Below are 67,558 nucleotides of genomic sequence, written 5' to 3'. Positions count from 1 at the left end.
ATATACTCAGAAATGGAATTGCTGGGCCATACGGTAATACTATTTTTAATTTTCTGAAGAACTGCCATATTGTTTTCCATAGCTGGCGTACCGTTTCACAGTCTTACCCTCGCTGACTTTTTTTGTCCAGTTGTTCATGAATTGTTGAGAGTGAGGTATTGAAATCTCTACCTACCGATATTGGATTGTCTATTTTTCCTTTCAGTTAAGTCAACCTTTCCTTTATTTCTTTGGGTTAATCGACAGAGGTTGATAATATCCATATACATTTATAATTGTTATATCTAACTCACATATTGACTGTTTATCATTATGAGCTGTCTTAAAGTCTATTTATCTGATATTAATATAGAAACTCCAGCTTTTTTTTTTAATGTTTATTTATTTTTGAGAGAGAGAGAGCCAGAGCATGAGCGGCGGAGGGACAGAGAGAGAGAGGGAGACACAGAATCGGAAGCAGGCTCCAGGCTCCGAGCCATCAGCACAGAGCTCGATGCGGGGCTCAAACTCAGGAACCGTGAGATCACGACCTGAGCAGAAGTCGGACGCTCAACTGACTGAGCCACCCAGGCGCCCCAGAAACTCCAGCTTTGTAATGTTACTATTTGCATGGTATGTCTTTTTTTCTATCCCTTTGCTTTCAATCCATTTGTGTCTTTCAATCTATGGTGTTTCCATGTATAGATAGCACATAGTTGGGTCTTGCTTTTTCATCCGTTCTGACAGTTTCTGTCTTTGGAAATATTTAGTCTGTTCAAGACTGGATATGATTAGATTTATGCCTGTCATTTTACTGTTTATTTTCTCTCTGTCGTATGTCTCTCTTTTGTTCTCCTTTGCTATCTTATTTTATGTTAAATATGTTTTCATGAATCACTTTGACTTGTCTATTTTTTTTGTACTATCTTTTGAGTTATTTTATTAGTGGTTGCTCTAAGGATTCCAACATGCATTTTAATTTAGCACAATCTGCTTCAGAATACTAAATTTCAGTTACGTACAGGAACTTTCTCCAGCACATCTCATTTTTCTCCCCGTCCTTGGCGTCATTATAAACGCAACCATACAGTGTTAGGATTATTGCTTCGCCCAATCTCATATTGTGTTAAAAGGCAAGAGAAGAGACGGAATTTACTTACAGAATCTGCTACGTTTACCGTTTCTGCTCCTCTTCATATCTTCTCATGAATTCAAGTTACCGTCTGGTGCTAATTTCAACTTGAAGAGCTTCCTGTAGTATTTCTTGGAAGGCAGATCTCCTATCAACAAATTCTTTCAGTCTTTGTTTATCTGCAAAAGTATTTGTTTCACCTTCACTTTTTTTTTTTTTATTTTTTTTTAACGTTTATTTATTTTTGAGACAGAGAGAGACAGAGCATGAACGGGGGAGGGGCAGAGAGACAGGGAGACACAGAATCGGAAACAGGCTCCAGGCTCTGAGCCATCAGCCCAGAGCCTGACGCGGGGCTCGAACTCACAGACTGTGAGATCGTGACCTGAGCTGAAGTCGGACGCTTAACCGACTGAGCCACCCAGGCGCCCCATCACCTTCACTTTTTATATTTGCTAGGTATGGAATTCGTGCTTGACAGTGTGTTTTATTTCAGCATGTTGAGTATGTCATTCTACTGCTCTTGGATCCATTATTTCTGATGAGAAGTCAGTCACCAATCGTATTTCCCTTGTCGCTTTCATTTGACATCCATCTGTACCATAACTAGTGCTCCGTCCCCTTGCTTTCAACCGGCAAGTGTCTTTAGGTCTGAAGTGAGTCTCTTGTAGGCAGCATATGGATGGGTCTTGGTTTTTTGTTTGCTTGTTTGTTTGTTTGTTTGTTTGTTTTAAATCCATTCGGACACCCTGTTTCTTTGGATTGGAGCATTTAGTCCATTTACATTCAGAGTCATTTTTTTTTCAGAGTCATTATTGATAAATATGTACTTAGTGCCATTTTATTACTTGGTTTTTTTTGTTGTTTCTGGAGATTTTCTGTTCTTTTCTTGTCTTTGTCACTTTTGGTCTTTCTCTTATTGCTTTCAAGCGTAAGGGCATCCAGGAGCGCCCAGCTGGCTCAGTTGCTGGAGCGTACAACTCTTGATCTCCGGGTTGTGAGTTCAAGTCCACTGGGTTCAGAGATTACTTAAAATCTTAAAAAAAGAAAAAAGAATAGGAACATCCACAGGCAAAAACGTCACAGATTTCATACTGAACTGAAGTTTCATAATTTTCATTAATAAATCTCAGTTTATTGTATGACCAATGTCCAGCGGGTTATGGTGGCTATGTTTGACAGTTTTATCCAGCTTTTTAAAAAAGTTTTTTAATGTTTATTTATTTTTGAGAGATGGGGAGAGAGAGAGAGAGAGGGAGAGAAAGAGAGAACATGGAAAATGGGGGAGGGAAAGAGAGAGAAGGAAACAGAATCTGAAGCAGGCTCCAGGCTCTAAGCTGTCAGCACAGAGCCTGATGTGGGGCTCGAACCCATGAACCATGAGATCATGACCTGAGCCGAAGTCAAGACACTTAACCAACTGAGCCACCCAGGCGCCCCTGTCTAGCTTTTTTATTTTTTAAGCTTATTTATTGAGAGAGAGAGAGAGAGAGAGAATGCAGGGGAGGGGAGAGAGGGAGGGAGAGAGAATGCCAAGCAGGTTCGGTGCTGACAGCAGAGAGCCCCATGTGGGGCTCCAACTCACGAACTGTGAGATCATGACTTAAGCCAAAGTCAGATGCTCAACCAACTGAACCACCCAGGTGCCCCAACTTACTTTCTTTTTGAATATTTTTTAAATGTTTATTTATATTTGAGAGAGAGAGAGAGAGACAGTGTGCAAGCAGGAGAGGGGCAGAGAGATGGAGACAGAATCCGAAGCAGGCTCCAGACTCTGAACTGTCAGCACAGAGTCCGGCTCGGGGCTCGAACTCACAAACTGTGAGATCATGACCTGAGGTAAAGTCGGACGCTTTAACCGACTGAGCCACTCAGGTGCCCCCCTCCAACCTACATTTTTAAAAACACCCTGGATACTTGTATTAGTTAAGTATTGCTCGTAAGAAAGCAATTAGTTAAGTATTGCTCGTAAGAAATACCCCAAATGTATTGGCTTAAAACAACACATATTTATTATCTCATAGTTTCCGTAGGTCAGAAATTTAGAAGCAGTTTACCTTCATGCTTCTGATTCACGTTCTCTCATGGGGTTGCAGTCAAGTTGTCACCTGGTCCTGACTGGGGGTCAAAATCCATTTCCAGGTTCGCTTCCTTGGCTGTCGTAGGAGGCCTCAGTTCCTCACCATGTGAGTCTCTCCGGAGGGTTGCCCATGGCATGGCATCGGTCTTCCTCCAAAGCGAGTAATGCAAAAGACAGTGTAACCGAGATGGAAGTCACAGGGTCTTTTTATGACCTAGTCTGAGAAGCCTCACGGTGGCCCTGCTTCGCTGCGCTCATTAGAAGTGAATAGCTAAGGGGCGCCTGGGTGGCGCAGTCGGTTAAGCATCCGACTTCGTCCAGGTCACGATCTCGCGGTCCGTGAGTTCGAGCCCCGCGTCGGGCTCTGGGCTGATGGCTCAGAGCCTGGAGCCTGTTTCCGATTCTGTGTCTCCCTCTCTCTCTGCCCCTCCCCCGTTCATGCTCTGTCCCTCTCTGTCCCAAAAATAAATAAACGTCGAAAAAAAAAAATTAAAAAAAAAAAAAAAAAAAAAAAGAAGTGAATAGCTAAGTTCAGCCCCCACCCAGCGGGAAAATTAAACACCATCTCTTGAAGAAAGAAGTACTCGAGAACTTTATGATGGCAAATGAGTCACCTTAGAGAAACAGAAGGAAATTAAGGGGTGGAAACCATACCCTCTAAATCATTATAGACACAGCTGCCAGATTATTCTCATCATATGAAGGTCTGTCCACGTGATTTTCCTGCTCAAAAGTCTTCATACTTTTCCATTGCCTACACCCGACAGGACGAAGCTTAAAATTTGTAGCGTGTAATTCAGGGCCCAGCTGCCCCTCTCCCTTTCCCGTGGATCGACCGAACGGAGACATTCTTCTTCCCCACGCCTTTCCTTCTTGTTCCTCCTCCCTAAAATGTTCTTTCCTCCCATCTCAACTTGCCCAAATCCTTCCAGCACCCGCCTTGCCATCTTTGGATTTCTTTCTTTCTGATAAAGTGACTTGGCAAAATTCAAAAAGAAAATGCTTTGTGGATGTTGGGAGAATGGACTGTAATAGAGCAAGGACAGACGTAGTCGGGTTTGTTCAAGGCTATTGCAGACATGTGAGTGAGGGCCAGTGGAGACCTGGATCGAGTGGGAGCAGTGGAGACAGGAGTGGATAGATTGCATGTATGCTCTTACGGTGGAACTGATGCGGGATTTGCCTTAGCAGCGGGTGGGTGTGCAGCACCGTGGAATCAGGGATGACTTCCAGGCGTTTGGCATTGCTCATTGTGGAGCTGGTAGCCCTATTTCCCGTGGGAGGACCACATTTGGGGTGCTCCTGCCGATGTGGAGATGCCCACAGGGAAACCTATGGTAAGGTCAAGGGACAGTTAGGTCAATTGGAAACATGGGTCCGGAGATCGGAGAAGACACCCTTGAGAGTTCTCAGCCTACAGATGGTTTTAGGATGGGGGCACGGGCGGGAGCCCCCCAGGAAGAGAGCGGAAGAAGAGGAGGGTCCACACCTAGGTCCTGGGGACCCGAAGGATCTAGAGAACAGGCAGAGGGACAGCTCAGAGGGAGAAGTCTGAGGAGGAAGAGCTGAAGGGGTAGGGAGGGAGAGAGCCAGGAAAGTGTGTGCCTTGGATGCAGAGAAAGGATAATATTCCAAGAAGGTTGCAGGGGCGCCTGGGTGGCTCGGTCGGTGGCGCGAACGACTTCGGCTCAGGTCATGATCTCACGGTCTGTGGGTTCGAGCCCCGCGTCGGGCCCTGTGCTGACAGTTCAGAGCCTGGAGCCTGCTTCGGATTCTGGGTCTCCCTCTCTCTCTCTGCCCCTCCCCTGCTCATGCTCTGTCTCTCTGTCTCAAAAATAAATAAAAACATTAAAAAAAAAAAAAAAAGAGGATTGCAGCTGTCTGTGCCCGTTTCTCTTGCACCATTGAATAGATGAAAACGGGGAAGTGTTTTGGGATATGGAAAACTTTCGGCGTTGGCAGGTGTAGTTCAGCAGCAGGAAGGAGACAGAAGAATGAGAGCAGTGTGGTGAAATGGGATGGGAGGATGGAGAATTTAAACACTTGGGTATTTGGTCTACACTCACCCAGTAAGACCCTGCAAAGGCCACTGTGTGGCCTCCTAAGCCTCTCCCACGTGTCCTGGCTTCATCCTTACGCCTGCCTCATTCTCAGTTACCACCAGGTCTCACCCGGTCAAGTCCACTAACAGCATCCCCGCCTCTACTTTGCTCCTTCACATCCTTTCTCCACGGCAGCCAGAACGACCTTCGGAAAACCCTACATCTGATCGCATCACTCCTGTGTTTCAAAGCTTTCAATGGTCACCCATTATCCTGGGGATGAAGTCCAAACCACTTGCGAGTTTCTAGGTCATCTGGCTCCGGCCTCCCTCCCTCCCTCTCTCTCCCCACTTCTCCCACATCTGCCCTCCAGTCCTTTTCTTTCACCGTCACCTTCATTTTTCCAACTGTGCCCCACGGTCGTTGTCCTCCAGGTTCAAGTCTGAAGTCTTAGCTTAAACACAGTTTCCCTAGAAAGACCTTCCTTCACCTCTCCTTGAACCCCCTCCCCTCTCCACTATCATCTGAGATGGCTTTTCTTTTCTCTGCCCTTCGCACCAGGCAGGCTGTGTCTGTGCTTTACGACCGTGTCACAGCACTCAACACAAAGTAGGCGCTCAGTGAATATTTCTTGAGTGGATTAAGGGGAACCAACTTCTCATTTCCATGGTAATGCTCCGCCAGAATCTTTCTTAGATGGGAAAATATCTTAAATGGCTTTATTTACTTTCAGCAATGTAAGCTAATGTGGACATTTTAGATGAGGCTTTTCAAAAATCAACAGGTCAACAATATCTCGGGAGGCAAGACCTACAGACTCAATTATTCTACATCATTGCGACTTATAGATCGAATGTAATGCTTTCATTAAAGGGTTGTTCGTTAATCCGGTTAATAATGAGTCACCTGTTGAGGTTGAACGAGAGGTGAGTGAAACAATCCCTGATTCTGTAGGAGTGATTAGTTATCCATATATTAATTTGCCTGCTTTCAATTCAGGCACTATTAAAACAAAAAAAATCCAAGGGGAGAGGTAGTAGGAGTTTAACAGCCATCCATTCTTTGCAACGTTTTCAGAAAGCAAACGAAAATGAACGCTGAAGCCAGCCAACAGCAGGGGCACTCATTAACTTAATGCACTTTAATCTTGTGAATAGAAGCTAGAGCTTGAATCATGGATTCTGGAGCTGCAGACTTCCACCCCCAGCCACCTGAAAGACATCTCCACATGGCTGTTCTGATGGCACCTCCAATTCAGCACATCCCAATCTGAACTCGTTATCCAACACATTGTGGTTCTGTGCGGAAAACCCGCCCTCCTCCTGGGCTCCCTGTTTCACTGCGTGCCACCTCAGACACGTAGGCTACCAGTCTCAGCAACATCTTCCTGGGTGCACTCCTTGGCCCCCTGAAAGTGTCAGGTTACCACATCTTGGGGACAATCTCCCAGCAGCCACCCTGGTCCCTTCTCAGTCTCCTGGATAACTCTCACTGAGGCCTCTTAAATTCCTTTCCCAGCTCCATGTTCCCCTCCATAAAGCCTCCTGCCTCAGGTATGGAACTCAGCTTTGAAAACCCAAATATGGTCCTGTCACTTCCGCAAAGCAAGCAAACCAAAAGACCCCCAAAATATTTCATCCCCATCGTAATAACTCATCCTTACTGAACACTGATTGTGTGCAAGCTCCGTGCTCAGTGCCCTGCATACGTTATTGCATGAAATCCTTCCACATACCCCTCAGTTAACATCCTAACTCCTCACCAACATCTGGCCTCCCTGTCCTGCCCACTTCATCCAGGCTTCTCCCTGGCTCGCCAGGTGCCAGGGGCAGTGGGCTTTGCGTTGCCAGGACACATGGCAAGCCTTGGCTCCTCAAATGCTCTCTGCTTGGTCCAAGCACGCTTGACTTCTTTCGTCCTATGACTCTCAGCTCAAATGTAAGTTTCACAAAGAAGCCTTGTCTGATGGTCCAAAGTTGCCCCCCCCCCATTATCATAGAACACCAGCATTTGTTACCTTCTGTCATTACTTTTGTTTGCTCCCTGTTCAGCTCCCTCAGTAGAAGGTAGGCTCCTCCAGGACAAAGCCCAGGTCTGATTTGTTCACCAGTGAGCTGGAGGAGTAGCATGGGGCCAGATGATTGGGGCGCTCCATAAACAGGAGTCGAATGAATAAGAGAAGGAATGAACGAAATCACAGTTCCCGGTAAGCACTCTGGAAATGGTCGCTATCATCAATATCCTCGAGCTCACATCTCTAGTGCTCTTCCTCACCGACCCGGGCTTTCTCTCCAAGCACCCAGATCTGACAGTGTTGACGTCCCTGCTCAGATCTTTCTATGATGATCACAAGCCTATCACTTTGGCATCTCCTACTACGTGCAGGGAACCATGATGTGGGCTTAAAAAGCATCATCTCAGGGGCGCCTGGGTGGCGCAGTCGGTTAAGCGTCCGACTTCAGCCAGGTCATGATCTCGCGGTCCGTGAGTTCGAGCCCCGCGTCGGGCTCTGGGCTGATGGCTCAGAGCCTGGAGCCTGTTTCCGATTCTGTGTCTCCCTGTCTCTCTGCCCCTCCCCCGTTCATGCTCTGTCTCTCTCTGTCCCAAAAATAAATAAACGTTGAAAAAAAAAATTAAAAAAAAAAAAAAGCATCATCTCAGTTATCCTTAACGACTACCCCACGAGGTAGACTCTCGTTTCCAGGGCATTTGAGAGCAGTTTGGCCTTCGCGGGCCCTTCTTCCATAAAGAGGTATTTAATGTTATGTATTGCACTGCATCCACTGGTAGAATTAGTATACCAACTATACTAATACAATCCAGGCTGGATTCATTATTACAATATGCATTGTTATTCTGATTTTAAAGGAAATGGGAACATTTTCGTGGGCCCTGGACACTAGGCCCAATAGGTCAGCCCTGCTCTTGTGCCCTGTTGTCAGGTGAGAAAACTGATGCTCTCAGGACCGAAAGTCACGGCGAAGAAGGAGTGGAGCCGGGACCCGAACCCAGGACAAGAGCGAGTCTGGTCTTTAACTTCTATCCGGAGTTAAAACCCCTGGGACCCACCCAGGCTGTGCTCCAGGACCCCTTCCGGGCGCTCTTTCCTCCCCGGGGGCCCAGAGCCACCAGCCCAGGACAGCCTTTGTGCCCCGCCCCCTCGCTCAGGTCCCGCCTCCCGCCGGCTCCCGCCGGGGTCCGGGCGCCTGGAGCCACGACTGAAGGGCCGCTCTCTGTGCCCCGCCCCTTCCCCGGACGGAGGCGCGCGGCCGCGGGGGGGGCGGAGCCGCGGGACCGCGCGTGCGCTCGCCCGCCTCTGCCCGTGCGCATGCGCCGTGTTCGCGCGCGCTCGCGGGAGAGGATGGCGGGGGCCGCGCCGGGCGCCATCATGGAGGAGGACTACTTCGGGAGCGCGGCCGAGTGGGGCGACGAAGCTGACGGCGGCCAGGTGAGGGGGGGCGCCGGGCGCCCCCGACGAGGACCGTTGGTCTCCGTCGCCGGCGGGCCGGCCCCGCCCCCGCCGCGCCGGGCCCCGCGGTCACCGAGTGGTTCAAGCACAGCCCGCCCCGCCCCCTCCCCGCCCGGGGCGCGCTCCCCGCGCCCCCAGAGCGCCCGCCACCCGCCTTCGTCCCCGGGCCAGCGGGGCCCGCCCAGAGCGCCGCTGCCCGTCGAGGGGCGAGCACGCGGCCTCTGTGCGTCTCCGTTTCCTCCCTTGCAAACGAGTGGGGGCGGGGACGGGGCGGGAGACCCGGGCGCGAGGTCCCCCGGCGCCGCGGCCGCCTCGCTGGGGTCTGGGCGGCGGAGGGGTAGACGCCCCTACCAGTGGTCCCAGTGGCCACTCCCTTGGGGCCGGCTTCGGCCTACCGGCCCGCCAGGCATATAACGCACGAACTCGACGGCGGATCGGGCTCAGAGCGCCAAATTTGAACAACTAAGTCGCTTAGAAAGTCCAAACCAGCATCATGAGGGGGAAAGTGCAACTTTGGGCTTTCGTAACACGTGTTTTACTGTTTGTAAAACGTACTTTTCGGTGCTTTGGTCTGATCCAGTCAATCCTTCCATCGTTGACCTGGAGGGGTTTGGTATGGAGGCTGAGGAGGGGTCTTCCCTTGTCCCCCCAGGAGGGTGGGGAACTCCGACCTGGTAGCCCCAGCCCTGCCAGTGTAGTCCAAGTTTATTCTAATCTGAAAACCCACCCGAAGTGCTTGTTTAACTTGCAGCTTCTCAGGTCCCTCCCCTGGAGACAGATAGGTTGGCCTGGAGGGGAGCCTGGGGATTTGCCGTTTAGCAAGAGTGCACATCAGGTGTGGGAAATACCGAGCGCTTTGAAGGAAGGACGGAGTGGGGCGCAGGTGGTTGAAGGGGGCAGGGGTGCAAGGAGGGCTTGGGAGCTGAGGATCGGAGATGCGAAGACAGGTGCTGTGTTTGTGGAGCAGAAAGGAGTCCTCGGTGGTGAGCCGTCTGGTGGATGCGGCGGCCCGAGGTCTGCGAGGGAACCAGGTCTGAAGGGCCTTTGACGGCTGCTGAACGTGACTTGTTCAAGAGTTTGGGGCAGGGAGTGACAGCACAAGGTTCGTGTGTTTGGAGGCAGCTTCAGCGGACGGCCCGTGCTCGCGCTGTCTCACTCCCCTCGCAGGATTGCGAGCTGGCGAAGGAATGGGGACCCAGCCCAGGTCCTTTGTCTCCACCGCGACTTTATTACACCGCTGGACAACCAATGGGACGTGAATGAGCTTAGTGGTGGCTTCGTGTTCCGAGCGTCCTGTTCACAACGTCACAGCACTGGTCACTCTGGGCCTTCCAGTCATGACCTTACCACTGAGGCATATCCAGGGGCCGTCTAGACCAGGGCCCTCGTTTTATAACCCGACAGTCCACTTTGTGCCCTAGTGTGTGCTGCTAGGAACGGCAGAGCCAAGCGTAGACCCCGCCGACAGGAGGCTGGGGAGTCTCGCATTTGGGGAACTTTCGTCATGACCCCCATTCGGTGCACCGACCCTCATAGGCTCTCGGTGATGAGAGGGGTGGACCAGATGTTCCCTTCACGTACGTGCTGACTGCTCAGAGGAGGAAGAGGAAGTCCAGCAAGGTGACCGAAGGGGTGACATGAGCTGGATTTTGAACGATGGGGGTGGGTCGGTTTTCGTTTTCACGTTACTGGACCTGAGAGGCGGAAGACGCGCACGGAGGCCACGGTGATGCTAAGTCCAGGTGATGACAATTAAGGGCTGCTGAATGCTGGTAGTGCAGTCTGGCTTCGGGTTGCCGGTGGGGGCTGGCAGGAGACGAGACCGGCCAGGTGACAAGTGAAGGGTTAAAGTCACGCTGGAGGTTGGAGAGCCTTTCTGAGGGAGACTGGAAACTTTACGCAAGAGAGAAGCATCAGACGTGCGGCCTGTGAAGACCGTGGTGGCGTCAACGTGGAAGGTGACCGAAAGGGAGGCGTGAGGCTGAGCCGCCCGGGACATACTGCTCCTGCAGGCACGCACAAAATAAGGAATGGGAAAGGCGGGCCGTCGGGGAGAGACCTGTGGGAAGCAGAATGGGCGGGTCCTCACGACGGGACGCGCGGTGGAGTGAGGGAGCAGAAACTGAGGGTGACTCACACCTTTGTGAGTTTGGGGTACCAGGTGGATGACGGAATCCTTTACTAAAGCATAGGTGGTAGGACAAAGATCTGTTCAGAGGTCAGTTGTGGACCTAATGAGTTTGGAGAAGTAGCAGGCATCCGAGGGGCAGTGAGAATAAACTGCTGACACTTGAGTCTGGAGCTCGAGAGAAAGAGAGAGATCCAGGCTAAATTCTAGATTTATGAGCAGGGAGGTGGCATCACCCAAGAGAAGAGGTAGCAGGAGAGAGTAGGGCTGAGGACAGAGGCCCCAGAAAACAGACCCACAAGGACGAGTCTCGGGGTGAAGGGCAGCCTTCCTTCACGGCCTTGCTCCAGGCTCCCCGCACAAGGCAGGTCAAGACTCCCCAGTCCCCGCAGAAGGAATCTGCTCCCAAAGCATTGCTTACAGAATTGCCCAGGGGTGGGCAGACTTTTTGGTAAAGGACCACACACTAAACATTTTAGGCTTTGCCGGTCCCTGTCACGACTACTTAACTCTGCCATGACAGGGAGAAAGCAGCCATAGACAATATGTAAAATTCCAAAAAATTCTCAAATGTGTGTGGCTGTGTTCCACCAAAACTCTGCTTAGAGAAACAGAAGGGCCGGATTTGGCCCTGAGCCGTGGTTTGCTGATCCCTGGTCCAGCTCTTACACCATCATGTTAGTCACTTGCATGGAAGGTTGGTCTCTCCTCGTTTGTAAAGTCCTTTGGCAGAAAAGGCTAGATCCTGTCTTCTATTGCCGGGGATTTCTAGAGGCAAGTACAGTGTTCAGTACAGAGTAAGCATCTAAAAAGCATCTGCCTGGTAGTTGGGATGACCGTGTTAACACCGGATGGACCTTGATGTCACACATCATCCTGCTTTGTTCTTAGATTCAGTGACTTGCCTAAGGTTGTTTCCACACAGAACAGGGCCTAGTATCCAGCCAGTCCTGCTGATTGGAGGCAAGTCTGTGATCTCTGCTTCCTAACAGCGTATTGATGGCTTGTGCCTTCGAGAATCACTCCATCAGTCTTTGTTGGAAAGCATTAAATGGCACATGTGAAATAATAATAGTGAAAACAATAGTTGAACTCTCACCGAACGTCAGGCGCTAGGCTTGGTTCGTCCAGAAATTAGATTACAGAATCCTTCCAAAAGTCCAATGGGGGCAGCCACTGGTATGATCTTTAATAGAGGAGGAAGCGGCTACCCCGAGAGCTTAAGTACCTTGCGTGACCACCGTACACACGCGTGCCAGCATGTAGTTGCGATACAGACCCCCTTGGTGTGGTTCTGGATTCCATTTTCTTAGCCACTCGTTACTTGTCCAGCCCACTTCCTGAGATGCTCACAGAAGTCAAATGAAGTAACGTATGTGGAACGCTTTTGAAATGGACAGGGTTCTGCAGATTTAAGGGGAGATTGCAGGATACTTGCGCTGATGAAAAAGTAGCCTGGCTCTTTTTATCACCAGCAGGAGGATGATTATGGAGAAGGAGAAGACGATGCGGAGGTCCAGCAAGAATGCCTACATAAATTTTCTACCCGGGATTATATAATGGAGCCCTCCATCTTTAACACTCTGAAGAGGTGTGTGAGAAAGGTCATGTGTGTGGGGAGGAAGCTGGGGAACTTAGAGACAGTGTGTAACGGACCCAGAGGGTGATCTGCAAAAGCCAGAATAATGTGATTTGGGAATGGAAAGCTTCTAGACCCCACCCCGCCCCACCCCACCCCCGCTTTAAAAATCTTAATATCCTGACTATCTTGTCATTGATCCCCATGCCCGCCTACATTCCTATGAGTGTCCTAGCTTTTTTTGTTACCTTTTCTAGGTATTTTCAGGCAGGAGGGTCTCCGGAGAATGTTATCCAGCTACTGTCTGAGAACTACACTGCCGTGGCCCAGACGGTCAACCTGCTGGCTGAGTGGCTCATTCAGACAGGTGCTTTGTGGGTGGCCCCGTCCTGCCTGGTCACCCCCCCCCACCTTTTTTTAATAGACCTTTGGATCATTATAATGCTGATAAACCGGAAAGGCCTTGTTTGTTTTCCTGGTTTTTAAGACTTCTGTAAGTGGGAACTGAACTTCTTACCCATGTTCATCTGCTTGATTCCTATCTTTGATTCACTAATTTGAGGTTTACGGGTAGCCTGCAAATGGGATTCTCATGGAGCTGTTTTCCCTACTATGTTGTAGAATTATGGGGTCAGACTGTATACCCTCACTGCGTCATTTCTAAGAGGTCTGTTATGGCAAGCGGTGGATGATGGATAATTTAGGCCTGGGTATGATTGTGGCTTTTAGCTAATCTGATCAGGGTAGAGCCTCACTGTAAGGCCACTGAGCTGGGTGCAGATGACGTCATGGAGTAGGTGCTGCTGGAAGGCAGTGGGTTCCCTGCTGCCCCAGCTCCTGAACACGGTGCACCTCTCACGGCTGGCATCTGCTCTCTTTCCACCCTGTCGGGTATGTCTTTCTGTCCTCCTGCCTGTCTGTTTTGGCAGTTTGTCCTTGTCTTTACCGAGGCGTCCAAGATGCTGCTGTCCTTTCCGTGAAGGCAGACGGCCTTCTGTGTTCTGCCTTGGGCTCCTTTTTTGGGTCTTACCGTTGACCAAGGTTAATAAATCTGAATTTTTATGAGAGGTCCCGAATTCCAAGTGGTCAGAAGCAATTCTGTGATCTTTGGTTCACATACAGACTTTTGACCTGTCTACTTTTTCCAAAGTAGTGTAACAAATTGAGAGGTGGCCATTTTCCATCTGGCTGTTTTCATTTTCTTTCAGGTGTTGAACCAGTGCAAGTTCAGGAAACTGTGGAAAATCACTTGAAGAGTTTATTGATCAAACATTTTGACCCCCGCAAAGCAGATTCTATTTTTACCGAAGAAGGAGAGGTGAGGAGTCTGTCTTCTTTTTCTAATGCCAGTTCCTAGGATCTTTTGCTCATTCCACGTGTACAGTGGAACGTGGCGTATTAGGTAAGTAATGCAAAAAGTTGGGTCCTAAAATCAAGGTGTGAGACAGAAATTGTGTAGAGTCAGAATTGCCCTCAAAATGCTCTCTGCAGGGTAGTGAGCTCTTGCACACTGAGAGGCACACGGGTGGTGAACTAGAGAGGAGGACTGGCAGACTCACACCTCCCACTTCTGTCGACTCTCGAGCACCGGTCCTGGGAGTGGTGTGGGGTACTTGTCCGGGTCCTCCAGGAAGCAGACGCCAGGACGGGATTCTGTGTGCGGGAGATACGAACAACACGCCCGTGAGAGAAGATGGGCGGGGGCTGGGGAGCCATGATGCAGGTCTGGGCTCAGAAGGCAGAAGGGAGGAAGGAAGGTTGGGGGTGAAGAGCCTTAGGCGACCGGGCAGTTTTCAGAAAGTTCCAGCAGTGTCAGTGGGTGTCTTCAGGCCACAGTCCCCTGTCACTGGAGCCCCATGTCTCCTGGGAACCAGCCTGCCGGGAGCCCTGTGGAACTCGATTGGTGGCTGGGAGTATCCGGCGGGCAGCTGGCCTTGGCACAGGTGGGAGGTGGACTCAGAGGGTCTGTCAGTCACACAGTAGGGGAGCTGAGAGACACGTGTTTGCGGCCACCACACATGGCGATGGCCAAAACCTCTGCCCTATGAAACGGCCTTTTCCTCTTGCCAAGGGCAAGATGTGGCATATGCGTTACTTGTGCCCGTGCTGCGGCCACACTACGTGTACTTCCCTAGACTCGAGTGGCTCCAAGAAGCGCCTTTCAGTGACTCTGGTGTGCGGTTGAGTCTTCCAGAAGCTGTGGGTGGGCTTTCAGGGCTCCAGCGCTGCCGCTCAGCTGCCCGTGTGGCATCGCCAGCTCCGGTCTGCTTCCTGTGCCGGGACCACAGGGCTGGAGCTTGACGCTCACGGGGGCTCTTCCAACTGGAATGTCCAGTGGTTGTTTGTACGTTACCGTCTTCACTAAAGCTCAAGCGAGGCCTTTTATCTCGCCGTCCATTTGTTTGTTGGCAGACCCCAGCTTGGCTTGAACAAATGATTGCACATACCACGTGGAGAGATCTTTTTTACAAACTGGCTGAAGCCCATCCAGACTGCTTGATGCTGAACTTCACCGTTAAGGTAGGCAGGGGACTAGTGTCACAGAAAAGGCGAAGGCGTTTATGAGTGAGAGTTATGTTAGTTGGGCAGTGGTCTGTTTCTTTGGAAAGGTCTCCATCACTTCGCCTCTGTAAATCGGAACAGCGACAAAGAAAAGCACAGAATATGTGTATGTGTTTTTGGATCAACGTGGACTGTGTTTTAGGATTTGGCGGGAACGTATTTTTAGAGTCCCATCGTGTGCTGAGAGGACCCTTTAGGGAGGCCTGGTTTGGGGCGCTTGGCCGGCTTAGTCGGAGCATGTGACTCTTGATCTCGGGGTCGTGAGTTCGAGCCCCACGTTGGACACAGAAATTAGTTTAAAAACAAAAAAAAGAAGGCCTCGTTCGTCCACTTCATGTTACACACGAAGAAACCGAGATGGGATGGTGAGCCGGGGCCACAAGCCTAGTCAGTGGTGAGGCGGGGATCACAATAAGCGTTTGAGACCGAGACCAGTGTTTGCTTGTCCCACCTTCCCACGCACACTGACGACAAGCCAACTTTCTGTGAAACGTGTGGTCACTACCTGTTGACACTCTGTCTGGCCTCTCGTTTTTGTATTGTAGCTGATTTCTGACGCAGGGTACCAAGGGGAGATAACGAGCGTGTCCACAGCCTGCCAGCAGTTGGAAGTGTTCTCTAGAGTGCTCCGTACCTCTCTAGCTACAATTTTGGACGGAGGAGAGGAAAACCTTGAAAAAAACCTCCCTGAGTTTGCCGTAAGTTCTTTGTGTGTCTCAGAAGGCGGCCGTGCATCGGGGTCATGCGTTTTCAAACATGAAATGCTTCTTCCCTGGAGAGAATGTCCAGGTCAGAAGGCCAGTTCCAGCACAATAACTTGCATGCAGAGTGGTTGGGGGTTTGGCTCTTTTGTCGACATCTGTCACTGCCGCAGTTATGGAACCCCAAACTCTCTCCCCCTGCAACGTTCCAGAAGATGGTGTGTCATGGGGAGCACACGTACCTGTTTGCCCAGGCCATGATGTCCGTGCTGGCCCAGGAGGAGCAAGGAGGCTCCGCCGTGCGCAGGATCGCACAGGAGGTGCAGCGCTTCGCCCAGGAGAAGTGAGAGACGGTGTTTGTGCTCGTCCTGGTCCCGACTAGGTGCTCCCCGCAAAGTTCCCCCTTCGCCCTGTGTCCTCCGGCAGAGACTCTAGGCCCTCCTCTTGACGGACAGATTAACTCCCTTCTGTCTAGTAGAGCTAGAAAGGTCAGGGTGGTTTTAGATACACGGAGAGAGCTTGCTTTCTGAAGTTTGGCTTTGATGAGTATTTATAAGGTACTTGATTATTGTGCGGTTCACTGGATCTGTGAACCTGTGTTTTCATATATTAGGATTCATCAGTAGCAAATGATAGCGGTCCTGAAATAGTTATTCAGTAGTTTAATTGTTCTGTTGCGGTCCATACCTTACGGAACGAAATTAGCCCTTGCTGGCTTTATTCTCTCCTAACGGAGTCTTAATAAGACATGAAAAGTGAGTGGCTCCTCTTGGAAAGGCTGCAAGCTGATCCAACCCTTCTTTCCCAGTTAGCTCTAAATGCTGTTTTTGTGGGTCAGTCAAGATACCAGTGAATGACAGACATATGAAAAAAAAAAGGGACCCAAACAATTCCAAGAATGAGGTGTGGAAAAAAAGGAAGGAAAGAGGCAGAGAAGGAAGGAGAGGGCAGGGAGCCACCTTCCTAACAGTGGGATCTGTGCTTTCCCTCACCCAGAGGTCATGATGCCAGTCAGATCACACTTGCGCTGGGCACAGCTGCCTCCTACCCCAGGGCTTGTCAGGCTCTTGGGGCCATGTTGTCCAAAGGAGCCCTGAATCCGGCCGACATCACGGTCCTCTTCAAGATGTTCACAAGCATGGACCCGCCTCCTGTTGAACTTGTAAGTTGCTTTCATTTTAATAATAAGGTGGGACCCCCTCCATGCCGATTAGAAGGGTTATTTTGGAAAGCCTGTGTTTCTCCTAAGTCCCTGAATACAAATTCGTTTCTGTCCTTTTCCTCATCCTCCCCCGTCACGTCCTCGGCGTGCCCTCACTCCTGCCGTAAGCGCGTGTGGACTGACCTGACGTCTCCCCCTCGCGTTCCTGTTCATCGAGCCGTGTGTGTCTCCTCAGATCCGGGTACCGGCCTTCCTGGACCTGTTCATGCAGTCGCTCTTTAAACCAGGGGCCCGGATCAACCAGGACCACAAGCACAAGTACATCCACATCTTGGCGTATGCTGCCAGCGTGGTTGAGACCTGGAAAAAGGTACCATCAGTTCTGAGGATCGATGCACTTTTAGGGGGACAAGTGACCTCCTCTCTTTGGTGTTATTTGGGAATTTGGGCTGTAAGAAGTCATGAGCCCAACTAGTGTCAGAAACCTGTTTGTAGTGTTCGTGCATGAAATAGTCAGTGCTGAATGTCTCAAGAGAACGTGCATAGCATCTGTTAATACTTTTCACACTGGAATTTGAAGTGCGACTACAGAAATAAGCAGGTCCCGCTCTGCCACAGGCCCAGCCTCACTGGCTTGTTCCTGCACGCTGGGCGACTCTGACGGGTGGCAGCCGAATGGACTCGACTCCGGGGACAGGGAAGGGGGTTTGCAGAGAGGGGTAGCCCGTAGCAGATGACCCCAACTGCAAGGCCACCAGGACTCACTAACTCTGTGTGTGTGTGTGTGTGTGTGTTCAGAACAAGCGTGTGGGCATCAACAAGGATGAGCTGAAGTCAACGTCGAAAGCCGTGGAGACTGTTCACAACTTGTGCTGTAATGAAAACAAAGGGGCCTCCGAGCTAGTGGCCGAGCTCAGTACACTTTATCAGTGCATTAGGTGAGCAAATTAAACCTTAGTTCTGAACTCGATCCTTCTGGAGGAAGTTGGTTGAATTTTCATTTTATTAAAAGCTTATGTATTTAACAAAAGCTTCAGAGACACTTAGTGATTTCAGTTTTTTTTGTAAAATGTATATAGAGAACTTTAAATTGTTTCAGCAGCACGAGTACTTCTCAGGTGCTTATCTGCCAGAAGTCTGTTCATGAATTAGCCTAAGGAAATGGAAGACCAACAAGAATTACAAAAGCTGCTTTGAAGGGAAGGGTCTGTTTACCGTAAAAATCAGGCCAACGAAGTGTTGCTTGTGTAGAAGTGACGTGATCACAGCAAGGATACAGACGCCTGCGTTGATCAGACAGGCTTACAGATAGGGTGGTCCTCTTAGGTGTTTGAGGCTTTCCCCTGGTAGTCTCTACTAGGGACAGAGAGAGGGTTTGCCAAATAAAACTTCAGCCCAGTCCAGGCTCCCTGAGAGTTCTGCGTTAACGATCTTCTTTTAAACCAGTAGTGGTTGAAAATAAGCCAGGAACTGAGTTTGGGTCCCTGTAGCACACGTTGAGAGGATCCTGGCCTCCTGAGACCGTCTCTCTGACCAGCACCTCCTTGGCAGAGCAGAGGGAGAGCCACTTGCTGGGATAGATGGGGTGGTGGCGTTTCTTTTTTTAACTTCATTTAAAGGAAGCATTGTGCCCCATTTTCCCGTAGGTTCCCAGTGGTGGCCATGGGTGTGCTCAAGTGGGTGGACTGGACTGTGTCGGAGCCGCGATACTTCCAGCTACAGACCGACCACACCCCGGTACACCTGGCCTTGCTGGACGAGGTACGGGGGCTGCGGGGCCTTGGGCGGCACTCCGTGTCCGTGCCTTATCCTGCTCGTGCCTGTCCTGCCAGTACATCTGTCACTGAATCCACAGGCTACTCGGTACAGAGCTAGTGACTTTTTATCCTCAGGGAGGATTTTCCTTTTAAGGAACTGGTTTTGGGGTGCCTAGATGGCTCAGTCTGTTAAGCGTCTGACTCTTGATTTTGGCTCAGGTTGTGATCTCACCATTCATGAGATTGAGCCCCCCACCAGGCTCTCTCCACTGACAGCATGCAGCTCGCTTGGGATTTTCTCTCTTCCTCTCTGCTCCCCCCCCGCCCCCAGAAAAAAATTTTTAATGTTTCCTGATCTATTTTAATTTTTTTAATGTTTATTATTTATTCTTGAGTTAGACAGCACGAGCAGGGGAGGGGCAGAGAGAGGGAGGGGCAGAGGGGGAGACACAGAATCAGAAGCAGGCTCCAGGCTCCGAGCTGTCAGCACAGAGCCCGATGTGGGGCTCAAACTTGTGAGCCACGAGATGACCTGAGCCAACGTCGGATGCTCAACCGACTGAGCCACCCAGGCGCCCCTATTTTTGAGAGAGGGAGCACAAGCTGGGGAGGGACAGAGAGTTAAGGGGACAGAGGATCTGAAGCAGGCTCTGTGCTCCCATCAGAGAGCCCGGTGAGGGGCTCGAACTCGGGAACCATGAAATCGTGACCTGAACCAAAATCAAGAGTTGGACGCTTAACCACTGAGCTTCCTGAGGGCCCCAGATAAAAAGAAAATTTAAAGAAGGAACTTGTTTCATCGGCTCCATAGATTTCTCAGTTTTTAGCAAGTGTTCCGAAAGGACGAGCAAAGGCACGGAAGCTGACCGGCTTTGGGCGAGGGCTGCCGTCATTAGCCGCCCACTGTCTGCCGGCCGCGACGGTGATGGCGGTTCCGGGCACCGATGGTGAGCCCGGGGGCCCGGCCGCGGTGCTCAGCGAGGCCCCCTTTGGCGTGTTTGTAGATCAGCACCTGCCACCAGCTCCTGCACCCCCAGGTCCTGCAGCTGCTTGTTAAGCTTTTTGAGACGGAGCACTCCCAGCTGGACGTGATGGAGCAGGTGAGCAGGCGGCCACGGGCTTCTGGAGGCTGGGGAGAGGACCCGTTGTGACGGATTTGTCTGCCCCCGCCCTTGTAGCTTGAGTTGAAGAAGACCCTGTTGGACAGGATGGTTCACCTGCTGAGTCGAGGTTACGTACTTCCTGTTGTCAGTTACATCCGAAAGTGTCTGGAGAAGCTGGACACTGACATTTCACTCATTCGCTATTTTGTAACTGAGGTCAGCAATACACCGTTTGTTTGTTTCATGTTTCTACTCTTAACTAGCTGCGCCTTTTGGCTTAGTTTATTTTGTGCCCAGCTCTGAGAACTGTGCTCTCTGCTAATCGTGGTGACAATGGTTACATACCATTTACCAAGCACATCCCACCTTCAGGAGCCATATTATGTTTTGCCTGTAGAACCACCTGGGGTCTTAACGTTGGAGGCTTATATTGTCACCGGGGAGCAAAGAGCGGGGAGGGGAGGGTGACTGTCCCCAACTGTCTGCCATTTCATCGGATGATGGTGGGACGCTGCTCGTGGGCTGCGTGGGGAACGACCTGGTGCTCTCTCGTCCTAGGTGCTGGACGTTATCGCTCCCCCGTACACCTCTGACTTCGTGCAGCTCTTCCTCCCCATCTTGGAAAACGACAGCATCGCAGGCACCATTAAAACAGAGGGCGAACATGACCCCGTGACGGAATTTATAGGTAGGGTTGGGACGTACGTGTCCCTCCGCCGCGACCTTGTCACCGTTCACCTCCCGTTTCTTTTTTTTTTTTTTTTTTTCAACGTTTATTTTTTATTTTTGGGACAGAGAGAGACAGAGCATGAACGGGGGAGGGGCAGAGAGAGAGGGAGACACAGAATCGGAAACAGGCTCCAGGCTCTGAGCCATCAGCCCAGAGCCCGACGCGGGGCTCGAACTCCCGGACCGCGAGATCGTGACCTGGCTGAAGTCGGACGCTTAACCGACTGCGCCACCCAGGCGCCCCTCACCTCCCGTTTCTAACCCCGTGCCTGTTTTCCTTCTGTGTTAAAGCTCACTGCAAGTCTAACTTCATCCTGGTGAACTAATTCAGCGCACCCTCCGGAGCTGACACAGAACGTTCCGAGACCAGTTGTGGGAAAGCCCTCCCAGGAGCCGTTGCCAAAGAGGCCCCGTCGGCATCTTGGGACCGGGCCCTGGGGGAGGAGGTGGGGACTGTGGAGCCGCTACTACGGACGGCCCCCTCTCCTAGGGGCTCGCGCTGCCCCCAGACCCTGCTGCCCGTGTTCTCCCCCTGGCGAAGGAACGGAGTCCCTCCCGCGGGTCGCGGTGAGCTCGGGACCAGAGACTCGGAGATGAACTACCTTCCGAGGTGACTTTTCTCACAAGAACCCGATTGGTTGACATTTTGTCATGTTAATTTTCCAAGAACAAATTAAAAAGTCTTTCTGCTGGATCGGCAGGTGTAGATCCTGGTGGAGTTCTCGTGTGTAAATAAGGCACGCTCAGGCTCCACTCCCGCGGGGAGTCGTGTATTTTATTCATTATCACTCGGGTGATCTGAGATGGCCTTCTCCACCCCCACCACTGATTCCCAGGTGACAGAACAACTGGTGATCAGTCTGACCTCGTTTACCACATTATAGGCCACCGTTGCCAAATAGAAAACACCAAATCACGTACTGAGGAGAATGGAGACCACACTCTGGCCGGGCACACCGTGCTGCCGGCCCTGGGGTCTCCGCCCTCCCATTTCCGACCCTTGAAGGATGGCTTCCCCGCCAGCCCGGCAGCCGTCCGCTCGGGTCAGCCCCGAGTTCCTACAGACGGCGGCACTCCCGGCCCAGCGCCCTCGGCGACGGGATCCCCCCGACGAGGGCTCACGATACCATCTCTTAAACCCCCGCTCTTCCGGAGGCCTGGGTCTTAGACGATGGGGTCCCCGAACGTGCAGTTCTCCTCGATAGCGAGGTTGTAGTCGGCACCCTTCCCGTCTTTGTAGGTGCTGGTCACTATCCGCATCCAGCCTCGCTCACCCTGTGGGGGGGGGGGGGGGCACCACACGTTCGCTCATCCCCGTCTCCTGTGCCCCCCGCTGCCTGTGCGCCGCCCCGCCACTGTCTCGGGCACCGTGCCTGCCCTTCCCGGGACCCCTACTCAGAAATACCTTCTGTGAAATACTTTGGCTTGGTTAATTTTTAACAAGCGAGGTACATGGCCCTGTGAGCCCAAAGAAAATTAATGTAACTAAAATGTTGACTCTTCAAGCCGGATGACTTAACTACCTATTAATATCCTCGGTTTATGGTCTTTTAATAAAAACACTGAGTTCATCACTTCGACATTAATCACTCTCCCCCACTTCATAGTAATGAATTTGTGTCTTCAGCTGTTAATGGTTAATACTAGGCCTTAGAAATGAAAATTCTGGCAGTTAATTTATCTCCCCTGGATTTTTGACCCAACTCAAAAGTAGTTTTGAAAAAATGCCGCCGTATTGGGGCGTATCTCCTAAGAGGGCCGAAACTGTGCCGGCAGAAAGGATGAGATGGTTGTAGAGGAACAATCGGGCTGAACCAAAAGTTCCAAAACAGTGCTTTGCAACCAGGGCGGGGTCCCCAGGAGACACTTGGCAAAGTCCAGAGACATTGTTGGTGGCCACGTGGGGCGGGGAGGAGCCACTGGCGTCTAAGGGGTAGGGGGGAATGACAACCCTCCCCCCACGAAGGATCTGACCCTAGATGTCACCAGTGCTCCTGGGCCGGAGCAAGGAGCCCCCCAGCGCCCGCTCAGCGCTGCAGTTCCCGGCTGCGGAGCCTGGGGGAGGGTGGGGGGAGGGCGCTTACCCACGGTTCTCCCCAGGAGTTGCGGACGATCCAGTACTCCGTGCCGTCGCTGACACCCCAGCCGGCCACAGAAATGATGTGGTTTATGTAGGTCTTGTCGTGGTACTCAGCATAGATGCCTCCCGTGTAGTTGACCATCTTCTCCGTCGCCATGATACCGCAGCTGAGCGCAAGCACTTGAATCAGCACTCGGGTGGGAAGAACTCACCCCCGTTTCAGACGGTCCCGTGGACCCAACCCGGGTCGTGCATCGGGACGACCCTGCCTGAACTTCTGTCCCTCACTCGAGTGCGCGCACGTGTGCGCGCGCTTCACCCTCGCTACGATCCCACGTCACACGCGCAGACAGGGAAGTCGGCCCCAGGGAGGGGGTGGGGGGGGGACGGTGACACTGACTCGGGCCCCTGTGCCCAGCTGGCAGCGGGCTCCGGCTCCTCACCTGATGGGGCCGTTGGCGTAGATTTCTGCCATCATCTTCTCCCGCCCGGAGAGGGAGCCATAGTCGCCGACTTTCCAGAGGGTGTAGTTCTGGATGGCATGGCACTCTTTGAATTCAGTACAGGTTCCACACTGGTTAAACTTGTCGCACTCTGCGGGACAGCACGCGAAGTCGGCGTGAGACGGGCTCCTCGGGGACCCGCGAACCAAGAAGCACGTGCACACGCCCTCTCCACGCTTAACTAACAACCGGGAAGCATCTTGCTGACAGGTGCTGCCGAACTAGGCTCTTCGTCCGGCTGCGAGGGAGCGGGGAGGACCCCCTCCCCAGGCTTCGGCAGGGAAGGAGCACACAGGTTAATCAGCTCATAGTAGGCACTCAAGAGCGAGCCTGTTCTCCTTTAAAGGCCAAGAGCAGGGTCTTTTCACAATACAGCTGAAAGGAGTGGAATTAAATTATTAGCTTTTAATAAGATAATTGTATTGCTGGCTAGTGAACAGACCAATACATTTGGAAAAAATTAAGCATTTTCTTATTTATTTATTTTTTTGGGTTTGAGGAGGTTTCAAGAAGTAGGCTAAAAAAAAAACAAAACAAAAACCCCAAGTGAGGCTCTTAGTTGTGTAAGAAAACACCATCCCCTGCGCTGTCCCCGGGCCCTCAACATCCCACTTTGCACCCCTCCACCTGCCTTGTTACGGCTCTCGTGTTACCTACTTGTTACAATTTCCCAGCCGTCCAGATTCCTCCCCCAGGACCACAGACTCCTTGAGCCCTAACCTGCTGGTTTTGTTTGTCCCCAGGACACCAAGTGCCCCAAGCCCAGTATCACTGGCACAGGACAGATCCGTGGCCACATTTGCTAATACAAAGACCGGACTATGTACCGCAAACAGTCGGCTCTGCTCAGTGGCCCTGGTGGGTTGGAGGGGCCTGGCCTAGGCTGGACGAGACCAGTGCAGGGTGAGGGAGGGCAGGGCCCCAGGGACCACCTGATCCCCCATCCTGCAGAGCCTTCTCCCCTTCACCTGCCCTCTCCTTGGTTCTCTGACCCCTGTTGTATTTACCACTTCAACAAGACTCACCCAACCAGTCTGGGGGAATTCGTTCTGGCTGGGCACTACGGCTCCGGAGGCGACGTGAGGGCACCGTGGGTGTGGCCCAGAGTATGCTCGGGCCCTGAGAGGGCACTGGGTGCTGCCGGAACTCACCCTTTTATGGAGGGAGAGGGCAGGGGCGGAAACGCACTCGGGCTCCCCCTTCCTCCAACACTGCGGTCTCAAATGTCCCATTAAGTTCATCCCAGTTCTCCGCCCTGGCCAAGAGGGAGCTCTGACAGCGACAGGTGACTTAACGGCCAATTATGGGCTGGACCTTCTTTCCTTTGGCTTCCAAGGAAAGCAGCCTAGGGCTGTGCCAACTCCTGAGACTCCAGGCAGGCTGGCTCTGCTGATCCCTGCAGGACCCCTCGGCCCCACCCCTGCCCGTGTGCTCACAGCCCAGGCCGCGGAACGAGCTGATGCCGTGTTCCAGCTGGGCCCTCGTGCCTCCAGTTTGGGGCCGCAACCTACCTGCAGGCCTGCTTTCCTCACCCACTCCTGGAAAACCTTCTCTTCCCTCTGCAGGGCTCACCTTACAGACGCCCAGGAAACCCCCAAAATGCCAACATGGCAGAACCCAAGCACCGTGGCCAGTCCTGGCCACAGGGGACACGAGGCTGGAGACACCCGCCCCAGGTCTTTTCTGGGGGTCTTCTCAGGAAGGACCGTGGACTCCAGCTGCCCGCTCCCCCAGCCCCACGGGGTTCAATTTCAAGGTGGCGGGGGACTCCCCGCTCCGTCCCGCCCTCCCCCGGCGCCCCAGCCGCGCTCTCCCTGGGGGGACGATGGGGGCGGGCGGGCACCTACCTTGGTCCTTAGCCTGGTAGTTGTTGCAGGTCTCGTCGGGGATGCCGTGCTCGTGGGCATACCCCCACACCGGCAGGTCGTTGCCCCCCTCGCAGGAGCCCGCGTCGCCGCAGTCGATGACGTGCTGCACGGACAGCAGGGTGGAGGGCCAGGCCCCCTTCCTCTTGATGTTGATCCGGTCTGCGAGGGCAGCACGCGCACCTGGTCAGCGCCCGCCCCTCGGGGTCTCCGCACTCCAGGGCCCCCCGCCCCAGCCCTTCCGGGCACGGAGGTGTCTGTCCACACCACTGGCCACCCGGTGCCACACGGGCAGGGCCAGGTCCGTCTGCCCGCGCCTCGGAAGGGCCTGCTGAAGGGCCGGTGGGCCCACCGGTCCCCAAGACAAGAGTGCGGGACAGGACAGTCCTGCCCCTTGAGGCGCCGCCCCCACAGCAGCCCCGGGGCCCCCTCACCTCCCTGGTGTCACCGCACAGACCTCCACTCATCTGACCAGCCCCATGCCTTCAGAAACCCACCGTCAATCTGCGCTCGCTGCCCCTTCCTCCGTGCTCCCTGGCCGCTCCTCGGCCCAGAGAGCTGTCCCCGGGGACACCCCTGTGCAGCCCCCGGGCCTCCCCGGCCGCGCCGGCTCCAGGCAGCCGCCGCCACCTCACCTGCTGACGACTGCACGTACTTCCCTGGGCCCGTGTCCCACAGGGCTCAGCTCCAGACCCCAAGCACGCCGCCTGACACACAGCAGGGGCTCACGAAGTACCAGCCGCGTAAATGAGGGAACGAATTTTCTTTTCCTGACCCGAGCCCGGCCCTGGCTGCTGACCCCGGGAGGTCACGCCCCTGGCAGCTCCTGATGGAGGTTCCCCAGCCTCACACCCCGTGGTGTAGGTCCTGCGGGCCAGGTGAGGGCCCCCTTCGCCCCACGGCCCTCTCCACGCCACTTTGCCTGTCGGTTTCCTTCCACACCGCGGTGAGGGTGTCCCCGTTCTTGGGCTGATGCCTGCTGGTGCACGGGAGGGTTTGCCCTCAGGCTCAGCCCCAACCCCCACCCATCTGAGGGCTCTCCAGATTCCACCGGAAATCTCCAAGGCAGGTCCCTCGACTCCCTGCCACCCGGTGTACAGGCTTTCTGCACCCCCCACCCACCTTCTGTGGCACATCCCTGCCCGCCCGCCCGAGGCCCAAGTGGGCCCTGGGCCCCCTCTCCCCCATCAGTACCCGCACACACGTGCACCTGCCTCTCCTTCCTCCCTCCCTCCCTTCTCTCTCGTCCTTCTCTTTCTTTTTTTTAATGTTTATTTTGAAGAGACTGAGGAGGAGAGGCAGAGAACATCCCAAGCAGGCTCCATGCTGTCAGCGCAGAGCCTGACGTGGGGCGGGATCCCACGAGCTGTAAGGTCATGACCTGAGCTTAACTGACGCCGATGCTTAGAGCCACCCAGGTGCCCCCGACATCGGCCAAGGGCCCCTGAGCCCCGCACGCGCCTCCCCACACACCGCAGTTCTCTGCTGCCTCGTGAGGCTCCCGGCAGCCCTCCGGGTCTCCATTCCCAGCCCCGCTGTCCCTTCGGCGCCGGGCCCACCTGGCTGGGGTCTCCTCCCCACTGAGGAAGCTGCTCTCGGAAGGCCGAGGACCTCCATGCTGCCAACTCTGAGGCCTCCTTCCCCAGCCTCGTCTCCTCCGGCCCCCGCCCGGCAGCGGTGGGCAGCAAGGCTGCTCCATCATCCACGGCCCGGTCTGGCCTCCCCTGCACCCAGATCGGGCGTCCCCTCCCTCCCTGACCCAACCCCAGGGGTCCCCACACAGGACAGGGAGCCCGCGTACAGAGGCTCTCGTACGTCAAGTAAGCATTCTGTGCTCCCTCTGCGTGCAATCGCGGAGGGTTTCCAGTGGGACAGGAGGACAGTCCGACCTGGGGCTCAGTAGACGGGTCTAGGCTGAGGCGGGACGGCAGGGGGGCGAGGGGGCAGAGCCCAGGCGGTGCCAGCGCCCGGGGCTCAGAGTAGGGGTGCGGCGATGGGGGCTGCAAAGAGCAGAGGGGTTCAGAACACACCCTGAAGGTGAAACGGACAAGATCCGTCCCAGGATCGTACGAGGGGCGGCGCTAGGCTTCCACGGGAGCGACGGGAAGGATGAGTGGCTCAGCCAGGCGGGGTGGGGGGTGGGGGGACTGAGGCGTGAGGTGTCCGGGCAGAGGGAGGGCAGCGGACAGCTGGTGTCACGGAGGCGCAGGTGAAGGCTGAGTCCCGGGGAACCCAGTGCTCAGGGGGAGGGGGAGGAGCTGGCAGAGGGTATGGAGGCGCAGCCAGGAAGTAGGAAGAGCCGTAGTGTGTGGTGAAAGGCGGGGACAGCGCGCCAGGGACAGGTGATCAAGCGCGACCACGGAGGGCGAGGCCTCACCTGCCGGCATGGCGGCCCCTCGCGCCGAGTGGGAGGTGAAGTGAGGCTGGACGGGGTCTGAGGACGGAGGGAGGGGCCCGCAAGTGGGGCAGTGGCTGGGGCGGCATGGGCGCCAGGCCTCCTGCTCATTTGCTCCTGGCGACAGCCGGGTCCAAGCACAGGGCAAAGGGCCCCGGGGACAGGAGGAGAGGCAGACCACGACCAGCTGTGTTAGGTGGCAGCCAGCCGGGCCGGCGCCCCTGGAAGTCCCCTTTTGGGGGCTTCTGTTTTCTCAGTGAAAGAGGAAGAAGGGTCCTGCTGCTGGGGGAGAGCGTCATTGGAGGAGACGGAGAGTCCGCTCCGGAGATGCAGCAGGGCTGACCCTCTGAAAATGGAACCAGGTCGAGGGCTCGCCCTGGTGACCTTTGTGGCTCTTCTGTCCATCCCCCACCCCGAGGGCCACCACAAAGGCCCTCTTTCAGTTCCGCGCTGTGAGCACCATGCCCGCCGAGGCCTTTGCCCCGACCCTCCGCCTGGGGCCTGCCCACACCCTGCCCGCCCGGCCCAAGGCCTTGCAGGGGCTACAGGGGTTAAGCCTCTGGCTCCCCATCCCAGTCAGGGGGCCTCCCAAGCCTCCCACACCTTGCAATGGCGCCGCAGCCTATCTGCCCCCCTTTCCTCCTCCTTCCGGCAGGGCCAGAAGGATGCCCCAGACCACCCCCCTCCACTCCTCGACCCAAAGACGCCCAGCAGAAGTCCTGGCCCAAAGGCCAGGCTTCTGGGCTCTACTCCCAGCTGCCACTCACACCACACCCGAGTCTCCTGACCTCCTTGCCAGGGACCTCAGCTTCCTCATCTGCAAAGTGGGAACAGTCCCAGGGCAGCTCGGAGGCTTCAATGGAGCCACCAAGCCTCAGAAGCGGCAGCAGCCTCCCTGTTCTTAATCAAGTTAACACAAGGCCACGAGTACACCAGGCCTGCCCAGTGAGCTGCCCCGCGGGGACGAGGCAGTGGTCCCCTGCCCCCCCCAGCCAGACAGTCCCTTCTGCAGCGGAACTCTCCCGTCACTGGAGGCCCCTGGGCCGCCACTGGAGATGGCGGAGCCCCTCCCACACCTCCCAAGCCAGCCTGGGGCTGAATGGAGGCCCGAGGCTGGGGGAGGTCTCTGCTCCCTGCTCTCCCAAGGCAAGGCCCAGCAGCCCTCGTGGGTGGTGTGGCCCTCAGCTTCCCCTCTTTCGTCCCCTCACCGGGGCCAGGGGCCAGATGAGAAAACCGGCCAGCCTTGCTCAATATTCCAAGCCCAGGATGGGCGTCAGCTCAAATATTAACTGCTGCTGCAAAGCAGTTTCACTTCCTTGTCCCCAAATACTGGCAGGGGATTTTGGGTGAGTCTCACCTCTGGTCTGATCCCAAAGGGCCGGGGTCACAAGCTTTGGGGGAGAAACGGGACCTGGGAGCCGCATGTCACGGGGCGGCTGGCCCTCGTCCTGTCTGCCACCCACGGGCCCCAGGGGGACGCACAGTCCAGCATGCAGTACTTTGGCCTTCCCTCCACGGGGAGGAACCGCAGAGGTCACAGGTCAGCTCCCCTAGGCTGGAGAGGCTCGGCCACCTCCCACCCCACACTGAGCCCTGGCGCAGAATCCCGGTGGCTGCCTGTGCCGCCCAGGAGGCAGTGTGGACAGGCCTTCGCGGCCCGCGGTCCGGAGGGGCTGAGGAAGCCCACCTACCCGCCATGGCGCTGGTGCTGCCGTGGGCCCAGCAGGAGCCGCAGTACTGGGGGATGTGCTGGTTCCTGGTGACACTGGCGTAGTTGACGCCGTTCACGTTCCGCCAGTCCCAGCTCTTGGGCAGGTCCCTCGGGGACAGATACTCGTGAGGCCGGGGGTATGTCCTGGGAAGAGACCAGCACGAACAGATTCAGCGCCCGCTCCCCTCCCCAGAATGACAGGCTGGGGGAGTCAGCGCCCGAACCCCCAGGGGAGCCCCTCTCCCAGGGGGTACCCCAGCCCCTCCCCTCCCCCCGGGGGTCGTGAAGGAGGCAGCGCAACCCCACATGGGGGAACCACATGGCTTCCCCGGCAAGCCCCCGCCCCCACCCAGGCCCCCAGGTGAGGCTTGTCCCACCTTCCAAAGGTCAAGAAAAAGAGCGATCCCCCCCCAAAAAACACAGGATCTGGATTTGACCCTCAAAGGTCACGGGAGGCAGGCAGCACGCCAGGTTCCTGGAACCCGGGGGAGCCCGGGGTGGGGGGCCCGGCCCCGCGCGCGGCCGACCTGCGCCCCAGCTTGGACAGCTGGTCCCCCCGCAGGGGCAGGCGGCAGCTGTGACCCGCTCGGAAGTAGGGCCCGGCCCGCGCGCCCGCCAGCAGCAGCAGCAGCAGCAGCAGCAGCAGCAGCGGCCCGGACGGCGCCATGGCTCCCGGCCCGCCGGCCTCTCCCAGCCCTCCCCGCCCCGCCCGGGCCTTAAGCCGGCCGCGCCCGGCGACACACCCCCGGGGCGGGGCCGGCCGCTGGCCCCGACCCCGCCCGCCGCCCCGCCGCCCGGCCCGCGGCCCGGCAGGTGCAGCCGCCCCCGCATCCCGCGCGCGCATCCCACCGCGAGGCCCGCGCGCGGCCCCGGGTCTGCGCCCCGGGCCTGGCCTTCCCGGCCCCGTTCCGCAGAGGCCCGGGCTCTCCCCGGAGAGGCGCTCCCCGAGAGAAGGAAGGAGAGATCCGTCTAGAAGATCCCCGCCCCCCCACCGGCCCCAAGGAGAAATTCCACCAGGCCCAGAAATCATTACCTCTACATTCCAACTTCCAAAGATGCTTGAAAAGCTTTCCTGCTAACAAAACGCGTCATGGGTCAAAGGGGAACCGAAAGCAGAAGTGGGTCCCCGAGGCCCTGGTTTTACTACCTAACGGTGCCTCCCTCCCTCCTGCTCCTCGTGGGTGGCAGTCACTTGAGCAGACCCACTGGCGGCCGCCTTCCTCCGGGAAGAAGAGGTCCGGGCGCTTCATGCCAGGGGCCTCACGGGCCGTGGGGGCCACGGACGAGCTCACGCTGCTCTTGCAGGGCTCGAATGGGCATTCCGTGGCCTCCCCGCGGCCCCTCCCTCTGCCCGCGCCAGGCTGGCCATCACACGTGAACGCGCGTGCCTCGTGGGCTTCCGGCAACTTCCCAGACCACCCTCGGAAGCGCTGAGGCGGTCAGGGAATCCCGGCAGAGCGGGGAAGCCCGTCTGGCAGAGCCTCTTGGAGCCGGGCAGGCCGCAGAGGCAACGTCCGGCCCCGCTTTACCCATCCAGGAGTTTAGTCCCTGCTCCTGAAAAGCCGTTCGCCGAGGCACCGTGCGGACCTGGGCTCTAACCACTGACGTGTCCTTTAGCTTCTTGCGAAGTCGGCTCCTGGTTGGGAGGTGGGGTGGGGGTGGGATGGGGCTGCCTCCTGGTTCTGCGAGATCACGCTCAAGACTGCGCTGGGGGGAGCGGGCAACTGAAACCCGGCCTCCAGATGCTGGTTTGCCCCAACACGTGTCCTGAGGCCTGGCCTCAGAGCCCTTTGCTCCACTCTGGGTAAGAAATGTGTCGCACAGGCTTCCTGTGCCGCGTCACACCCACTGAGGTGAATCAGGTCACCCACGTGGGGGAAGAAAGCCAGTGGCTGTCCCTGTCATGTCACCAGGTGGGGTATTCCTGAAACATGGACTTCTGGTACCTTCTAAAGAGGAAGCTAGAAGTTCATCACTGCTTCGGGACAGCCAGAGTGCTCACAACATGGCGGGTGACAAATATCGTGGAGACCCTTATCGCGACAGACGGTCACGGTCCAGACGGCGCAAAGGCCAGTCACGTGTTTTACAACTTCAGATCCGAAGGTCCAGGATGGGGAAGGCTCACTCAGCGCTTCCCCTCTGATGGCTGGGCTGTGAGGTCTTAGGCCTCATCCCTAATAATGGGTGAAAATGTGCTGACCTGTAAGTTTTTCCACCGCAGGGGCTGAGGGCAGGTCACCCGAAGTGGCCGCTTTGGCGTGAAGGTTATTCTCAGCAGAAGGCAGCTGAGACCCTGCGGGCTCAGAAGGAACATCTGCCCCTCCCTTAACTCCATCAAAGAATCTAAATTGCGGGTCTTTCCCGGAAGAAAGTTTACTGGCAGAGATACATTTTATCTGGGCGACCCATCTGTGTGGCAGGACCGTCGACGTCTAGTTCCCTGCTCTGCTCTTATCTCCGTGTGAAGGGCACTCCTTCCCTCTCAAGTCCCAGACCCTGTCCCCCTAGTTCAGGTCACGTATGCCTCATTTTGCCTGCCTGTCTTTGGAGTTTCTGTCTGCGTGGATTCCCGGTACGCACGCCATTAAATGTGATTTTCTCCTGTTACTCTGCGTCGTGTCAATTCGATTCTTACTCCAACTACAACAACCTTTGAAGGGGACCGGAATCCTTTTTTTTTTTTTTTTTTAAATGTTTATTTACTTTTGAGAGAAAGAGAGACAGAGAGTGAGCAGGGGAGGGGCAGAGAGAGGGGGAGACACAGAATCCGAAGCAGGCTCCAGGCTCCGAGCTGTCAGTGCAGAGCCCGACGCGGGGCTCGAACTCACAAACTGCGAGATCCTGAGCTGAGCCGAAGCCAGATGCTTAACCGACTGAGCCACCCGGGTGCCCCAAAGGGGACGGGAGTTCTTGTTCCCCAACATCACTCATACCGCAGTGGGCGAGCTGGCTGCTCTGAAGATGTGCTGGGTGAAGATACTGTGGACGCAAGCATGTGACCCCCGTGCTCAGCCGGTGCCCCGCTCGGTGTGACACTGGCTTTTGCACCAGACCCGGGTTTTATTTTGCTCCAGGCCCTGCAAATTCTTTGCTGGGCCTGACTGCTCACTAGGCCTCTCGGGGTGGTCAGGGTCAGACAGAGGGGTGGTGTTTTAAGGTTCCCTGACCCAATTCTAGCCTGAGACGTGGGTCCCCTTCCCGCTACCCCCCCAAACACCAAGCGGTTCTCAGACACCAGTTGGGGGTCTGAGATTTCAGTTCAAATCCTGACACGGTCTGGTGCCGGATTCCAGTCCTACAAGACTGCCCCCCCCCACCCCCCGCCCCCATCAGAGGCCACTTGTGAGCCCCAGGCTGTCACCTGTGCTTCTGGCCGATCGACTACAGATTGGAGGTTCCAAAGACCGCCCCTCCCCCCCCCCCCCCCCGACCTTACATTGGATTAATTTGCCAGAGCAGCTCACAGCACTCGGGGAAATACTTACATTTACCAGCTTATTAAAGGATAAGAATCAATGGCCAGATGAAGAGATACGGAGGGCGAGGTACCCAGGAAGGGGGCGGGGCTTCCAGGTCCCCTCCAGAGGCCTCCCTCCCCGCCCCGCCGTTTCATTAACATAACAAAAGACTTTTATCGCCCTGAACGCTTTCAAAATTCCAAGGCTTTAGATTGCTGTGAGCTAGAAACTGTAGACAAAGACCGAATACCTGGGAGAAACAGATTTTGGTCATCCAAGTGACCAAATATGAAGTTCCTATAAATCACGACATTGCAGGTGGAAAGTCAGGTGGAAAGGTCTGGAAGCATCAGCCCTGTGGAAGGCAGGTTGCAGGGAGGGGCGGGGTAACGAACAGGACCTCTGGAGGTGGCAAGTTGGGACACCCCAGGATCTTCCTGACAAAGAAGCAGCTCACGCTCGGAAAATGACGGAAAACCGGACAGGAGGAGGGGGAGGGAGTTCGGACGTTTCAAATCGCAACTTTCGGGCCGCCTGGGTGGCTCAGTCGGTTAAGCGTCCGGCTTCGGCTCAGGTTATGATCTCGAGACTCGTGGGTTCGAGCCCCGCGTGGGCCTCTGTGCTGACGGCTCGGAGCCTGGAGCCTGCTTTGGGTTCTGTGTGTCCCCCTCTCTCTGCCCCTCCCACTCACACTCTGTCTCTCTCTCTTTATCTCTCGCTCTCAAAAATAACTAAAACATTCAAAAAAATTAAAACCACAAGTTTCAAGGCAAGGAGAAGGAAGTGAGGTCTCATGTGATCACCCTGTCGCCTCGGCCCCTGCGATGTCTCAAACCCGGGGAGCCAAGCGGACGTGGGGGCTCTCTCTCACCTCTGAACTTGGTTGTGGTCTGTGGGCGCCTGTGTGCCTGGCTGACCGCTATCAGAGCAGGCTGGCTGCGTCACTTTGGGGGTTACTGGTGTGGCAGGATTTTTTACCACAATACCCGGGATTCATTGCCGCTTCGAAGAATGAAGAGGTGAACCCAAAACGAGCAGCAGCCAGAAGTTTCTTAGACTGTAAGATCAGAAACAGAATAGTAGGAAAGCTCTCTCTACAGAGAAGGGACGTTCCGAAAGTGAATGCCTGAGGACTATGGGCGAGGGTCCTTCTTTTTTTTTTTATTATTTTTTTATTTTTTAAGGTTTATTCATTTTTCAGAGACAGAGCGTGAGCAGGGGAGGGGCAGAGAAAGAGGGAGACACAGAATCCGAAGCAGCTCCAAGCTCTGAGCAGTCAGCACAGAGCCTGATGCAGGGCTTGAACTCATGAGCCGTGAGAGCATGACCGGAGCCGAGGTCAGACGCCCAACCCAATGAGCCACCCAGGGTCCTCGTTTTATAACGTTCTGGTCATCGCCCCCTTCCCTGCCTCCTGGTTCCTTCTGAGGCTCTACCCTTACTGGCTTGACAGCTCTGGGCACTGGATTGTCCTTCCCGATTGGCTCGTTTCCGTTGTACAAAGGGTGGTCTGTGGCCGTACTTAGGTCTTTTGTCAAATTCCCGAGGGCAACCTGGGGGGAGGGGAGGAAGTGGGGTCTGTTCCATTCTTAAGTTCCAAGATAGGTGTCTTCCCCCTCCCCCACTCCCGCCAGGGACCTCAGGCCCTAATCTTTCCCTCTCTGCCCACTGAATCCTACAGCCTCTGGGTGGGGGACTCCTTTCCGCCGACGCTTCCAAAACACGTTCCATTGAGGGGGTGGCTGTGGACACAAGCGAACCCGATTTCGGCCCAGCGGCTGTGCCGAGAGCAGTGTTGGGATGAACTGCTGCTGGTGAAGCGGGTTTGGCCCCGGAGCCCTCGGAAGGGCACGCAGGTCAACTCGGACGGTGCCTGGGACCCAGAGGAAGGCACCTGCCTGAACCGGCCACCTCCCCCAGTGGCTGCCCCGGGTCCCGGTGGAATGTACCCTCAGGATCTGCTCTCTTCAGAGCAGAGCCACCGGACCAGCAGCTTTGGGGACTCGGCAAACCGGACTCCATTCGGTTTCGACTCCACTCGGCTGGTTCCCGACTCCACTCGGCTTGCCTGAGGGCATCATCGAGATAATGATTCCTCTACTCTACCCGCCTGGGCTGGAGGAGGCTCAGGGCAGGGCCCCAAGCCCGGCTCATCTCTGGGGCCCCCGCTGCCTGGGCTTGGCTCTGGCCGCTGCCCTCTCAGCTATGGTTAAGCCACTGGCAACGAGTCTGGGGCAGCATCTAGAAGCTATGTGAGAGCTCAGAGCCTCCCCTGAAACCGCTACAAAGTGGCCTTCCTGGGAACTGACTGGGCGCCCGAGGCCCTTCCTCCTGGATGAGACCAGAGTCATACCTGTTCCCCCGGTGGTGCTTAAAGGCAGAGGTGCTGGCGTTCCAGAAGACTCTACAGTTTGGGAAGTGTCTGTCCTCACTTGATTCTTGGCACAGTTCTGGGAGGTGGGGGTCAGAGGCCATCGTCCCTTTTCACAGGTGGGAAGATGGGCTCCAGGAGGTCAAGAGACCCACGGTCAGCGTGAGGCCTGTCGCTGGCAGGTTTGAGAACGCTTTTTGTTTTTTTTTTTTTTTTAACCCCATTAAAAAAAAATCTCCTGGCAAACACGTGAACCAAGGCCCCAACACAAAAGCCTGCTCATTTCTTTTTTTTTTTTTAATTTTTTTTTTTCAACGTTTATTTATTTTTGGGACAGAGAGAGACAGAGCATGAACGGGGGAGGGGCAGAGAGAGAGGGAGACACAGAATCGGAAACAGGCTCCAGGCTCTGAGCCATCAGCCCAGAGCCCGACGCGGGGCTCGAACTCACGGACCGCGAGATCGTGACCTGGCTGAAGTCGGACGCTCAACCGACTGCGCCACCCAGGCGCCCCATAAAAGCCTGCTCATTTCTAAAAATCAGGGTGATTTCCACCCCCCCTCATTGTGAGGAATAGCACGCAACCTTACAGTTAGGCCCGGGCTGGCCTGCCCTCGCAACCTGAAGAAGGACACAGGATGAGCTTTCGTTTAATCTGGGGCTGCCTCAAAATCCTTTCTTTCCTGGGGCGCCTGGGTGGTGCAGTCGGTTGGGCGTCCGACTTCAGCCAGGTCACGATCTCGCGGTCCGTGAGTTCGAGCCCCGCGTCGGGCTCTGGGCTGATGGCTCAGAGCCTGGAGCCTGTTTCCGATTCTGTGTCTCCCTCTCTCTCTGCCCCTCCCCCGTTCATGCTCTGTCTCTCTCTGTCCCAAAAATAAATAAACGTTGAAAAAAAAATTAAAAAAAAAAAAAATCCTTTCTTTCCTCCTTCTTTTGTGCCGCGTTGTCTGGTTCCCGCCTGCCGAGCTGCGGACATTTCCCATCATTCCACATTCCTGAGTGTGGCCACATCCTGGCTCCCGGCGTCTGTTTTGCTGGGTGCCGACGGTGCTCGGTGCTCAGTAGGCAAGTCTGGCTTTGCGGGGCACCGCGGCCTCCTTGCACATCCACACTCACGCTCACTTCCCAGGCACCTTTGCAGCGAAGGCCTTTCCGAGGGGCGGCCAGGTGCACAGGCCATCCTGCCCCTGCCCCCGAGTGCCTTCGTCGCCACACCCTCTCCTGGCTGCACCCGTCCGCTCGGGAGGGAACGCGGCTCCCTGGGGCCCCACCGGCAGGCTGACCCCCAGCATCCCCTTCAGAATGCACGGGGCACAGCTGGGCAGGCCACATACAGCCCACTCGGGAGCTGGCCCGTGACCAGAGGGGTCCTGGACACTCAAGGACTGATCAAGGCTGCGGCCTCTCTACAGTCAGGCCGTCAGCGGTCTGTGGCACGTCACTGTCCCAGCCCTGGGGATACAGCAGAGGTAAAGTCCTTGGGGCATGCTGGAGACAGGGGTCCTCTGGGGAGTTTGGTCTGGGACGGTTCTTTTAGCTATCCAAGGGGTTGTTGGGATTGAACGATGAGGACATAGCCATGGAAAGTGCTGGACTCTTAAAACAGAAGGATGTGTGCGAAGGCCTTGAAATACAAACACACTGGTAAGCGTGAGCAACTGGAAGAATCCAGTGGGGGTCGTGAGTGGCCCGGAGGCAGGCAGGGGTGAAGTCACCGGAGAGCAAATGGGACCCTCTGTGCGCCTCCCAGACCTCACAGCCACAGGGACCCCAGCTTCGACCTTGCACCCCGGGCGATGCTCCCACAAGAGCCTGCCCGGTTCTGCCCCCTCTTAGGGCAGGCCTGCACCTGGCTGTGCTCCGGCTCCCCTCCCCCCACAGGCCCCTGACAGGTGTCTCCCATCAGGGATCAGAATGACGACACATCAACTGTGGCACGAGGGTGAAGAAGGTTGGTTTTACGCTGGTTGCTGCTAGTTTCCCGGAAGGCAGTGGGCGAGGTTTGACTTCTGTTTTATGAGATCTTGTGACCATGGGGAGGGTGAAAGGAAGGAGGCAGGAGCGGGGGGGGGGGGGGGGGGGGGATGGGGAGGTCCAGGGGTCCTGTGGTCGTGGATGGTAGAGCTGGTGGCGATTGGGGGTGGGTGCTCCCGGAGAGGTGGTGACAGTGACGCAGAGGACCACGCACCTGGGAGGTGGACAGACCCACTTACCGACCAGAGGCGAGGAGGAAGGTGAGCTGAGCTGAACGGTCCAGATGCCTCAGATGCCCAGCTGGAGGCCGTCTGGCCAGCCTTCTTCTCCTCCACCTCCTCCTCCTCCTCCTTCTTCTTCTTCTTTTTAATGTTTATTTATTTTGAGAGAGAGAGAGAGAGCACAAGCAGGGGAGGAGCAGACAGAGAGGGAGAGGGAGAATTCCCAAGCAGGCTGCGCACTATTCGCACAGAGCCCAGCGTGGGGCTTGAACCCACCGACTGTGAGATCGTGACCTGAGCCGAAATCGAGAGTCGGACACATAACCGACGGAGCCACGCAGGCGCCCCAGCCGGCCTCCTTCCCGACCTCGAAGCGTATCCCTGGATGTCAGGGGCCAAAGACCCGGGCCCCATCTCCGTTTCTGCCATGTTCTCCTGGGAGGCTCCCTCTCCAAGCCTGTTCCTACCGCGTGTGGAGAGCACCTTGCTCCAAGGCGGGCCCAAGATGCCAGAGAGCTGGGCGCAGGCCAGCGGGAAGGGGGCGGTGCTGTGCCGTCTCTGGGGTGTGGGGCCCAAACCTTCCTCTTCCCGGAGGTCCCTCAAGCCCCCACGTGGTGCTCGGCCAATATTTGTTGGGTAAACGGATGGATTTCTGAGACTTTACAGCAGAGGTTTCTTGGGCAAATACGGGGCCTTGAGCCGTGCGTGTTCTTGTTTGATTTCGGCTCCGGGTACTGGGCCATACCCACGGCGCTTACCTCTGCTCCCGCCACGGCACAACGCTGACCAGGAGCTGCACGCCTTGGGAGACGGGAGACATTCGGCTGAGGTTAGCGTGGCCACCCACCTCCAGGGTCACCGCGGCCCAGGGGACGTGATGTGCGTGCACCTGCGTGTGCGTCTCCGCCTGCAAACCCGCAGCACAGCATTGACTCTCCCCGGGCCCAGAGGCTGGACGGGGGTGGAGGGCAGCCCGGCGAGTCCCACGAGGTGCGGCGGTGGGGGCGACGGGCTGCCCTCCTCCGTGCAGCGGGGCAGCCCGGCTTTGGTGGAAACCAGCGATGTCTTCCCGGCTCTCTTCTCTTCTACTGACTTATTCATCCTCCCAGAACTTTCTTTCACAGTAAGAGAACACGCAGAGAAGCGGAGTACAAGAAAAGTAGAACTCCGTTCATCTGATGATCTGCCCACACCCGCTGACTCACTCATAATGGCCCCTCAGATGTCAGTTTCTTGCGGAGACATTTGGAAAAATTTCTGCTTCTGAATCACAAGCAAACACTATAATTCAACAATCTTCTCTGAGTTATTCAAGGAACTTCAATGCGCTCAGAGGTGGAAGGATCAGGGGTGGATGAAATCGATGAAATCTCTGAGTACCATGCTTCTCTCTTTACTCTGTTCGCCAGATGGAGGCGGGGGTGGGGGTGGGGCTGGATCTGACCACTGAGGGGCATGTCCCGGGGAAGTCTGGAAGCGGCCGATTGGGGGTTTCTGGGTGACACTTGGTTTTCCTTATCGTCTTAGGGCTGTTCCCATAATAGAGTCAAGTGTCATCCAGGAAAAGGCCAGCTACCACTGCCTCTTCTCGTGGACTGATGGCCTCGGCCTGCCAGGGAGAAGGTGTCACGGCTCAGGGCCGGCCTGGTCGTACTTTGCCCTCTCGGCGTCCCCGTCCTGTGGCATCCCCCACCGTGCAGTCGCAGGGAGGCTTTTGCTCCTGCCCTCTGCCTTCTCCGGCGGTGCTCTAACCAGCCTCTGCCACAGCCCTTCTTCGTGGGCAGAAAATGACTTTCTCCTTCATCACAGACCGTCGCTCTGAATCCCTGCTGCTGTTCAGGGCTGGGGGTGGGGGGTGGGGGGGGGCGCCTTCAGCCGGGCTGGAGAACGGACCACGGGGAATGGTGGCCTCTCAAGGGCCACTGTTCACCTGCGTCCCGGGAAGGGACCATTTCTGTTGGTCGGAGAAAGGCACACACGTCCGCCATTTCCCTGGCTATTTGCTAAGCGGGCGTCCGAGGAGAGCTCTTTCCTCGGGGGAACAGGTACCTTGGTAAAGGACAACAGAGCGGAGGCGGTGGGGTCTGTGCGTCAGACCTACCGCTTTCCCCTGGGCTCCCTCCATACGGTTCAAGTCCAGCGCGGAGCCCTCTGTCTGTGCCCCTGACACACAGTAGGCACGCAGTTCCTAGGTGCCGAATGAAGGGCGTCGTCCACGCATCTGCCTCCGGCCTGTGACGCCCGTGTGAAAAACACTGCCTGCAAAGGGGTGTTGGGGGGCCGCCCCTGCCTACTCTGTCTTCCTTGCAAACCCGGGACTCAGGACCATCATCCCATTTCACAGCTGAGAAAATTCAGATCTGGGGAGGAGGTGGGCCCCCCTTTCGAGCGGCAGGGCCGGTCCCTCCCCCCACCCCTGGCCGCAAAGTGTCCCTGCCCAGATCTGCCCTGCCCCTCACAGCATCCGAAGCTCAGACAGCCACCCAGACTGAGTCAACACTGCCGGTGGAGCCCAGAATCAAAGCAAACAGGGCTCCTCTGCCCCCCTCCCCTTTTTGCCAACTGCCCCATTAACAGAAAAACCTTTTAAGCGCCCATCTGGAAAGCTGGCCTTTTCCCTCCCTGAGCAAACTGAGATGACCAAGGGGAATGTGCTCCAGGGTGTAGGTTTGGCGGCGGGGGGCGGGGGGGGGGACCCCAACACACTGGCTCCTGCTCATACAGCAAAGAATGAACACAGGAAGATCAAAAATGCCCCCCTGGCCCGGCCCGGCGGTCCCTGCGGCAGCCAACACGGGCCCTTTCAGCAGCCCTGCCGGCCTCTGCTTCCCGTAATAGCTCGTGCGGTCGCTCCTCCTACGATCTGCTCCTGGCACCCAGTTTTCTTGGAACAGTTTCTACTTTCAGTCTAGACCACCTCTTAGGGGCCAGAGAGAGAGGTCCTCAGGCACCATGCCCCCCACCTGGCCCACCAGGACATACTGGTGAATAAATACATCATGGGCTTTAAGAAAATTTGCCATTCTGGGGCGCCTGGGTGGCTCGGTGGGTGAAGCATCCGACTTCGGCTCGGGTCATGATCTTGCAACTCTGAGTTCGAGCCCCGCGTCGGGCTCTGGGCCGACAGCTCCGAGCCTGGAGCCTGCTTCGGATTCTGTGTCTCCCTCTCTCTGCCCCTCCCCCGCACGTGCTCTGTCTCTGTCTCTCTCAGAAGTGAACAAACGTTAAAAAAAAAAAAAAAAAATTAAAAAAAGGAAAAAAGGAAGCTTGCCATTCCGAGCATGGCCTCAGCCCTGTCCAGCTGTCGGTGTGCGCTCTAACATTTACTGAGGCCCCCTCATGGATCGGGCACTTTGGGGACTCAGAGGTGAGGTGACAGGGCCGGTGGGGAGATGAGGCAGGGGCATAAGTAATTAGCAAACACAGCCACGTGCAGACACTGTCCGCTCAGTGCTGGCGAGGCCGCGGGGTCCCTGACCCAGGGAGCTGCGAGCGGGACGACGGGCTCCTGGGGCCCAGCCCACGGGCTGCCTTGGGCTTTTGCGCTCTGATGAACAGGGGGAGGGCGGGGAAGGCAGGTGAGGGGTCACCAGGAAAAGCAAAGGGTGGAGCAAAGGCAAACTCGGGGCTGGCAGGGGGTGGGGGGTGACTTCTATGGGAGCTGAAAGGCTCATTCTGCCTGCATTTTGTACCTTGTGAAAAAAGACTGCTAATTCCATGCAAATTTCCTCCTCTTGAATTTACACTTTCTTCTCTGTACTTCTCTGTACCACACTTCTGTTTGCGGCTGGCGGGGTTTGGACCAGAAGCGTCCGTAAGCAGGCGGTCATTCGGATTTGAGTAGGAAAAGATTCCAAACTTCGAAATGTTGCAAGAGTATTCGTCTTGCTCTCGGTTTGCAAAGATTCACCGACTGTTAACATTTGGCCGCCTGTGCTGAACCTGTCTCTCTCCATTTACCACATTGTTACTGTCGTTGCCCAACTGTGTGGGAAGACCCTGGACCTGAATATTACATAGTATCTTTTGAAAGCAAGAATTTTCATTTGTGTAACCCTGGCCATGATCAAATTCAGGAGCTGTAACCCGGATACACTGTGATCCTCCAAGCCACCCAGTCTGTATTTAAATCTCATAGTTGTCCTGGGACCGTCCCTGACGGCAACTTCTCTCCTGGCCCGAGACCAGACCCAGGGGCACTGGGTGCTCTTGGCTGGCACGTCGCCTGTGAGGTCACTGGACAGCGGAGGACAGGAGTGCGGTGCTGGCATCCGCGGGACAAAGTCCTTGTTTCCATGTGGGTTTTCTCTCCTAGGGTGCTGTTCAGCTGCTCTTACTTTGTGGCTGCATTCCTTGGGAGAAGGAGAAGCTATTTTCCAGCAAAAAGGCCACGAAAAAGCAGTTAATGACTTTCCCGTCCGTATCACTGACCTCCCTTCTTGGGCCTCACCTGGCTCGTAGAAAGTGCACAGGGTTTAGGAGCTGACTGTCAGGGTGGGGCTTGGGCCGAGGCAAGGCAGACCCCTTGGTCAAGGTCACCTGTCAGAGGCAGGGGCAGGGGCAGGGGCAGGAGGGCCCGGGGACCGGTTTTCAGTTCTGCCTTTGAATTCACGTCCAGGGGCCTGTGGCTTCCATGGAGAATTCCTCCACCAGTTCAGGGACTGCCCACATCTGTCTCCGTCATTTCCATATCCCTGGTTCCCAATGTGTGCCCGGCATATGGCAGGTCCCTGTCTGTAGCTGTTCAGAGAATGGGGGCCTGGGGAGCCTGGCAAACACTGGAGAGAGGCCTGGAGAAGCAGGTGCTTGCCCGGTGTGGTTACCTGCTTCCCGGGGGCTTGAGGAGAGAGGCCCCGGCCTGGGAGAAGTTCTACAGTCCTCAGAAGGGCAGGGATTGGCGTGTAAGGCAGGGCGTGAACCAGCGTGGCGGGAGAGGGAGGTGGCCACAAAGCCGATGGCCCCACGTGGAGGCATCCAGAGCTCTGACGGCATCCTTGCCAAGGAGTGAAGTCCAGGAAACGGGCTGGAAAGGAAGTTTGGGGCTACGTGGAGAAAGGCCTCGATGGAGAACCACGGAGTTTCGATTTAATCTCTCTCTCTCTCTTAAACAGTTTATTTATTTGGAGAGAGGAGAGACAAAGATTGCAAGCGGGAGAGGGGCAGAGAGACAGAGAGAGAAAGAGAACATCCCAACCAGGCTCTGCACTATGGGTGCAGAGCCCAATGTGGGGCTCGATCCCACAAACCGTGAGATCATGACCTGAGCCAAAACCAAGAGTCGGATGCTTAACCGACTGAGCCACCCAGGCGCCCTTAGATTTCATCTCTTGATAGTTTCCCCAACTCCGAAGAATCACATGTTGTCTTCACAACTTTGGCCAAGTTCAAAAGGACACTTTGTCTTCTGATCATTTTACTATTATAAATTCTAGTTATTGTTTTCTATTAACATTAAAGTAGACAAAGTAAGAATAAAAAACTGTCCCTTCGTGGTCCAACCCCGAGGGCCCCTCTGTGCTGCCAGTGGCTGTCAGACCAGTCCTTAGGAATCACAGCTGAAGAGCCTGGGAGCCATGGCCAGTTCCTAAGGCAGAGTAGGGGCATGTCTCACCAGTCCTGTGGCTACATGGAAGTTACTTCATGCTCTGGGATGTTGTGGCCTCATCTGTCATGTGATGGGCTTAGACATAAGGATTTCTTTCTTCTTTTCTTTTCTTTTTTTTTTAATGTTTTATTTTTTGAGAGAGACAGAGCATGAGCGGAGGAGGGGCAGAGAGAGACGGAGACACAGAATCCGAAGCAGGCTCCAGGCTCCGAGCTGTCAGCACAGAGCCTGATGCGGGGCTTGAACCCACACACCGCGAGATCATGACCTGAGCCGAAGTCGGACGCTTCACCAACTGAGCCACCCGGGAGCCCCTGGACAAAAGGATTTTTAATAACACAACTGGCTGGGTCGCCTGGGTGGCGCAGTCGGTGAAGCGTCCGACTTCAGCCAGGTCACGATCTCGCGGTCCGTGAGTTCGAGCCCCGCGTCGGGCTCTGGGCTGATGGCTCAGAGCCTGGAGCCTGTTTCCGATTCTGTGTCTCCCTCTCTCTCTGCCCCTCCCCCGTTCATGCTCTGTCTCTCTCTGTCCCAAAAATAAATAAACGTTGAAAAAAAAAATTAAAAAAAAAAATAACACAACTGGCTTGGTCAAGGAAAGCTCCCTACAGGTGGTCCGGTCACCCCACGATCTGGGAGCTGGGAGCTTGTCATAGCGTGAGCTCAGGGCCAGCGCTGGTGCCCCGAGTCCACCGTGGCAAAGACCCACACCTGCTGTTAGACCACCGGGCACTGTGCACAAAGACAGCCTCTGGTCTTAAACTCTAGGAAGTGACTGGGTAATATTCTGTGTTGGGAGAGGAAGAAACACCCCTCTCACCAGGATGATAGCAGAGTGGGGGCTGGGTCCCTGGGCTGGACACACCCTTGGAGCAGTCACACTGGGACGGGCTTGGATCAGCTGGTCCCATCACCGCAGTGCCCAGAGTGTGTGGGGGTCACACCAGTGAAGGGCGGCTCCAGAGACGGAAGGTTCTGCGAAGATCTTACACTCGGACGGGAAGCGAGGATGCGTGAAATCGTACACATTCAGATCGGCCAGTGTGGTAACCAGATCGGAGCCAAGGTAAGGAGAGTTCTATTCCTAGGACCAGCTTGCCTAATGCCCCTAGGTGTAGTGACAAAGAAATATCTTAAGTCAGCAGGTGAGACAACAAGTCAGCAGATGGAAGGAAGCACTTGCTGAATACTTGCCTCCTTAAACCACACCCTTCCTTAAAGAGACACAGGAAGTAGTAAAGGCTTAAAGCGTCAATTTCATTCATGTTAATTTCATCACCGGTTACATGCCACCCATGTTTACCTTTATGACTTTAGCAATGAATTTTTCATATCTAAAGATATGCAAACGCTGGGCTCACTTGGTTAAGCGTCGGACTCTTGGTTTCAGCTCAGGTTATGATCTCACGGTTCATGAGTCTGAGCCCCGCGTCGGGCTCTGGGCTGACCGTGCAGAGCCTGCTTGGAATTCTCTCTGCGTCTCTCTGCCTCTCCCCTGCTCACATCTGTCTCTCTCAGAATTAAAAAAAAAAAAAAAAAAAAAAAAGAGTAATTTTCTCAAAACAGTTTTCCAGTTTGTTGGGCAACTTTTTACAGCATATTACTAAGATGCCTTCCTTCTCTCATGTTTATATTACAAAGTTTAAAAAAATCAACATGTTTGATTTAGTATGAAATAGAAAACTAAGGAGGCAAACCTAGAAGTTTTGGGGTGTAGTAGCAGAAACAATTAAAATACAGTCTCTGGAATGAATACGAACACGTGTTTGTTCTCCCCACCTAAATTTTTGTACAAAGTGCCTGGTTCAATGGCTGACACTATGAAAACAGATGATACAGCCTAACAGGTCTCTAACCTGAATTTGAATCCTAATTTTACACAACTGTACTTTGTAACAGCTGATTGTTCCCTTTGCCATTCCGAAATTACTTTCACTAGTATGAACCGCATTAAAAATGTAATTGCATTAAGCGTTAAGTTCTTAAAAAATTGTGGTAAAACTGGGGCGCCTGGGTGGTTCAGTTAGTTGAGCATCTGACTTCAGCTCAGGTCATGATCTCACGGTTTGTGAGTTCGAGCCCCGTGCCGGGCTCTGTGCTAACAGCTCGGAGCCTGGAGCCTGCTTCGGATTCTGTGTCTTCCTCTCTCTCTGCCCCTTCCCTGCTCACACTCTGTCTCTCAAAAATAAATAAAACATTAAAAAAATTTAAAAATTGTGGTAAAATACAGTGTACAATTTATCATCTAGCCACCTTTTTTATCATTTAACCACTTTTTTTTTTTTTTTTCTGGCACTGTCTGTCTGAGAGGGCATAAGTGAGTGAGGGCGAGAGAAACAGAGAGAGGGAGAAAATCGCATGAGAGGTAGAACGACAGAGAGGGAGAAGCAGGGCTCACTCAAAGTGGCTCAAGCTCACGAACTGTGAGATCATGACTTGAACTGAAGTCAGATGCTTGACCCAATGAACCACCCAGGGGCCCCATCCATCTTAACCATTCAAAAACATTCTTTTTAATGTTTATTTATTTTTGAGAGACAGAGTGCGAGTGGGTGAGTGGCAGGGAGAGAGGGAGGCACAGAATCGGAAGCAGGCTCCAGGCTCTGAGCTGTCAACACAGAGCCCATTGCAGGGCCCAAACTCAAGAACCGTGAGCTCATGACCTGAGCCAAAGTCAGAGGCTCAACCGACTGAGCCACCCAGGGGTCCCTAAATGTTTATTTTTGAGAGAGAGAGAGAGAGAGAGAGAGAGAGAGCATGAGTGGGGGAGGGTCAGAGAGAGAGGGAGACACAGAACCCGAAGCAGGTTCCAGGCTCCGAGCTGTCAGCACAGAGCCCGATGCGGGGCTCCAACTCATGAGCCGTGAGATCATGACCCGAGCTGAGTCAGACAGTTAACCGACTGAGCCACCCAGGCGCCCCATCCATCTTAACCGTTTTTAAGTGCACAGTTCAATAGTGTTAAGTATATTCACTGTGTTGTGCATCTAATCTCCAAAGTGCTTTTCCTTTTGCAAAACAAACTCGGTCCCCATTAAATACTAATCCCCCACACCCCCTTCCCCAGCCCCTGGCACCCACCCTTCCACTTTCTGTCTCTAAGAATTTGAACTCTTCTCGGGACCTCACAAAAGTGACATCACACAGTATCTGCCCTTCTGTGTCTGGCTTATTTGTCTCAGCATAACGTCTTCAGGGTTCAACCACGTTGAAGCCTGCGTCAGAATCGCCTTCCTTTCTAAGGCTGAATAATAGTCCATTGCGTGGATACACCACGTTTGGTTCATCCGGTTATCCGTCGACGGACTCACGGGTCGTTTCCAACTTTTGGCTATGGCGAGTAATGCAGCTACGAAAAATGAAAGTCTTCTAATGTGGGTGTTTAAAACCTGGGGCAAAGAATATCACTGCTTGGAAAAGAGTTGCCACCTTCCCATGCCACAGCGATGAGCTGTTCCTGAGTCAAGCACGCGGAGAGGTGGGAGGCCCAGCCCCACTGCTCTGAAATGGGGAGATAATCCGGAGGGAGGCTCGGGAGAGGAATTGCGGGGTCCAGATAGGGTCTGAGCAGTCACGTTGTCTGGCAGTTCCAGCCGCACCGACTACTGATTACTTGGGGTCATGAGAACTGTAAGAGACTTAAATTTATTTATTCTTTCAGACCCAGAACAGTGCAGGTAATTTACTATGAAATAGAGTCTGGTTAATGAGACCAAGGCCCGAGCAGAGCCATCGCTTACAAGACATGGCTGGGAAAACACCCTTGAGGATTTTAACATAAATGAATATATTTTCATTGCACATATGTGCTTCTCCAGGGCAATGAAAGGGGCCATTTCAGTAACTGTTTCCATATTAAGAGCTGTGCGCGTTCCTATATTAATAAATACCGTATATGTGATTGAAATTGTCATATGTTTCAAACAGTTACAAGAGCTGTACGTAATTTTGAATTGTATGCATACCTGATCATGAAAAATGCACATTGCTAAAAACCATGCCTAGATGTCCTAGTTATGGGCTTTTTGGGAACACTGCATGAAAATAAATCCCCAAGTGAAAGGAGATATTACTGTGAAATCAGATAAGAATTCAGTCTATTTTCATTTAATGGGATCTATACTTTACTAGCCTGAAGCACTATACGGTGAAATTAGAGATACACTCACTGTCGGATGTGAAATTGTAAATTAACGGCTTTAATGTATACAATGGCCTCCACTTAATAGGAGCAAAATCCATTTTAATATTTTATGTGTTGGCATTTTATTTAAGGGGTTCGGGTGGGGAGAAAACACAGTCTTCATACTCCTGTTTAGTGGGGGCAAGAGGAAATTATACAGTGGTGGAGTGGGCATAAAACGGGCCCAAAAACGTCCGGGGAGAGAAAGGGCGGCCAGACAGACCCCACCAAGCAGGCCCAAGGGCGCTCACTGTCCGTCTCTGGCCAATCTGCTGGCTCACGGGTGCCTCTCTGGACCTTTCTTGGGGTCCCTCCGTACACTGACCTCCCCTCCTGCCGTTTTCAGTTCTGGGAGGTGATTGGCAAGGAGCATGGGATCGACGCGGCGGGGGGCTACTTTGGTGACTGTGCCTTGCAGCTGGAGAGGATCAGCGTGTACTACAACGAGGCCCACGGTAGGACACTGTGCACGGGTGGCCGTGGTCACCAGCCCCAGGTGCACGGTCGCAGCAAGGTCTGGGCAGAGCGGCAGGATCCCGAGGGTGACAGGTCCCCAGGCCTTGTGCAGGGCAAGGACCCGGGAAGAAGTCACTGGGGGTGGGGGGGGGGGGTAGCAGGCGAGGGGGGAAGGGCGCGTCTCAACACCAGCAGGTTAAGCACCAAATTTGCTTTTTAGTTTTTAAATAAAAACCGGAGTCCCTTCCACGAGGGACAGCATCTCTGTGGTTGGCGAGACGGCAAAAGAGAGCATGATGGGAAAAGCAGTTCTGAGGTATTTGAGAGATCTGTGCCCTCGCCGTAGGCATCAAGGACGTTATTTCAAATGTCTTTTTGCCAGAGACACCTTCTAGAAGAATGCCATTTCCTTTGGCCGGTGTCACAGGGTTCTATTTTGACGGAACATTAACTTCTAGAAACGCGGCAGTTTGCCCACTTCCTCCGACCTTCCTCCACAGGTGGGAAGTACGTGCCGCGGGCCCTGCTGGTGGATCTGGAGCCGGGGACGATGGACAGCATCCGCTCCAGCCAACTGGGAGCCCTCTTTCACCCGGATGGCTTCATCTACGGTAGGTTTTCCTGCCAGGCCCCCGGGACCCGTGAGGGTGCCCCCTGGCGGGCGCCCCGTCCCCCTCCCCCCCCCCCCCCCCCGGGGGTCCAGGTAACCGGCCTCCTCCCCCTCCCCGCCCTCCCACACAGGTAACTCTGGGGCCGGCAACAACTGGGCCAAGGGCCACTACACGGAGGGCGCCGAGCTGGCCGAGAGCGTGCTGGACGCCGTGCGCAGCGCCAGCGAGGCCTGCGACTGCCTGCAAGGCTTCCAGCTGGTGCACTCGCTGGGCGGCGGCACGGGCGCGGGCATGGGCACGCTGCTGCTGAGCCGGATCCGCGAGGACTTCCCCGACCGCATCCTGAACGCCTTCAGCGTCCTGCCGTCGCCCAAGGTGTCGGACACGGTGGTGGAGCCCTACAACGCCGTGCTGTCCCTGCGGCAGCTGGCGCGGCACGCCGACGCCTGCTTCTGCATCGACAACGAGGCCCTGTACGACATCTGCTTCCGCACGCTCAAGCTGGCCGCGCCCAGCTACGGCGACCTCAACCACCTGGTGTCCCTGACCATGAGCGGCGTCACCACGTCCCTGCGCTTCCCGGGCCAGCTCAACGCCGACCTGCGCAAGCTGGCCGTGAACATGGTGCCCTTCCCGCGCCTGCACTTTTTCACGCCCGGCTTCGCGCCGCTCACCAGCCGCGACGGCCGCCAGTACCGCGCGCTCACGGTGGCCGAGCTCACGCAGCAGGTGTTCGACGCGCGCAACGCCATGGCCGCCTGCGACCCGCGCCGCGGCCGCTACCTGACGGTGGCCTGCTTCTTCCGCGGGCGCATGTCCACCAAGGAAGTGGACGAGCAGATGCTCGCCGTGCAGACGCGCCACAGCGCCTGCTTCGTGGACTGGATCCCCAACAACGTCAAGGTGGCCGTCTGCGACATCCCGCCGCCGGGGCTCGGCATGGCCGCCACCTTCGTGGGCAACAGCACGGCGGTGCAGGAGCTGTTCGGCCGCGTGTCCGAGCACTTCTCGGCCATGTTCCGGAGGAGGGCGTTCGTGCACTGGTACACCTGCGAGGGCATGGACGTCGGCGAGTTTGCCGAGGCCGAGAGCGACATCCACGACCTGGTGTCCGAGTACCAGCAGCTTCAAGACGCCAGAGCGGTTCCCGAGGAAGACGGAGACGTCGTGGGGGAGGCAGAGGTGGAACCGGAAGACGGGCCCCGGGCACCTGGCGGGGCCGTGTGAGCGGCGGCCGCAGGGAGCCCCCCCTCTCGCCGGGGGCCGCCCCGGGGCCGCGCGACCGCAGGGACCTCAGGGCCTTCCGCCGGCATCTGCTGACCTTCCAGACTCCGACGTTCAGTGCACCCACCCTCTATTAGCTGGTTTGAAATAGCAAAGCGAATTCGTGGGGGAATTGCTCCCTTTGGGCCGTTCCTGGGCGCACGGCCCTGTGCCAGGCATCGAGACCCCCCGCCCGGGTCTCGTGTGCGGCCTCTGCAGCCCACGCTCGCCTTCGACCCCCTCGGGCCGCCCATCGGCACCCGGGAGCCCTTGCCCGGCATCCTTGCCAGGTGTCTTACCTCGGCTTCTCTGCCGTGCACTCTGCCCAGCACCCTACCTCCTGGTACTTGCTGGCCTCCGGAAAAGCCAGGTGACTAATTGGTGCGTGGGGAGCTCTGCAGCCGAGGCAAAATGTGAGTCAGCATCCACTAGCGAATAGTGCAGACCTCGTGTATGCGTGTCAGAGTACTAGCCGCAAAGGGAAAAGGGAAGGACCAGAACGAGTGGCAGTGCCTGATCCACTGAGACACCTGGCCAAAGACACCCCCAAGCAAGCAAAACCCACCAACTCCAAACCTCTGCTCTTTACTGCTGCACGGCTAGCTTTTAACATACACGGTTACACTGTCGGTTCCTTCTTAGTGCTGGGTTCTGGGAATTCACGATCACTGTCTTCGGTTTCCCTTGTAAAGGCTATTTCAAAATGCCCTTTTCACTTTCAGTCAGTAATCACCTTCTGAAAATGCTCTGTGGCCTCTGCTCTTTCAGAAAGGGCACACAGCGCGGTGCGCTGGGCAGCCATTCACATGCAGGAAGGAGGCAGCACTGGGCTGGCCGGCGTCCTGCTCGGTTCCAGGAGGACGCCGTCTCATGAGGGAACTTTTACAGTTCAAATTAATTTGCCGAAGTCGCCATAAACGTCGGCACGACGAGACAGCTTTCACCGTTACACGATTTTCATCTGCTCACATTACAACAGGACGCAATACACAAGAGTGTAATCGAATCATCCATAACTTTTTAATTAAGGTTTACCTATTTCTGACATACAGCACAGCCATCCCTTCCGGGCCCATAAGGGCTTTAGTGGCCTTCTGGAACGACCACTGAGCTATACTATATGATCCGTGGTCGGTCAGCAATGGGAAGATGCTCCGACCTTCACTGCAGGAAATATTTACTTGCAGGCCACCAGGTTCTCCTCTCCCGATTCGTTTTTGTCACCTGCAATAACGCAGTAGCAGATGGACGGATGACAGTACCTCCTTCAGAAAAACTTCACTCCTTCCCATGTGCATTGTAAGGAAATAACGAAGACACGTACGGAGAGAAAATTAAGTCTTGCTGTCAGTATCATGACAAGCCTTCTATTTACAAAACTTAAAAAAAAAAGTTGTATACACTTTCTCCTTGTGGTTCAAGCACTAAAAACAAAAGCAGATTTAATAAGCTGTTACCTATCCACTCTCAGAAGTTCGTAACTTCTTAGAAGCCAGAAAAGACTTACGACCTCTGAGTTTACAAGAATTTATACACATGCTTCCTCTAGCAAGCACTTTCCTTCTCAAATCCGAAACGGCAATCAAGTAGATGCAAGGAAGGATACAGACCCAAATTAAAAAAACCAAAACCCAAAAAACCTGCTGATTTATATTACTGTCAAGATTTTTGTTGCTCAATAGTAATCATTAAAATACAAGGAAATTCAATTTTAAATGGCTAAATTGCTTTATTTCAGACTAAATAAATTCCTTTTCTTGGAGCCTAACCGCCCAGACTGATTAATTTGAGTAGTTAAAAATATTTCAAAATGTATCTCACCATCCTACTCTTTTCTATGGTAGGAATAGATTAAAACACACACAACACACACACACACACACACACACACACAAGCCCACCAGAAACCAAAAGAAATCTGTCCCCTCAGATTTGGAGGAGCCTAGTCCTTCAGTGGTACAGTTGCCATGGCAACACTGGTCTCAGAGACGAGAGACCCGGGATCAGAATTTGAGAGCTTGTCCGGTTCCTTCACTTCACTCCCAAGAATGCTGCGCGAGCAGAGATTGAGGAGTCCCTCAGAAATCACTCACATGGTTAGTGAAATACCCACCACTAGGTCTGATCAGGGTCCCCTGGTCATCTGGACACAGTAGTCCTGCCAGCTGACCCCCATCCCCGAGGTCTGGATGAAGGAAGTTTACTTTATCACGGTGATCAGTTCAGGATTTTTAACTACAGAGAAAGAGGCTCAAAGAATCTTTGCTGGGTGGTAACCTGGCTATTTTTACTTTCCCCCTTTCCCTAGAAGCAGCCCTGGCCCCGAGTCTCACCTTCATTACCTCCCAAGCTGACCGAGGACCTCTCTCTAGTTACTCAGCTGCAAAGAATTCAGCCCTTTGACCATCAGCTTCGTCTATGAAAAAGGCCTGATGGCCTTGAGATTCATTTATTCCTGTCCCTGTAATGAGAGATGCTTCCTAGTGCCTTGACCTTGGGGACCTCAGCGCCGGGAACTGGGGTGCCCTGACTTTACAACAGCACAACAGCCCTGAGGGAAAAAGCTCACGAATGGGGGGGGGGGGGCTTGGAGTGGCTACTGCCCCGCGGCCACCCCCCCCCCCCCCCCCCACCTTTCATCCTGGAGCTCTTCCTTGAGTGCCCTGGGCCAAGAATGAAATAAAACCTACAGGTCAAGTGTCCCGGGGCGGGGGCAGGAAACTGCCTCCAGAAGGCCGAGAACAAAGACATTTTCTCGGGCTCCTCCTCGGCCCTGCTCAGTGGCCCCGAAAACTTATTGTCAGCTTAAGTACCGTGGTGAGAACTGGTCCTGGCAGAGAAGCTGAACAGTGTTTCAAAATTTCCCGTTCACATTTGATTTCTCCGTTCTCCAAAAACAGTGAAAATCAAGCAATGAACTTTGCAGTGGGTGTTTTACTCAGCCAAGTGCTTCCAAGTTTCAAAGGAAGATAAAAACAAAACATTTGCAACAAGTCTTCATGCCTGAGTATTTAATGAGTAAGCCAGTCACCACGCAAACGCCACCGAGCTGTCGTCATCCCCGCGCCCCGAGACCTGCAGGCAAGAATCTTACAAGATTTAACTTTAGCTCTGAGGAGCCGAGTTACTGAAAGGCTCTGCCCCACTCCCCGTGCGAAGTGCTCCCAGGACGCAGATTCACCCACAAGACCATGTGAAGCACGTTTCTTGCTTAGATCCCGACATTAGTAATTCTTCTCCACAGGTGTTAAGTGTACAATAAAAAAAAAAAAAAAAGACCACACTGTAGTGTTTTCTCTTCTAATCTATGCTTTTAGCAATTATTTTCATTATAACCCATCCGCCACTCTGACGTGATTTCGTAGTTCAAAGATAAGGGACGGTGAAAGCCTCACCAAGAGGCTCCTTTTGTTAACTGACATCACAAAAAAGAGAACTTTCTATCCCGAGACATTTAAAACATGGTTCCGGCATCCCTCAGCTCACTAGATACCACACCTGCTTGCCCCAACTTAAGAGACTCTGGCTCGTGAGGTCATATGCTGCAGGTACGCAAGTCCCTCTGAAGAAAAAGCCCGAAGGAAAACAAACACCAACCGCAAGAGTGGACCATACTTCAATTTATTGGCATCGTCCATCTAGAACACGACAGGGTTTTTTTTGCTTTGTTTTTTGACGAAGGGAGGTGGTTTCCAGTGGGCCATGGCCATCTTCACCTTGAAAATGCAGCATTTCAAGCTCTGGGCGGGTCTGGGAGGAAAAAAGAAAATGCAACAGTTGCGAGTTCTTTGTGTTTTAACCGTCCGGCACGACCGTGGCAGTGACTTCCTTGTCATGAGCTAAGATAACTCTGGCGTCACTTCACGTGGCTAATGCTGACCCTTGGCTCTTGGCTGTAGAAAGTGCTGGTTCACGTGCACTGCCTCAGCTGCACAGGAACTTCCCTTCTAAGTAGAACCAAGTTCTCTCCTAGCAATAAAGAAACTACTCGGCCTTTCAAAAGACACTAAAAGCCCCCTGTGCTGAGGGGCTGGGGTCATCCCCTGCAGGACCTCGGGAGAGCTGTTTTGTTCTACTGGATCTGGATACTACTTTCTGACCCCAAGGACACCACGAGGTCAAGGGAGCGCGATGCGCAGCGTGGCTTGGCCATGCTGCAGAGGCTCAGTGACTTTGGCAGCCAGGTCACTTTTAAGACAAAACAACCCAACATAAGACCAGGTCTCATTACTTAGAATTATGAGGGGAGACCGAGAGCCCCTAGAAGAAGGGCTTAGAAGAAGGGCTAAAACACCGCATCTCCAGACTCACGATAAAATATTTACTAATTCAAAATGAAAATGAAAAGTGCTTAGGGGAGACAGTTCCAATAAGTAAAATTGCTCATAACCACAAGCTGCCAAAGGATGAATATTTATCACATTTCTCTACTGCTGCAGGTCTGAAGCCTTTTTTAAAGCAAAACAAGAAAATTAAGTCTGAAAAACAGCTCTCTGGTTATTTGCCTTGTTTATCTTTGAAATAACAACGTCAAGAAAAAGGTTGAGCGATCACGTCGCTTCAGCAGTTTGGAGCGAAGAGTCAGAACTTATCAAGTGTACGAAACTGCCTTTTACTGCACAGGATGTAACTCTACACGACCGACATCTCTGGAAAAGTAAAACGAACCAAGCACTCAGAAAGAATAATACATTTAGCGAAAGCAGTTTTCACCGCAGGGTCTTGGATTCTGCTGCTCGGTAACTTAGCAGGACCCTGGCCTGTACTTGCAGCCCTGATGTTCAGGAGGCAGTCCTTTGTGAGAACACTGGCAGACGTGGGGGAAATAAAGACGCAGAGCACGGTAATTTGTCATGCCCCTGAACTGTTACGTAACTCTGACGGCAATTACAAAAGCGGCGAGTTTATCCCCCAAATTACTTGATGTTGTGCAGACAAATGAAACAGGTTTAATTAAAACAAGATGGCTCTCTACCTAAGCATTGCTAAATGAGCTGAAAATCAATGTGCCAATTACTTCTGCTTGTCAGGGCCTGAAACGAGATTCTTTTATGACGCCGCGGCACTCGTACCACCTCTGGGCTTTAAATTACTACCCCACGAACTAACATCTAAATGTACTGGTTGAGCGAAAAATGGGCAGAATTGAAAAACTAAAATTACTTTGTGTTTCAAGTGCCCTAAGACCTTAAGATGCAGGTCTTCTAATGAGTCAGTAACTTACAGATTACTCCTTCTTCACTTTCACAATTTTTACGGTGCTGCCAGAAGTCTTCTCGGCATTTGCTTTGAATTCCGTCTTCAGTGCATCTCTCACTGCTTTTGCACAAATCTGGGAGTATCGGATGTAGCTGGGAGGAAATCAGAGACAACATACAATCAATTACCAATGATCCAGCCGGACTGGTTGTGTTACTGTGATTTTTTTCTTCCCATGCGTTAACTTTTGGTTTGGTTGTACAGTACAGTGGAACTAGATTTAAAATTCACTAGTGCCAGAAGGAATCTATACAGAGTAAAAGACTAGAAGGAAATGTACTAAAGTCTTAATCTTGGTGTTAGGATGGGTCATCTTGGTTTCTCTTCTTTGTACCAATTTAATACCTGTTCATTTAAAATAAAAGACTCACAGGTATTTTAAAAAATCCTACAGCAGAGGAAATAGACTAAAATGTTATGAGAGGCTCTGATAGAAAGGGCACTTCCCCCCATGTCTCTACTTGAGATTTTTTCTTTACGCATGTTATTCTTACAAGGTAAAATACATAAAATTAAAAGAGAAAAACTATTTTGAATTCAACAGTTCTTCCTCGGAGTAATTATTTAAAGGTTTTCTGGAGAACACTGGATTTTGTTTCATAAGTCTGCCATTGAAGATACTTCCCAATCAAGGTTTCTAAATTAAACCTAAAAGCTCTTTGAGAACATCATCAATTCTAACAAAAGATCTAACAGCCTGCTTCCTGTTTGGTAGATGGACTCCCATCAACATCTTATTTTCCAAAAGATGTCAGTTCAGTCTTTATACTTTTTGAAAACAGGAAGGCGGGGGGGAGGGGGGGGGCTGCTGCTGTCTATTTTCTCATGTTTCAGATTTGTTTTCTGGGCCAGAAGCAGGCGTTCCAACGCCCGTCTGCACTGTGACTAATTGGGTTGACCTTCAGGCTGCTTAATCTTTCCGGCTACTTTATCCACCTGTAGAAACGAGAATAAAATAGAAGACTAATATTACTGGCCCCACTGGTGGATGGGAGGAGACACAAGTGTGAAGGGCAGGGCCCAGCACACCTGTCACAGAGTAGGTGCTTGATTCAATGGCACCCGTTACCGGGACTATCATCCTTCCAAGGCCACAGATCCGTGCTCACCCCCCCCCCCCCCACAGGTCAGGCACCTGCTGGGCTGCTCAGCTGTCCCAGTCATGGGCCCACTAGAAGGTGTCCCTCTGGGCAAGTCACAAGCGCTAGGTCCATCGAGGGCACAAAGAGCTCAGGTGCGAAGGCCGCACCGCTGGTGCCCCCATGTCACTAGAGGTCGTGTCTTCAGTCGCGTCAGTACGTGAGCCTCGCAGGAGCACCGCCCCCCTGCGTGCAGCGCTCTCCAGTGTACAGGGGCCTTCCCCCTTTTCACCGGGCAGGAAGCACAGGCATGTGCGTGCCGGGCAGAGGGCCGGGGCGCTGGCAGCGCCGGGTAGGGGCACGAGGACCCTGCACGCGGGTCCCGGCGTCGGCGCGCCTCGCGTTCACCCGGGGCGCTCGTGGGGGCGCGGCCGCACCCCCAACGGGACGAGCGTAGGTGCTCGGCCCGCGGCACAGGCCACGCGCCCCGCACGCTCGAGGCCGCCCCGGCCGCCATCTTGGAGCCGCGCTCCCCCGGCCGCGACCCCCGCCGCGCTGGCGCGACCTCCGACCCCCGGCCGCGCCGCCGGCCCCCGCCCCCCGGGCGCGGGCCTACCTGAGTCCGGCCTGTCGCCAGTACGCCACCATGATGTCGCGAGAGTGGGCGAGTCGGGCCAAATCGCGAGGACGCCTCAATGTCGGCCCGGTGCGCGGCCCAGCTGCAGGAAGGTCAAGCCTGTGAACCGGAAGAGGCGGGACTCCGGACCTGCCAATCCCGCCTCCTCTTGCCCCGCCCGCCGGCCCGAGCAGCCCCTGCTGCCCCGCCGCGGAATCCCCCCGACGCCGGGAGCCAATGGGGACGCGCGGCCGGGGCCTCGCGTGCCAATCCCCGGGCGGGACGGCCGGCAGCGCCCCCCGATTGGCTCCGCGGGAGTACCGAGCGTGTTCCCCGCGGGCTTCCGTAGTGCCCCGGCCGACGCGGCCGGGTGAAGAGGGCAGCTGGGGGCAGCGCGGGACACGGCCCCCACCTCAACATCCCCCCCCCCCCCCCGCCGGGGTCACGGCCCCGCCCGGACGTCGGCACGGAACCCTTAAGCCCCCACCCCCGAGAGGCAGGGATCAAAAGCGAACCTCGGCCCTGACACAGCCTTGGCTTTCGGGGTGGTCCCCCGACGTGCGACAGGAAGGGCCAGGGCCTTGCTGGCGGCGCGCGGGGACGGAGGTGGGGGGGTGGGGGAGCGCGGGCCCGGGGGGGGGGGGGGCAGGTGACCCAGTGCATTCGCAGGAGGAACAAAATCTCTCTTGCGCTTCACAGTGATTAAAAAGAAATTATCATCAGGAAACACATCATAGTTAAAAGTTTTCAGGAAGAAAGGTTTTTCTTAATATAACTTCCATTTTTAATATTAAATAGGATAAGATGCTCCATGGTCCCCGAGTCTAATCTGTGAATACCGTCCAGTTTAGTCTCTCAAACACATCTACTTGCTGTATATTTGTATTTTAAAAGGTAAAAGCCACAAACTACCAGCTATTTCACTGAAAGTAACTACACTGGAAAATGAAAATTTCTAGAATTTTGTCATTAGGTCAGAGTTAAAAAAAAAAAATCAAACAGGGAAAAATTTTGTTCAGAAATCGTTTTATCATTAGGGCATTACACTTTTTACAAGTATAATTTACAGAAATTATACAAGGCAACTTTTAAATCAAATATCAATATTTTCCAATGTTTTGTTTAACTGAAATGTTATTTCAATTGTAAAAATCATCTCCGGTTACAAAAAATAATCAAAAACCTTATCGGATTTCAGTTGCTTTTACAAAAGTCCTAAGAAGTCTTAAGCTAAACAATACTTTGAGTAGAAAAACACTGATTTTTAAATAGTTTGCTATAGTATTTCTGTGGTTTATGTACATATATTAACTGGTTTCTTTTCCAGGAAACCTGAGGCGTTTATTCCATTAAGCATTGTAAAATAAAGACAAGAACTAATCACCTTCTAAGAAAAATACTCTGTATGCAACAACTCCAAGTACCAAAGATACTATTTACTCGTTGGGAACTGCCTGCCTACAAAATGGGAAATACGTCTTCAGACCGCAGCTGCCCCGTGGTATCCAAAGTAAGGATTTCCCATAAATAAAAGCTGCAAAGCAATTCACATAGTGGTTGGTTTAGGTCAATGCTTCTTTTCTCATTATTATTCTTTTTTTCTTCCCCTCCGCCCCCACCATATTACTAAAAACACTGAGTACCCGGGATTTATGCTTCAGGAAGACATTGGTTTGAGTAATTTCAAATGACGTACAGCTCTTCATGTAAAAAAGATGTTTTGTGGTCACAAGTACCTCAAAAAGTAATTATATTCAAATAACCTGATATATCATGCTTTAGCAATTCCGGAGCCAGGATTCTGACACACGGCAATTTGTAAGTTAGGCAAATGTGAAATGCTAGAAGATGTGTACAGCTGTTCTGTTTCAGTTTGGAGTGCTGCAGGATTTCGGTAATGACTTTATTTTTTCAGTGAACATCACCAGCCCACGGGAGAGCACGCCAAGTCATAAAGTACAAATCCAAGGGAGGTAATACCTTTCCCTAAGTTACAAAACTTTGGCAAATTAACACAGTACTCTTTAATACAATGAAATCCTTTCTGTTGCTGTTGGGAGTCATGTATTCTTTTAGTGATAATTTTCACTCCGAAAATGTCATTTAAGTACCAAAACCAAACACTGTGAGTTTTTAATGATGGTTTACAGCAGAGCAAGTTATTTTACACAAATTAGCATGTCCTTTTAAAACTATGTCATTTCTCCTTTTAAAGAGCACCCCCTCACGCCAGCTCGCGAAGTTTACCGCAGCGGGGTAACTGCGTGAACTTAGACGGCTCTGCTTTGTTCTGGGGTTGGTCCAAAGCTAGGTAGAGTTCCAACGCACGAAAAGCTTTAAAATACTACCTCAAGGGAGATTTAACGCGCCAATGAGATTTTCCAAGTACTTTTCAAAAATTGTTAAATTTTCACATAAATACTAGAATCCTCACAATCAGATGGTCACTTCAAACCGTACTACTCCTGGATGATCCCTTGTATTTAGAAACCCCGCACCTCTTTGTTTTGATCCAAAGTCATATAGCTTTCCTTCAGCTTAATAAAAAAAAAAAAAATCCTACCTAAAATAGAGTTTTATTTTTTTAAATATCAAATAAATACACTGCCAGCTTGCAGAGACCTGGGGCGGGCGTGGGGGCTTCGATCCTCACTTCTCTACAAATGCCGCCGCTGCCATCGGTGTCCTTATGCTCCCTCTCGCCGAAGCCGCCAATTCTTCAATCTCGGCATTTAACTTATGTATTACCCATTCCATCGCTTCTCGGCCCTTGAAAAAAAAATTCAATACATCTATTCTCACCAAGTGAGAGCAAAGGCACGTATCACATAAATAGCACATGAGGAAGTAACAAGGAGCATTACAAATGTAACTAAACCTCACCGGGATGGACCGTTTTTGTCCTTGCTTTTTTTTTTTTTTTTTATGTTTATTTATTCTGGAGAGAGAGAGAGAGAGAGAGACAGAGCATGAGCAGGGGAGGGGCAGAGAGAGAGGGAGACACAGAATCCGAGGCAGGCTCCAGGCTCCGAGCTGTCAGCACAGAGCCTGACGCGGAGCTCGAACTCATGAACCATGAGATCGTGACCTGAGCGGAAGCTGGAGGCTTAAGCGACTGAGCCACTCAGGTGCCCCTGTCCTTACTTTTTGTTCTTTAATATTATTTACCAAATTATCGAATGCTTTGGGCAACTAGATTGATCTATAAACTTTTTCTTTTGCATGCAAAAGATGTTCTCAAAAGAATCTACAATTAAATGATAGTGATGGTTTACTTATTTCTGATTAGAGCGGTCCCTTTCTTGGGGGCCAAAAGGTCAAACTCAGTTTTTCTTTTTATGTCCATTATTTTAAACCAAAATCCTGCAAGAGGCCCTGAAAGAGCTGGTCCCTGACTTTTTCTTCAGCCATTCTCTCCTGGTGCTTGATGCAGTTCCTTGAGAAAAAGAGGGGGCACCTCATGCTTCCTCTGTCTCAGGCCCTTTGCACATGCAGTTCCTCTGCTGGAAATGCTTCCTAGCATCCCCCTCACAACCAACATGCCCCTCCTTCAGCACTCAACACAACACTCATTAAATACTCATGTCTTTTTGTACCTTTCCTTTCCTAATGATGTGTGATTAATGTTGACTTCTTTTTAGTTCCATGAGGGCAGGGACCATACTTGTTTTGTTCCCTGCTGTATCCCTAGTCTAGCCTAGCCCTCTGCCTGGCATGGAGAATGCAGCTAGAAATATCTTTTGACTGCCAAGTAAGTATAGTAAACATGTGTTATAGAAGAGTGCATTATGTACCCCTTGCTCTAAACTTACTTTGTTTTATTTAAAAAAAAATTTTTTTTTTCTCAGCGTTTTTTTTTTTTTTTTTTCAGCGTTTTTATTTATTTTTGGGACAGAGAGAGACAGAGCATGAACGGGGGAGGGGCAGAGAGAGAGGGAGACACAGAATCGGAAACAGGCTCCAGGCTCTGAGCCATCAGCCCAGAGCCCGATGCGGGGCTCGAACCCACGGACCGCGAGATCGTGACCTGGCTGAAGTCGGACGCTCAACCGACTGTGCCACCCAGGCGCCCCTAAACTTACTTTGTTTTAAATCATGCATTCTCCAAGGGGCAAGAATCAGTTGGGGGTTGGGGGAGGTGGAAAAATCTCACTCTTTTTAGGTACAAAGCATATCCATCTATCCATGGTGTTGAGTGTTAAATACTTTCATGAGCTGGTGGCTGTTAGAGAAAAAAAGGTCTGTGATGGACCTGGGGGTTGTTGGGCGGAGACAATAACGAAAGGGGTTGAGAATTGGGTGTTTTAAACAATGGCACACAGTGACACATCATCAAGCACTTCCCACGTGCTGGGCCCTGGGCCACATGCGCTTTCCATACGTTGTCTCATCTCATTTACTCTTCATGCCCAACCCGGTTAAGATGGCTAACTGACCTCCACTTCACAGATGGGAAACTGAGGCACAGGAAGGTTAACCTAATTGTCCAAGGTTGAAAGGCTGGTAAGAGTTACAGCCTGCACGTAAACCCAGTGGGGCTAGACCCTACTGTGCAAAAAACGGCCTTTACGGATGCTCACCGCATCATGGTTCAGAATCCGTTTCCCAGGACAGACACACGTTCGGTACCAAGCTCTTCCAAGAAAGGAAACCCAAACCCAGGAGGAACAGCAACTAGGGAGCAGCCTGACTTACTTTATTAGCATTTGAAGATATCGTGCTGGCCATTAGTCCTTCAAGGTAACTGCTGAGACTGACTCCTTTCACGGTGATTATGGCTTCTTGAGTCAAAACAGTTCTGGAACAAAACACATCCACACAGCTTCAGGATGACCTTGCATTTTTCAAAGAAATATATGACTCGAATAAAAAATTCAAACCCCCTGTAAAATAAGTTTGTCAAAACATTTTTTCACTCACTTTCCTGGGTCCTGAGGATGTGGTTTGTATATGAGTCTCTCATCTACTGAAACCATGTTTGTAAATGAGATCTACAGAATGAAAAAGAAAAAAACCAAACCATTTTGGAAACCAAGATTAAAAACATTCCCCAAATTAACTCACAAGCCCAAATCTTGCTAGGTAAATACACAAATAAATCACTTTGATATACTGCAAATCCGGAACTTGAATTTCACCATCCACTGCTTTCTTTTTATTAAAAAAATAATATAACAAAAGTATTATCGTCACAATATGCACATGATCCCGAATTCAATTTTTTGAGTGCTGACCCCTAGAAATAATCAGTGGGCTCGTGGGAGCAGGAAAGCTCGAGGCTGCAAACAGGAAAGACAATGCAGCACATGAGCACTGATTTCCTGTTGAAGAGTATACATGCGCCTGTGTATCAACTATAACAGAGACCACCCCCCCCCCCCACATTAAGCCGAATAGTTTTAAATTAAAAGGGAGCTCAAACTTACATTAGTAGATTTAAGTTCCATTGTTCTGTCTACGGGATCAACTACAGAATGTTCTTGCACGTATGTTTTTGTTCTTGCTGCACCAATAAGCTAAAAAGAACATTCACAATTAGTAATCAGAGGAGGAAGGTTTCTTAACAAGTAAACCAATGTTTTATTTCAAGGCAGAGACCTGTTAGCATCTCGAACTGAAAAATCTGCTTCCTAAACAACAGGAGGAATCAGACAAAGGTCAGAAAGGAGGCCCGTTTGAGGGTCACGAGAGTTCATGCGCCATGAATGAGAGGGGACTAACAGACACACAAAACCCTTCCCAGAGGCAATTAGCGACCAGCCCAGGGAGAATGCACGCAGTATAAAGCAGACCCTGAAACCACCAAGGTGTGACAACGGAGCACTGAGCCCAAAACATGGAAATCAGAATATCTGGGTAAACACGGCATCTAGAAACACGAGAGCTCAAGAGTCTCTGTCGAGGCTTTGCTAGAGCAGTCTGAGGGAGACGGTGCCGTGGCTTGGTTCTCCAGGGAGAAAAATGGCCATTTCATGACGGAGGATAATGCATCACATCCGACATCACCCGCTGGGCTGAGACCCCAGACCACCCCCCGACCTTGCTCATTTCTGTGTCCTCGCTACCGAACACGGTGGTTCGTACCAAGGAAGCCATCAGTACATTCCTGTTGAAAAATGGGTCCTTCGGTTTTCTGAGTGGATCTATCTTCCATAAGGAGAAACTCTAAAGGAAACAGAGTCCACTTATTATGCCAGAACTCTTTCACACTGTAATGATCTGGCATTCCGGTTTCTTACTGAAAGCCTGCTCACACGTAAAGGAATAGAATTCTGTTTTTAAACACACGGGGAGGAGTGTCAGACCTTGGAAGAAAGGTGGCGAGAGCAAAGTCTGAGGATAGGCTCTTCGCTCAACGTGCACGAGCCACCACTGACCACGGCGAGCACAGCTAACCACCACCACCAGCCCACTGCTTCCAGACCTTGCTACGGGCCTGCAGCTGCCGGCCAATGCAGGAGGAGCAGAGCAGAACTCCTTTTAGATTACACAGCATTAGCCGGCTTCCTTCAGAAGGTTTTATCGGGTGCCTTCATGAAGACTGTAATAATATTTCCAATTCATTATACACTCATAACTCAAGTTTATTATAATACAATTTGAACTGATGCGAAAATGACACTCAGAATCGGCTCCCACAACCTATTTGAAATTATAATGTGGTTTAGAAAACTTCTCTACAGCAGTCACATTTCCACAGGAATAAAGACGCACTTACAGATTTCACAATGGAAGGCAGTCCCCACTCTGTGCTGAGAAGTCTATGGCTGTGCAACTTCCCAGAGGGATCTATATGTCTGTCCAGTACGTCCACCCCAACCACACTCGGGTTCATAGGGTTTGGGTATTTCTGCATTGCAGCTGTTGTAACGGTTTCCCAAGGGTGGCTGTGGACAGGAACCGAGAAAACCAAATGCTTGAAAACATAGGCATATAAGCTAAACCATTTTCAGAACCCAGCAAATCGTTCTTTACAGTTGAAGTTTAATTAATTTAACTAGGGAAAATTATTTTCTGAAACACTGAGCGAAAGATGATTTGGGGAGCTCAATCTACATTTTAAACATGTACGGAAATCAGTATTTTTTGAGCACGCGGGCTGCCACATGGTACAAGTGAGGTCCATAAAGATAAACAGAGCCGATGATGCATGACGGTAGTTTTGCACACAATCTTTCCTATTTACCCGCGTTCACTTTCACATGCGAATCCTGTTGCTAAGAACCACTGATTCATGACAATGTATTTACAAAATGTGTTCTATGAAAACAAGCAGCAAAAATTGTTATCATACCATTTATTCTTTTGCCTGGTCCCAAGTCCCCAAAGTTATAAAGAAGTTAACAAAAGTTAACGAACTTATAGACGCCATAAATTCTTTTAGGGATTACAAGAAGATCCAGAGCTTTATGGATTTGAATACTGTAATATTAAAAAAAATGTATTCTTCTCTAGATTAAGGTAATAAAAAATAGTGGCCCCTCCAGTCAATCTTTCTTTATTGCCTTCCTCAAAGGAGCGATTCTGATTTGTTTGGAAAAGGTCACACACTACCACAAAGTGTTTTTAAGGTACTCCCAACACACTCTCTCCTAATATTCTCTCTCAGTTATTGTCTTCTTGAAAAAGCACACGTGCTTGGATGATTCAAAATGTGATGTACACGTGTTCGCTTCACAACCTGTACGAAGGTGATGCTGCTTCAGGAGGCCATCCTCTTCCAAGGAGCCCCTTATTAAGGACAAGGGGGGGTGAGAGGTGACCGGGCCCACCGGCAGTCTGATGCTACCCTACCTGTGCGCTGGTCTTCGCTGAAAGGGAAAAGAGGTCCGGAGATGATGTTTCACCACATTTACCCATAAACCACACAGCATTACTTTTTCTCTTTCTAAAAGCAGAGGAGGGAGGGAGGCCATTAATCTGGTTCAGCTTTTCAGAGAACCAAGCCCGATGCCGCCTCCCTGCCAACAGAAGGGAAATGTCAACACCATGCATTTCCCAGAACCCTGGACAACTGGTGACATTACTTCTAATGTTTTCATCTTTGCCATTGTATAAACGAACCCCACTCTGTTTTTAATCTCAAGCTGTATTTGGCAAACAGTGCAGGTATATAAGGGGAGCTACTTCATAAATCTCAACGGTCCGCACGCATAGAAGTGATACAGGCCGAGCACTCAGATGGTTACCAAGGCAACTATCTAAAATGAAAATCAGATGAACCCTGTCCCTGTCTCCATCTAGTCATATACCACGGTTAGCTGGCTTCCTTGCACTTATCTCTTCCCCCCGATTCCCTCCAAAAAATTAATAATTGCATGGCTTCAGGGTGGTTACGTATTATTTGTAATATAGTCCTTCTCTTCCGTGAGCCAACCTGAAAACATCGGTGTTGACTTAACTTGAACGGAGACTGCTTTACGGAACATAATCAGCTCAAACATTACAAAGGATGCATGCTAGCAGTCTTCCAGCAATTAATCTGAACCCTACCAATGTAATTACGTGAAAAGACACTCAGAATGGCACCAGAGGGCAGGCAGAACCTTACCCACCTGCCCAGGTCCTTCACCTATAAAATGAGGTGGGCAGACACTTAAGGACACACAAAACTCCAGCCAGGCAGCAACGATGTCTTGATTCATCTACCAAAATGTAACCAAAGAACAGCCCAGGCACATAGTAGACATTCCTATCTGTTGAAGGAGTCAACGGATGGCTTCACCTGGATGCCAACTATAGGTGAAGTCTCTTACCCAGAAGGAGAGCCGGCACTGGGGAAAGAGGAAATCTCCCCTCTGATTCTAACATTCTATACGTTCCAGGACCCGGTGGACTCTTGGATGGGTGTGGATCACCGAGGACGCAAAAGGTTTACAACTTCTCTTAAAACTGCCCTCGGAATCATGGTTTAAACAATCAAATGGCTGAACTAAAACATACTTCGAAGCTATGAAAATTAAAACAGTGTGGCGGCAATCACAAGATCAGAGGAACAGAGAGCAGAGACCTCAGCAGTGGATTCAAATGTAAAATCACAACAGTGTGTAGGACAACGGCGGCATTTCAGAAGAGTGACAAGAAGCCGCATTAGCCCGCTGAGGAGTGCTTCCCTGGATTAACTATCAGGATTGTTCCTTTTCCCAAAAAATGACAATAGCTGCTTAAACGCCTGCTTCGTTTGTATATAGAATCGCGGGACCAAAAGGGAATTTCATTCCCAACGTCCACGTGGGGCCAAGGCCTATTTTGTTACTAAGAACTTTTTCCAACCAAGAGATGTCCCTGAGCGTGGCCTCAAAGACATCTCTTGGGGGGCGCCTGGGTGGCGCAGTCGGTTAAGCGCCCGACTTCAGCCAGGTCACGATCTCGCGGTCCGTGAGTTCGAGCCCCGCGTCAGGCTCTGGGCTGATGGCTCAGAGCCTGGAGCCTGTTTCCGATTCTGTGTCTCCCTCTCTCTCTGCCCCTCCCCCGTTCATGCTCTGTCTCTCTCTGTCCCAAAAATGAATAAACGTTGAAAAAAAAAAATTAAAAAAAAAAAAAAAGACATCTCTTGGTGGCAGGCCCTGACGGCACCGTCATCTTCCGTGTCTCCGGTGCAAACGGGAACCCAAGGTCACGCAGTTTGCTGGAACCAGAGCTGGGCCTTGGACTCCAATTTTCAGGCTCTGTTCCTCAGGTCTCGAGCTGCCGGAAAAGTTTCGCCTCCTGGTCGTCCGACCTCACCCGGTACCATCCTCCTCCCGAAAGGTGGCCGGGCGAGGTGGCCCGGCGAGGAGACTCGCCCACGCCTTCCCGCTGGGTTCCGTCGGGGTGGGGGGACCCGTCCCACCGGGTTTGGCAAGGCCGATGTGCCAAGCAGGGCGCTCTGCCACCCGAGTGCAGTCGAGGACTTCGTGCCGGGCGACGCCCCCACCAGCCTGAGGGGTAGGGGGCCTCCCTGGGGGACGGGCCGCTAATGCCCGTCCCGGGCCTCCCCCCCTCCAGCCCGGCCGCTGGGACTGGGCGTCCGAGGGCTCCCTCCTCGGGGGACCCGCTCCGGGACGGCAGACCTTGAGTCCCCGCCCCCGGGGCCCCTCGGGGCTCGGGCCCAGCTCCCCCAACTAGGCCCGACGCCTGGAAGCTTCCTGAAGGGCGCCCCGGCCTCGCCACCACTCCCGGCCCAACCTGCCCTCCCCACCCTGCAGTTGCCCCGTGCGCCCCGCCGACCGGCCCAGTTTCCTCAAACTTACTCAAAGACGTGCTCTGAAGTCCAGATCTTCATGCTGCCGGCAGCCTGCGCGATGTCCGGGCGGCGCTAGGGGACAATGAGGCAAAAAAGCCACACTTGCCCCCGCCCCGCCCCCCAGGCCTCCCCGCCGGCCGCGCAGCGCGCACGCGCCGTCGGGCCCGACGCGAGGGACGTCCCGACGCGCTGCCCCACGCCCTATCCCGGCCCGGGTTTTGCCCCAGTCTTGCGCGCGGCGCAACGAAACCCCGCCCCTTAGCGCCGGGCGCAACGCGCCGGCGCAGTTCCGGGGGCAGCGCCCGGGGCCGCCGGCGTAGGCGCCGTGCTGCGCAGGCGCGGCATGCGACCGGCCGGCTGCCCCCTCGCGGGCGTCGCCGGGAGCGCTGACCTCTGGACAGAGTTGGGCCGGGCCCAGCGAGTGCCTGGGCGCCCTGGCCCTGCCCGCCTCGCCTGCAGTTTCCCGCCCGGCTCCTGGCTCGCCTTATGCTGCCAGGCCTGTAGACGGGTCCAGTAAACCCGCACACGCGGACGGTCCTGTGGTGTGCGCGTGAGCAAATTGTCATGGCACCTCGTTAGATAATTCCAACCAACTCTTCTCTTAACCCGGACTGCGGGTCTCCAAAGTCATCCAACCAAACAACCAGCCGCCTCCTGTCTCTACCCGGACTGTGGGGGGCCCCAAAGTAATCCCACCAACCCACCAGCCAATCAGCTCTGTGCTGACGCTTCTTGCCCTCCACGCGGTTAGGACCCCAGGTGGGCAGAAGATACATAGACACGGAGAAACTAACATCAGACAGTGTGATTGATGCCCAAATGAAAGGTGCATTTAGGAAGAATGGGTCCTGGTTGGAACAGATGAGAAAACTTCATGGCCCTGGGTTTATAGATGGGTCTTACCTCAGATGTCACCCCTGAGGGACACCTTCTCTCATCACCCTTCCTTAGACATCCTCCAACCCTTAGTTCCTCCATCACAACATCCCACTACATTTTTCTTAGCATGCATCACTCTATGAGACTGTCTTATTTGTTTAACTCCCACTTGAATGCAAGCCCTTGAAGGCAAGGATCTTGCCTGTTTTGCCCAATAAATGATTCTCAGCACCTCGTATATAGTAAAGGTTCAATGATTATTTATTGAAAAATGAAATGATAATTTGTGGAATGAACGAATTACTGAGATCATCGGGTGTATCTGTTTAACTTCCACTAGACTGTAAGCCCTTGAGGGTGAGGCTCTTGCCAGACTC

At 53.3% G+C, this 67,558-nt stretch overlaps 5 protein-coding genes across 10 annotated transcripts; 2 read left to right on the top strand and 3 right to left on the bottom strand.

Annotated features, from left to right (window-relative positions):
• The first annotated feature begins 8,540 nt into the window (after positions 1-8,540).
• On the top strand, positions 8,541-21,117 carry NELFCD (negative elongation factor complex member C/D). 3 transcript variants are annotated; one of them, XM_045444089.1, is made up of 15 exons: positions 8,541-8,681; positions 12,306-12,421; positions 12,667-12,776; positions 13,618-13,727; positions 14,822-14,929; positions 15,517-15,669; positions 15,885-16,015; positions 16,669-16,834; positions 17,070-17,204; positions 17,633-17,772; positions 18,481-18,595; positions 19,596-19,691; positions 19,770-19,910; positions 20,253-20,382; positions 20,715-21,117. In XM_045444089.1, the coding sequence occupies exons 1-15, from the start codon at positions 8,562-8,564 to the stop codon at positions 20,747-20,749; spliced, it is 1,806 nt and encodes a 601-aa protein (XP_045300045.1). In that variant the 5' UTR covers positions 8,541-8,561; the 3' UTR covers positions 20,750-21,117. The 3 variants fall into 3 exon arrangements, 2 of the variants coding, with proteins under 2 accessions (XP_045300045.1, XP_045300046.1); XR_006703015.1 differs by having other exon boundaries at positions 8,550-8,681; positions 19,770-19,821; XM_045444090.1 differs by having other exon boundaries at positions 8,558-8,681; positions 12,309-12,421.
• A 60-nt stretch (positions 21,118-21,177) lies between these two features.
• CTSZ (cathepsin Z) lies at positions 21,178-29,695 on the bottom strand. Its single transcript, XM_045444091.1, has 6 exons — positions 29,505-29,695; positions 28,958-29,121; positions 24,854-25,033; positions 22,947-23,097; positions 22,508-22,670; positions 21,178-21,698 (listed from the first exon to the last, which is right to left on the bottom strand). The coding sequence occupies exons 1-6, from the start codon at positions 29,642-29,644 to the stop codon at positions 21,588-21,590; spliced, it is 909 nt and encodes a 302-aa protein (XP_045300047.1). The 5' UTR covers positions 29,645-29,695; the 3' UTR covers positions 21,178-21,587.
• A 13,644-nt stretch (positions 29,696-43,339) lies between these two features.
• On the top strand, positions 43,340-50,891 carry TUBB1 (tubulin beta 1 class VI). 3 transcript variants are annotated; one of them, XM_045444082.1, is made up of 4 exons: positions 43,370-43,676; positions 47,140-47,248; positions 47,750-47,860; positions 47,991-50,891. In XM_045444082.1, exons 1-4 carry the CDS (start codon positions 43,620-43,622, stop codon positions 49,085-49,087), a joined length of 1,374 nt encoding a protein of 457 aa, XP_045300038.1. In that variant the 5' UTR covers positions 43,370-43,619; the 3' UTR covers positions 49,088-50,891. The 3 variants fall into 3 exon arrangements, with proteins under 3 accessions (XP_045300039.1, XP_045300038.1, XP_045300040.1); XM_045444084.1 differs by lacking the exon at positions 43,370-43,676 and adding an exon at positions 45,985-46,088; XM_045444083.1 differs by lacking the exon at positions 47,140-47,248 and having other exon boundaries at positions 43,340-43,676.
• On the bottom strand, positions 50,120-56,216 carry ATP5F1E (ATP synthase F1 subunit epsilon). 2 transcript variants are annotated; one of them, XM_045444088.1, is made up of 3 exons: positions 56,078-56,216; positions 54,348-54,474; positions 50,120-50,347 (listed from the first exon to the last, which is right to left on the bottom strand). In XM_045444088.1, exons 1-2 carry the CDS (start codon positions 56,107-56,109, stop codon positions 54,351-54,353), a joined length of 156 nt encoding a protein of 51 aa, XP_045300044.1. In that variant the 5' UTR covers positions 56,110-56,216; the 3' UTR covers positions 50,120-50,347; positions 54,348-54,350. The 2 variants fall into 2 exon arrangements, with proteins under 2 accessions (XP_045300044.1, XP_045300043.1); XM_045444087.1 differs by lacking the exon at positions 50,120-50,347 and adding an exon at positions 52,729-52,873.
• Positions 56,217-57,086: 870 nt separating this feature from the next.
• Positions 57,087-66,560, bottom strand: PRELID3B (PRELI domain containing 3B). Its single transcript, XM_045444085.1, has 6 exons — positions 66,310-66,560; positions 62,796-62,964; positions 61,504-61,593; positions 60,998-61,068; positions 60,773-60,875; positions 57,087-58,846 (listed from the first exon to the last, which is right to left on the bottom strand). The coding sequence occupies exons 1-6, from the start codon at positions 66,339-66,341 to the stop codon at positions 58,727-58,729; spliced, it is 585 nt and encodes a 194-aa protein (XP_045300041.1). The 5' UTR covers positions 66,342-66,560; the 3' UTR covers positions 57,087-58,726.
• Positions 66,561-67,558: the final 998 nt, after the last annotated feature.

Source organism: Leopardus geoffroyi, chromosome A3 (assembly GCF_018350155.1).
Source record: "Leopardus geoffroyi isolate Oge1 chromosome A3, O.geoffroyi_Oge1_pat1.0, whole genome shotgun sequence".
NCBI lineage: Eukaryota > Metazoa > Chordata > Mammalia > Carnivora > Felidae > Leopardus > Leopardus geoffroyi.
This window is presented reverse-complemented; position numbering and strand designations above follow the sequence as displayed.

Excerpts from the sequence above, each read along its gene's own strand:
- ATP5F1E (XM_045444088.1), bottom strand. The coding sequence starts at position 56,109 with ATGGTGGCGTACTGGCGACAGGCCGGACTCAG. Across the intron at positions 54,475-56,077 it reads TGGCGACAGGCCGGACTCAG|CTACATCCGATACTCCCAGA; the intron begins GTAGGCCCGCGC and ends ATTTCCTCCCAG.
- TUBB1 (XM_045444082.1), top strand. The coding sequence starts at position 43,620 with ATGCGTGAAATCGTACACATTCAGATCGGCCAGTGTGGTAACCAGATC. Across the intron at positions 47,249-47,749 it reads GTACTACAACGAGGCCCACG|GTGGGAAGTACGTGCCGCGG; the intron begins GTAGGACACTGT and ends CTTCCTCCACAG. Across the intron at positions 47,861-47,990 it reads CCCGGATGGCTTCATCTACG|GTAACTCTGGGGCCGGCAAC; the intron begins GTAGGTTTTCCT and ends CCTCCCACACAG.
- NELFCD (XM_045444089.1), top strand. The coding sequence starts at position 8,562 with ATGCGCCGTGTTCGCGCGCGCTCGCGGGAGAGGATGGCGGGGGCCGCG. Across the intron at positions 15,670-15,884 it reads AAAACCTCCCTGAGTTTGCC|AAGATGGTGTGTCATGGGGA; the intron begins GTAAGTTCTTTG and ends GCAACGTTCCAG. Across the intron at positions 20,383-20,714 it reads CCCCGTGACGGAATTTATAG|CTCACTGCAAGTCTAACTTC; the intron begins GTAGGGTTGGGA and ends TCTGTGTTAAAG.
- CTSZ (XM_045444091.1), bottom strand. The coding sequence starts at position 29,644 with ATGGCGCCGTCCGGGCCGCTGCTGCTGCTGCTGCTGCTGCTGCTGCTG. Across the intron at positions 23,098-24,853 it reads CTACCAGGCTAAGGACCAAG|AGTGCGACAAGTTTAACCAG; the intron begins GTAGGTGCCCGC and ends GCTGTCCCGCAG. Across the intron at positions 21,699-22,507 it reads ACTCCTGGGGAGAACCGTGG|GGTGAGCGAGGCTGGATGCG; the intron begins GTAAGCGCCCTC and ends CCCCCCCCACAG.
- PRELID3B (XM_045444085.1), bottom strand. The coding sequence starts at position 66,341 with ATGAAGATCTGGACTTCAGAGCACGTCTTTGA. Across the intron at positions 60,876-60,997 it reads CATCCTCAGGACCCAGGAAA|AACTGTTTTGACTCAAGAAG; the intron begins GTGAGTGAAAAA and ends GTTTTGTTCCAG. Across the intron at positions 58,847-60,772 it reads TATCTTCAAATGCTAATAAA|GGCCGAGAAGCGATGGAATG; the intron begins GTAAGTCAGGCT and ends TTTTTTTTCAAG.